The following is a 57,899-nucleotide window of genomic DNA, read 5'->3' as shown; positions in this document are numbered from 1 at the left end:
GTCAAAAGTTTGCGTAACGGCATCATGCGGACCATCATGTGTTAGTAACAAATAAGTGTTAACAAATACAATAATTTTAGATTTTAGATTCTTCAAAGTAGCCACCCTTTGCCTTGATGACAGCTTTGCACACTCTTGCAAAGCATGCCATTCATGAGCGTATAATTTATTTTCAACTCGAATCAATGAACCCAATCAGTCCTCCATGACACAAAATCAAAACAACAGAGTAGGGCTGGCTAATAAGTCCTTAGTTTTGGGGCCATGCTCAGGAAAAACAAATTGGCTAATCTATACTTCCATATTTCCAAGGGCTATAACATTTGTTGGAGATGACTGGAATTCTGATAAGCTTCGGTTTTAAAGTAAAGACTATTTACTCGTATTTTTATATGTAGTAGAAAGCGATGGGTTAGAAGAAGCCTACATAACCAACCCATAAAGTAAAATTAACATCATATTATGGCCAGCTATGTAAACTTTAACAATGATTTATCTGCATAGATGTCGTTCAATTGGTAACATAATGTTTGTCTTCTTCTAGATGCTCTTAAGGGGAAAGTCATCTAAAAGTCGGAATGTAATCAGTAAACCACAAGTTCGTTACTGATTAAAATTTTGGACAGGTAACTTGTAATGTAACGGATTAAAATGAGAAAGTACCTACCCGACACTGCTATTTTCTACATTGTAGCATTAATAGTGAGACATCAAAAACTATGAAATAACACAATATGGAATCATGTAGTAACCAAAAAAGTGTTAAACAAATCTTAAATAGATTTTAGATTTAGATTCTTTAAAGTACCACCCTTTTCTTGATGAAGCTTCGCACCTCTTGCCAGTCTCAACAGCTTCACCTAGAATGCTTTTCCAACAGCCTTGAAGGGTTCCCCATATTGTAGCACTGTGCTGGCTGTTTTCCTTTACTCTGGCGGTCCAACTCATCCCAAACCATCTCAATTGGGTTTGTGGTCGGGTGATTGTGTAGGCCAGGTCCTTCTGATGCAGCACTGCATCACTCTCCTCCTTGTTCAAATTAGCCCTTACACATCCTTGAGGTGTGTTGGTCATTGTTCTGTTGAAAAACAAATGATAGACCCCACTAAGCTCAAACCAGATGGGATGGCGTATCGCTGCAAGAATGCTGTGGGTACCCATGCTGGTTAAGTCTGTCTTGAATTCTAAATAAATCACGACAGGGTCCACAGCAAAGCACCCCCACACCTCCTCCCCATGCTTCATGATGGGAATCACACAGCAGAGATCATCCGCGTCTCACAAAGACCCGGCTGTTGGAACCAAAAATCTCAAATTTGAGCTCATTAGAACGAAGGACAGATTTCACCGGTCTAATGTCCATTGCTCATGTTTCTTGGCCCAAACAGTCTCTTCTTATGGTATCCTTTAGTATTGGTTTCTTTGCAGCAATTTGACCATGAAGGTGATTCACGCAGTCTCCTCTGAACAGTTGATGTTGAGATGTGTCTGTTACTTGAATTCTGTGAAGCATTTATTTGGGCTGCAATTTTCTAGTGATTCACGCAGTCTCCTCTGAACAGTTGATGTTGAGATGTGTCTGTTACTTGAATTCTGTGAAGCATTTATTTGGGCTGCAATTTCTGAGGCTGGTAACTAATGAACTTATCCTCTGCAGCAGAGGTAACTCTGAGTCTTCCTTTCCTGTGGCGGTCCTCATGAGAGCCAGTTTCATCACAGCGCTTGATSGTTTTTGCGACTGCAATTGAAGARACTTTCAAAGTTYTTGAAATGTTCCTATTTGACTGACCTTCATGTCTTAAAGTAATGATGGACTGTCATTTCTTTTTGCTTATTTGAGCTGTTCTTGCCATAATATGGAGTTGGTCTTTTACCAAATAGGGCTATCTTCTGTATACCCCCCTGCATTGTCACAACACAACTGATTGGTTAAAACGCATTAAGAAGGAAAGAAATTCCACAAATGAACTTTTAACAAGGCACACCTATTAATTGAAATGCATTCCAGGTGACTACCTCATGAATCTGGTTGAGAGAATGCCAAGAGTGTGCAAAGTTGTCATCAAGGCGCAAAGGGTGGTTACTTTGAAAAATCTCAAATATATTTAGATTTGTTGAAAAAAATTGGTTACTACATGATTCCATATGTGTTATTTCATAGTTTTGATGTCTTCACTATTATTCTACAATGTAGAAAATAGTAAAAAATAAAGAAAAACCCTTGAATGAGTAGGTGTGTCCAAACTTTTGCAAATGCAACTTACACTATATATATATAAAAGTATGTGGACACCCTTTCAAATTAGTGTATTAAGTTATTTCAGCCACACCCGTTGCTGACAGGTGTATAAAATCGAGCACACAGCCATGCAATCTCCATAGACTAACATTGTCAGTAGAATGGCCTTACTGGAGAGCTTTCAATGTGGCACAGTCGGATGATGCCGCCTTTCCAACTAGTCAGTTTGTCAAATTTCTGCCCTGCTAGAGCTGCCCCTGTAAGTGCTGTTATTGTGAAGTGGAAACATCTAGTAGCAACAACAGCTCAGCCGCTAAATGATAGGCCACACAAGCTCACAGAATGGGACCGCCGAGTGCTGAAGCTCGTAGCGCGTAAAAATCGTCTGTCCTCGGTTGCAACACTCACTACCGACTTCCAAACTACCTCTGGAATCAACTTCAGCACAATAACTGTTCGTCAGGAGCTTCATGAAATGGGTTTCCATTGCCGAGCAGCCACAAACAAGCCTAAGATCACAATACCCAATGCCAAGCGTCGGCTAGAGTGGTGTAAAGCTCGCTGCCGTTAGACTATGGAGTAGTGGAAAAGCATTCTCTGTAGTGATGACTCACACTTCACCATCTTGCAGTCCTGATGGACAAATTTGGGTTTGGGGTATGCCAGGAGAATGCTACCTTCCCCAATGCATAGTGCCAACTGTAAAGTTTGGTGGTGGTGGAATAATGGTCTGGGGCTATTTTTCATAGTTCGGGCTAGGCCCTTTAGTTCCATTGAAGGGAAATCTTAACACTACAGCATTCAATTGCATTCTAGACTGTGCTTCCAACTTTGTGGCAACAGTTTGGGGAAGGCCCTTTCCGGTTTCAGCATGACAATGCTCCCGTGCACAAAGCGAGGCCCTTACAGGTATGGTTTGTTGAGATCGGTGTGGAASAACWTRATTGGCCTGCACAGAGCCCTGACCTCAACACCACTGAACACCTTTGGGATGAATTGGAACGCTGACTGCGAGCCAGGCCTAATCGGCCAACMTCACYAATGCTCTTGTGGCTGAATGGAAGCAAGTCCCCGCATCAATGTTCCAACATCTAGTGGAAAGCCTTCCCAGAAGAGTGGAGGCTGTTATATCAGAAAAGGGGGGACCAACTGCATATTAATGCCCATGATTTTACATTTACATTTACATTTAAGTCATTTAGCAGACGCTCTTATCCAGAGCGACTTACAAATTGGATTTTGGAATGAGATGTTTGACAAGCAGGTGTCCATATACTTTTGGTCATGTAGTGTATTTCTGTGACAACTGAAATTATCTATTCATTCCTTCTCAGTAAACGCTCTTATAACTTACAGTAGTGAGTGCATACATTTTTATACTGGTCCAACGTGGGAATCAAACCCACAACCCTATTATTGCAAGTGCCATGCTCTACCAACCCAAGCCACATCATATCATCACAAACCACTTGATGTCYCAATATACTCAATTACTGTATTGTGCATTGTTTTTCTTCATGGTGATGGTAAGTGTACAGGTACAAGCTCCCCTGAATGAGATGTAAATAATGCTAATTTAACCCTTCTTGTATTTCTTTCAAATGCAGTGGTAAATATGTTTTACAGTAGTAAATATGAAGATCTTCCAATGAAACGAAGACCCCCACCTCTCTCTCATGGTTTAACCATTCATTTCTGTGGTGTGACTGTCCWTCCAGTAGTGCTGAATTTCGGCCTCAGCTGAGCTCCTTTATACATAGACTTTCCTTTGTAGGTCTACTTCCTMATTTTCACMATTTCTATGCCATGCGTCCTTGATMAAATTAGCCTTGATTCCAAWGCATTAGATTTATCCGATTATTTATCATTGTTTGCTTTTGTCAGTCAGCTGTTTAGAGCACTCGTTACTTTCAGGTGTGCCGGGTGCTGGTGTTCTCCGTGCCAGTGGCGATTTTAGCATTTACATCCTGGTGGGGCAAATTCCCCCAAAATGTTTGGGGTGCATGCCCAGCAAAGTCACTACACAACACAACACTAAACAATACATTAATTGCACTATAATGGTGACAAACAGTGCCCMCAAACTGTTAGGACCTACATAAAGCTGTCCCAACAGCAGAGTCCCAACAGNTACATAAAGCTGTCCCAACAGCAGAGTCCCAACAGTAGTCCCAACACCTTACCACTGCTACACCTGGCTATCAGGGGAGCCTTGTATGGCAGCGAAACAGTTCATTCAGCCTCATTTATTGCCTTTTAAAAAAGCATAGCTGATATGGCTGACTTGCTTAAACAAATGTGGTTTCTACTGACAATTGAGATGTACAAACTATGGCATAAGGGGACGATTAACGGATAAGAGGCAATCCGTGATTTCGATTAAGATATTAATGAGCGAGCTAGGACGGACGTAGTCAATATAACTATTTGTTCAGCACTTTTGAAATGTAGAGCGACAGAATTCAGAACATGGGCCGTTCTTACAGTATTTTCCCTGTACACCAAGTCAGAACCGTAGGATAAATAAAGGGGGCATATAAGCAGATAATGAAAGCTCTTACAATATTTGATGATGACATTTCTCTAAAACAGGCTACAGGCTACATGTGCACCACCAAGTCAGAACAGTAGGCAAAATTATGAGGGGAAAAGGGACCAAATTATTAGGGTAAGGCACATGGGCTACTAAAAGCTTACTACACAACATGTACTTAGTTTTACTTTCTTAGCTACTGTAYAGTATACATATCTCCCTGGCATATTACATCATTTATGCAGCAGCATACAAGATATTTTTGGACACCTTGTTGTGCTGTGCTCACTTGAACAGGGAGGTGGCATAGAAGGTGCTTTCAAGACAACTGGGAATTCGAAGAAAAAAAAATTCAATCATGATGACATCAGTGATCTTCATATCGGAGCTCTAGAAAAAGACCCGAGTTCCCGACTTGCAATTCCGTGTTGAACGACCGTTCAAAACKTATTTTCCCAGTCGGAGCTAATTTTTTCTGAGTTCCCAGTTGTCTTGAACTCACTGAAGTCATATTTCCCAGTTCTGAGTTTCCAATTGTTTTGAGCGCAGCAGAAGTCCTGCTGGATTGACAGCATGGCCAATGTTGAATGTTTATCATCATAAGCTTGGAAAAGAGACCCTWAAACCCAGACTTGGGACCACACACCCACTCCACTGAATATCAGGCCACTGATTCCTTCCAAACCACTCATTGTTAAATTTGCGATTTCCAACTTGTTGTGTAATGTTTATGTCCAATGGTTGATGAGCACAGATACGTTTAATCTATAATTTCTCTTAATTATTTATCTTCATATGACAAGGATTAAAAAGCATTTGCCAGTAGATTGTCAACTTGATTCATGATGATGACTGCTAGCTTGCTAGCTAAGGTTTTGAAAGTATGATGTTGACATGATCAAAGCTACCGTGATTTGACGTCATTTTATCGTGTATAACAGCACCCAAGGGGCTTGAATTTTYTAGCTCTACCCTTAGATGTGGCGGTGACGTAGTTTCCCAATGAGTGACAGAACACTGAGCCAATCATGGCGCAACTAGAGAACATTACGAACCCCTACGCTACGTATTTTCCACTGGCTGCCCCACCACCACAGAAGCACTRAGCTAGGCCGAAACACCTGCATTTTGGAGATGCCTTACTCAAGAAAGCAAAAAAGAAACCAAGTTGGTATGCAGCTTTATTAACACAACATACATTTTTTATTTGTTTTACATTGTTTGCAAATTGAAATGTGACACCTATTAATGTCAAAATAACATGCAAAATAAGCAACCCCCCCAAAAAATGAATGAAGGGTCACCACTGCTGGGTTTAAACATCTTTTCAGAAAGTGAAAGCTCAGTTAATAGGGATAGMAAAGTACATTTTTTGACTCATATTGAAGGCTCATCTTCAGAATGTCATAGTGAGGAATAAATATATTTATTTAACTAGTCAAGTCAGTTAAGAACAAATTCTTATTTATATGACAGCCTACTGGGGAAAAGTGGGTTACCTGCCTTGTTCAGGGGCAGAATGACAGATTTTTACCTTGTCAGCTCTGGGATTCGGTCCAGCAACCTTTCGGTTACTGGCCCAACGCTCTAACCCCTAGGCTACCTGCCGCATGATATATCCCCATATGCATCAGAGTCGCGTCTTTTGTGGGTATTTTAAAGCTTGTTTTTCTAGCACATGGCATCTTAAGCATTGTTACAGAACGCTTTATATTATCTGGATATTTMATTTTAATTTATTTTAAAATATAAACCTAACAATAGGTAGCCTATCCTTTTTGCCATTTTCTTTAACAAAGGGTATGGCATATCTCCTACAATTTGAGCCCTGGTTTTAACCAAACACACCAAGCACTTCCCAGACACGGAGCTATTTAAGGAGTGCATGGTGACAGCATTGGAGGATTGGGCTATACCGRCAAATCTATGTATAGCATAATTGCATCTGTCAAACACGTCACTCGRCCTCTTATTACAGGGGCACAACTTTCACTGGGGACGGGGGGACATGCCTAACCCTAACCCTAACCCCCCACATTCTTAAATTGCATTTTTGCACCCACAAGTTTTATCATTGGAATGTGATACAAAACGAGGCAATGGTGTGCTTTAGGACCATGCGGATGCCTCCGAGCGGTCGGGTAGGCTGTTTGGAGTGTTTATCCGACTGGATAAAAAAAGAAAAAAAAGAAGAAGAATATTATGACCCCCTCACCCCTAAAACCATATATTTCTTTTTGCGTGACCTGCGTCTCAATCCACAGCAACCCGCCGATATCGCCCTTCCGCATCTGCGGTGAAAGGTGGCAGAGTTTGTCAGACCATGAGACATCCCGAAAATCGGTCTTCTCATTAAAACATCTGTAGTGTCCGAAGGGAAAGCTGAAAAAGTTGGAAAGCTGAGACTCACGAACACACTAGCGTTCTTCAGTTTGCTCTAGGGTGCCCACAAGACTCACAAGACTTGTTTTAAGGTCCCCAGTTCCAGTTTAAAAAATGAATGGAAGTATATACAGTACTCAGACCCCTTCCCTTTTCCCACATTTTGTTACAATACAGCCTTATTCTGAAATGGATTATATTAAAAAAAGGAATCATCAATCGAAACACAATACCCCATAACGACAAATCGAAAACAGGTGTATAGATTTTTTTGCTAATTTATTAAAAAAACAAACAGAAATACCTTATTTACATAAGTATTCAGACCCTTTGCTATGAGACTCGAAATTGAGCTCAGGGGCACGCTGTTTCCATTGATCATCCTTGAGATGTTCTACAACTTGAGTCCCCCTGTGGTATATTCAATTGACTAGACCTGATTTGGAAAGAAACACAACTGTCTATATAAGGTCCCACAGTTGACAGTGCATGTCAGAGCAAAAACCAAGCCATAAGGTCGAAGGAATTGTCCGTAGTGCTCTGAGACAGGATTGTGTCGATGCACAGATCTAGGGAAGGGTACCAAAAAAAATGATGCAGCATTGAAGGTCCCCAAGAGGTTTGGAACCACCAAGACTCTTCCTAGAGCTGGCCACTGGCCAAACTGAGCAATCGGGGGAGAAGGGCCTTGGTCAGGGAGGTGACCAAGAACCCGATGGTGGCCAGACGGAAGCCACTCCTCAGCAAAAGGCACATGACAGCCCGCTTGRAGTTTGCCAAAAGGCACCTAAAGGATTCCCAGACCATGAGAAACAATATTCTCTGGTCTGATGAAACCAAGATTGAACTATTTGGCTTGAATGCCAAGCGTCATGTCTGGAAGAAACCTGGCACTATCCCTACGGTGAAGCATGGTGGCAGCATCATGCTGTGGTGATGTTTTTCAGTGGCAGGAACTGGGAGACTAGTCAGGATTGAGGGAAAGATGAACAGAGCAAAGTACAGAGAGATCTTGATGAAAACCTGCTCCGGAGCACTCAGGACCTCAGACTGGGGCGAAGGTTCACTTTCCAACAGGACAACGACCCTAAGCACACAGCCAAGACAACGCAGGAGTGGCTTTGAATAAGTCTCTGAATGTCCTTGAGTGGCCCAGCCAGAGCCCAGACTTGAACCAGATCGAACATCTCTGGAGAGAACTGAAAAGACGCTCACCATCCAACCTGACAGCTTGAGAGGATCTGCAGAGAAGAATGGGAGAAACTCCCCAAATACAGGTGTGCCAAGTTTGTAGCGTCGTTTCCAAGAAGTGTCGAGGCTGTAATCTCTGCCAAAGGTGCTTCAACAAAGTACTGAGTATATGGTCTGAATTGTGAACTTGTGATATTTCAGTTTTTTCGGGAGTGACTAGCTCACCAAGCTGTGGTTACCATCATGCCCTACCATCATGCCCTATCTCCAGTGACGAGAATCAATTTCCAGATACAGACCACTTAGAAGTTAATTCATTGGGAAACTATTTATTTGATCCATTGATAGAACATAGGCTTTCACCAAATGAACAGGCATTTCATGATTTTTGTTTCTGGGGGTGGATTATCCCTTTAACTGATGTCAAAGCCTTGCAGGATTGTCACTATGCTCTTTACTACATTTTAGTAATTTAGCAGACACTCTTATTCAGACCAATTTACTGTAGGGAGTGACTACATTTTGGTACTTTTTCAAACTAATCCTCCATAGGAACCGAACCCACATCGCTGGCATTGCGAGCACCGTGCTCTACCAACTGAGCCACATGGTATCCACTACTCTCCGTCTCTCCCTCTCTCCGGGYGATGTTTGTGTAACTAAGGTCAGGTCTGTTCGCTGTCTTTGCCGACACCATTTGCTGACTCAGATTATTTCTGGACTCACTTTGAGGAAGATGGAGAAAATTGTATCTGTGGTGGTTAAGGTACAGCTGAGGGCCAAATAAAAAGTGTTTTTGGTTTAGGGCAGAGTGAAGCTTATGGCTGTCAGAGAATGGATATTGAGCGGGCATATCCTTACTTGTTGTTACCCTTTAGTGAGGTGACCATGACTTCTGAATTACTGTCTGGCCTTTTAGGTTTAAATGTTTCTAATCCCTTGTTGTCACCTTCTAACCTATATCTCTTAGCAAACAGTTTTGAAATCAATGACTGCTTATTGCATTGTCATGCATTGTTATCGCATTGTTATTGCATTGCCATGAGCGTTGAGCACACATTTATGACCTTCTGTACTTTTTAATGTCCAATAAGTAAACCAATCACTTTCAAGTCATTGTTTCGATCAGATACTATAAAAGCACATTGCAATAATAAATGTTATACCAATGGGGCGGTTTCGTGGACACAGATTAAGCCTAGTCTTAGTCTAAATTGCACTTTTAAACTAGACTAACTGAAATTGCATTTCTCAGACATGGTTTAAAATAGTCTCAGACTTGCCCTAATCTAGATTTTAAAAGTCTCATTTCCAGAAGGACGATTAGAGTTAATCTAGATCTAAATGAAGCCTTAAATTAAACYTGGCCAGAGGCAGGTTTAACTTCAGATTAATGGATGTTGGCCCCCAGGTTGACCTTGGCAATGGAGGAAAATTGATTAACTGGACTATTTCATTGATGATAAAAGAGCAACCACCAAGTCCAGACAGAAGGGCAGTTATAGACAGGAGAAACCCACTGAATGATTTAGTTTAAATCCATTTCTGTGACCGTTTCCATATGTACAAAGAAAATGGTGCTGACAATTTGTTTGCTTGAGCGCCAAGGCTTTCATCTGACTCTCTTAGGGGAAAGTCCATCCCTCCTTCCTTACAAGTACTGATCACCTTGAGGTTTTTGGCATCTGGAACCTTCCATTGTGAAACAGGAGATTTATGTGGTGTAAGTGAACCGACTGTGTGCAGAATAGACTCAAGGAAGCAAACAATAGCCATGGACTGGTAACACAAAGGGTTTTAATTCACAAATGGAAATATCAGGACCCCGAACTGGTGCTGGTTTGAGAAGAACAATGGTACTGTTGCTGCTTCATGTTTCCCTTCTCCTTTATATCCAAATCAACATGAAGGATTTGCGTCTTCATATCAGGCTCTTCTTTTAAATTCACTAGTTTGTGCTCATGAAATTCCATGGCCAGTTTCTCATGCGTGCTCTGCCTCTTTGTCTTTGTCCTCCGGCTACGGGTTAGTGAAACAACCTTCCCTCCTGCAGAAGTAGTGAGCTGACCTTCATCCTGTCTTATCCCCTCCAAGCTATGGGGATCATCTGCCTCGAGATAATGATTACATTACTGCATTAGATAAGATTATTTCGTCACTAGTTGAGTTCATTACATAATTGTTATTATGGAAGTGCAAGAGATGACTGACAACATGACATATTCCCTGGAGTCTGGGGATGGCACATGTTGAATGAATGTGTCCTACCAAATGAGGATTGAACGGTCCTCCATCTGAACTGTCCAAATGGTCATCATCGGGGCTACCTTCCAGGGGTTGCTGGCTATCAATGATCCAGGTCAGCAAGTCCCCCAACTCACCTGTCTCTGGTCTTACTGGGGGCCCGCCACCAGTCTTGAAACGCTCGCTACGAGCAACAGCATTTGTCTTCTTTAATTTGACTTATGCTTTTCCACAGGACCTTAGAAAGACAAGACAATATAGAAATGGTATTGTGTTACATTTGTCACACAAATACATTTAGGCCCCACTGTGTTGTGTTATACAAGATAACTAACATTTCAAAGTGACTGATTTGTAAAACTGGACCAACAATAACTATAGTATTTGACCTGAASTTGTAGCGTCCTTTTGTTTACTTTGACTTCAAATTTGACTACAAATGGTATCCAATAATATTTTTCTGTTGATGAGTCAGCCATTTGCTCTTGATAATTGGGTGGTTTGACACAATTCGCTTCAACATATTTTATTTCCCACTAAATTCTTTGAATGTTTATTTTTTTTACCTCCATCCCCTGTTTGGTTTAGGTGACTTGCTCCAATTTCACACAATGCTTACGTATTAGCATTAGCATCCCATCCCTGGTTTTTGATGCATCCTCTGGTCAGCACCAAGTGCACATCATCAATCTAATTTGACTTCAAAGATGAACTGCTTAGTCCTTACTTACCTTAGTCGGGGACTCCCTAGTCTAGAACTAATTAATCTGAAATTAARAAACATCTCAGAAAGCCATTCATCTGGATTAATTTAAGTAGAATTWGCTTATTCCTGATTTAACACCAGAACCGCCAAGTCAATCTGATCAGTTTCACATTTTGTCATTTCAATCATTTAATTTCAATAAAAACATTGAACCCACCTGTCCCTGACTTTTCTTAAATATGATTATTTTACACTCTAGCATTATGTTGAGATAAATATCATAAGACAAAAGCTTTGAGCATTTCATCCTCAAAGCTCCAAATGACCACATGCATATTGTCACGTCCTGACCTTAGTTCCTTTTTTGTGTCTCTATTTTAGTTTGGTCAGGGCGTGAGTTAGGGTGGGCAGTCTATGTTCTTTTTTCTAGGTTGTTGTTTTTCTATGTGTTTGGCCTGGTGTGGTTCCCAATCAGAGGCAGCTGTTTATCGTTGTCTCTGATTGGGAGCCATATTTAGGTAGCCTGTTTTCCATTGTGTGTTGTGGGTGATTGTTTCCTGTTTTAGTGTTTGTTTCACATTTCAGGACTGTTTCTGTTTTCGTTATCATTCACTTTGTTATTTTTGTATTTTGTCGTGTTCAGTTTTATTAAACTATCATGGACACTTACCACGCTGCRTATTGGTCCGATCCWTCATACTCCTCRTCTGAAGAGGAGGAAAATCGTTACACATATTTAACAGTATACTTTTTTTAGTCGTTTATGTTACTGTGGGCTATGTAAAAATGAAAAAAAAACACAGATGTGTAAAATCTATTTTATTTGTGGATTGCCTTAGTTACAATTATGAAACAAAAAGCATGCGAGTTGAAATTGTAATGAATACTCAGCAAGAAAAAGGTGTAGATTCACGCGCAGGGCGCGGCAGGTGTTTATTTCGCCTTCGCAGAAGGCAGGAATCATGGTCACAGGCAAGCAATGGTCATACACAGGTAGGCAAACAGGCAGGTGAATCAACTAGGACTGAAGGCTATAACTGGTTCTCACAAACGAGCTAGGAAGAGGCTTGGTAGAGTTAAAATGAACAATACCAGAAAGGCACAAACAGAATGAACTGAACTAAATAAGGAGCCGATGAGACCAGGTGAGTAACTAACACAGGTGAAATCAATGAACAAAAATGAAAGACAGGGCTACGTTGAAGAACACAACGAAACAGAACACAAGGTTGACTAAGAAAATAAATACAGTAACCCCCCCTCCCCCCCAGGGTATCATGAAGGGAACAATGAAGCGAGGACAGAACTTTTTGCAGGGGAGGCGGATGTCTCTGGTAGAGAGCCACACACGCTGTCCAGGGTGAAAGAGTGGCATAGGTCGGCGGTGTCTGTCGGCAAAGCGTTTCTGGGTATTAGAGGCTTCCTGCAGATGCCGGTGAGTGGTCTCCCATACCCGCTCACTACACCGAAACCAGTCGTCTGAGCGCATTCGGCCCAGGCCATATACCGACTCCAGTCGTGTGGAGAGGCAGAACATTGTTGGCGGAGGTACTTCCCCATTTCTTGGTTCAGGCGTTCCGTCTGACCGTTGGTCTGGGGATGGTACCCAGAGGAGATGCTGAGGGCAGCGCCCAGTCGGTCACATAAGGCTTGCCACACCCGGGAGACAAACTGGGGCCCGCGATTAGAGACGATGTCCTCCGGGAATCCCATACAGACGGAACACCTGCTGGAACATACACTCAGCCAATTCCATGGCGTTAGGTAAATGAGGAAGACGAACCAGACAACACATTTTTGAAAAACAGTTTACTATGACAAGGATGGTGGTGTTACCAGAGGATTCAGAAAGGTCTGTGATGAAGTCAACAGCTATGTGGGACCAGGGTCTGTGAGTGATTGGCAAAGGTTAAAGCTTACCGGAAGGGAGAAGACGAGGGCTGTTGGTTTGGGCGCAGACTGGACAGGAGAGTACGTAATCCCTTACGTCGGATGCCAGTGAGGTCCACCAGAATTTACGGGCTATAAGTTTGGTGGTTCATGTAACGCCCGGATGTCCTGACCCGAAGGACGTGTGGCACCATTGCAACAGTTTGGGTCTAACAGCTGCTGGTACGTAACTCTTTCCAGCTGGTGTCTCAGGAGGAGCCGGGTCTGAGGTCAGGGTTTCTTGTGTGGCAGAGTGAACCTCCCACTGTACCGGTCCCATAATGCAAGAGGAAGGAAAAATTGGTGTAGGGTCTGAGTTACTGGTCGGAAGGTCAAATTGGCAGGAGAGAGCGTCAGCTTTTACATTTCTTTCCAGGGATGTAAGTAACAAGAAAATGGAAGCGTGTGAAGAGCCCAGCGGGCTTGTCTGGAGTTTAACCTCTTGGCCCCTCTGATATATTCCAGATTATGATGGTCTGTTAGGACGAGAAAGGGATGTTGTGCGCCCTCCAACCAGTGGCGCCACTCCGAGGGCCAGCTTGATGGTGAGGAGTTCTGTTCCCCACATYGTAATTCCTCTCAGCGGAGGATAACTTCCTGGAGAARAAGGCACAGGGATGTGATTTTRTAGGTGTTCCCACCCRSTGAGAGAGTATGGCTCCTACTYCGGAGGCATCCACCTCCAGGGTGAAAGGAAGGGTCGGATCAGGATGGCGAAGGACAGGAGCTGAGGTGAAGASGCGTTTSAAGTTGTTGAAAGCAGTCAGGGCGGTATCAGTCCATTCAAGGGTCCGGGTCTTTTGGCTGGTAAGGGCAGTGGCAGTAGAACTGAAGTTCCGAATGACCCGGCGATAGTAGTTGGAGAACCCAATGAAACATTGGAGTTCCTTAACGGTGGTGGGTTTGGGCCAGTTAGTGACGTCAGTGACTTTGTTCAGCCATGCTGACCCCTCCAGGTGTCAGTACGAAACCGAGGAAGTTTACCAACGTTGCATAGAAGGTGCTCTTTACAGTTTTCACATGAAGGTTATGGTCAAGAAGCCATTGAATAACCTTTTGCACATGCTGTATATGTTCCTTCAGGGAGTGGGAGTAAATCAGGATGTCAATGTAGATGATGAGAAAGCGGTTGATCATATCCTGGAAAACGTTGTTCATAAAGGATTGGAAGACGGCGGGGGCATTAGTAAGGCCGTAGGGCATGACCAGGTATTCGTAGTACCCTCGTGCGGTGATAAAGGCCTTCTTCCATTCGTCGCCTTCACGTATACGGACAAGGTTATATGCACTTCGCAGGTCGAGTTTTGTATAGATGTTGGCGCGGCCCACTTGTTCAAAGGTCTCTGGGATCAGAGGGAAACAGTTCTTGACCGTGACGTCATTCAGGGAATGGTAATCAATACATGGACGGAGACCACCGTCCTTTTTGCCAACGAAAAAGAAGCTGGATGCAGCCGGGGAAGAAGGACGAATGAAACCGTTTGAGTGTCACATCAATGTAGTTCTCCATTGCCTCATTTTCCGGGATAGATAGGGGGTGAACACGGCCCGTCGGTGGGGACACTCCAGGGAGTAAGTCAATAGCACAGTCCCCTGGGCGATGTGGTGGCAGAGTGGAGGCCTTGATTTTGCTGAAGACATTGCTGTACTGGGCATATGCAGATGGTATGGTGGTTGGCACTGCAGAGGCAGAGTCCTCAATGGTGKTGGCTCTGCAGGGTAGGCTGAGACAACTGGTGAAGCAGGTAGAAGAACAGGACAGTAGTTCACCTTGTCGCCACGATATGGCAGGGTTATGACGACAAAACCAGGGTTGTCTGAGGATAAGTGGCTGCTCGGGGGATGAGAGTTCCATGAGTTGAATGGTTTCGGTGTGGAAGACTCCAATCTGSAGGGTGACGCTCTGTGTCAGGTGCGTGATGAAGCCCGTGCCCATTGGCTGCCCGTCCAGGGTGGTAATCCTTAAGGGAGGGGTGACAGGTGTTAGATCAATGTCAAGCGCTTGTACTAGCTGGTGATCGATAAAATTACCTGCTGCTCCCGAATCTATCAAGCCCTCTACGTACTTAGTGGTTCCTCCTTTAAAAGTTGCGAGCTTACACCGCGGGATTTAAGAGGTACCCAGCGTCACGGCTTCATTGCTCCACACCACCACAAGGGGGAGTTAGAGCACTCATTCTGCATTTGGGTCCAAAGGTTTTTATATGACCAATCCTATCGAGGGGTTCCAATGACAAATTTGACGCAAGCCACCCGTCCCTGTCGAATCTAGCTAGCTAAACCATTTACTGCAAATTGAATGTACAATTGTGTAAGCTTGCCTTGCAATGCAGCTGAAGTAACGTAGCTTACGTTAGTTAGCTGGGCCACTCAAGGACATTTCGAGAGTCCCGAAGCCACTCCTGCATTGTCTTGGCTGTTTAATTAAGATCTTTGTCCTGTTGGAAGGTGAACCTTCGCCCTAGTCTGAGGTTCTGAGCGCTCTAGAGCAGGTTCCCTTGATCCTGACTAGAATCCCAGGCCCTGCTGCTGAAAAGCATCCCCACAGCATGATGCTGCCACCACCATTCTTCGCCGTAGGGATAGTGCCAGGTTTCATCCAGACATGACGCTTGGCATTCAGGCCAAAGATTTACATAAGTATTCACACCCCTGAGTGAACACTAAGTCAAAGCTGTATCTCGGCCACTCAGGAACATTCACTGTCTTCTTGTTAAGCAACTCCACTGTAGATTTGGCCTTGTGTTTTAGGTTATTGTCCTGCTGAAAGTTGAAATCCTCTCCCAGTGTCTGGTGGAAAGCAGACTGAACCAGGTTTTCATCTAGGATTTTGCCTGTGCTTAGCTCCATTCCGTTAATTGTTTTATCCTGAAAAACTCCCAAGTCCTTAACGATTACAAGCATACCCATAACACGGTGCAGCCACCACTATGCTTGAAAATATGGAGGGTGGTACTCAGGAATGTGTTGTATTGGATTTGCCCCAAACATAACACTTTGTATTCAGAACAAAAAGTGAAATGCTTTGCCACATTTCTTCAGGCTGTAACACAATATTTTTTTTAAAGTCAAGGGGTGTGAATACTTTCTGAAGGCACACATTTTTTTGCCTGGTCCTAGATTTTCTTGTGCTCTTGCCAACTGACAGTTCCATAAGGTAAACAGAAACAGAGAGCCTTTTTATTCTCTATTTTGGTTAGGTCAGGGTGTGACTAGGGTGGGTACTCTAGTTTGTGTATTTCTATGTTGGCCTGGTATGGTTCCCAATCAGAGGCAGCTGTCTATCGTTGTCTCTGATTGGGGATCATATTTAGGCAGCCTTTTTCCCACCTGTTGTGTGTGGGATCTTGATTTTGTACTGTTGCTTTTTAGCTGTACGTTTCGTTTGTTACGCTTTCTTGTTTTGTGCCGGTTATCATAAATAAAAAATGATTAACCTACCCCACGCTGCATCTTGGTCCGACCATCCTTCCAACAACGATCGTGACACTAACCCCTGTCTCATTATTGCAGAAATTGGACAGAACCATCAGGGAGATATTGATATCGCAAAGAAAATGATCAAGATGGCCAAGGTCATGGAAGCTAAATGAAGAGACATTCTTAAATTYTGACTGAATTCGTCTGCTGTGACTGTGTTTATATTCCGGATTTCAAGCAAAACATGCATGACTATCCCAACTGCTTTGCATCGCTTGTTAGATGGCTGTGGAGTTCCTGGATGAGCTTGATGTGCCCTTCTTCAAAGTTGCCTCATGCGATGCCAACAATTTCCCCTGTCTGGAACTGACTGCAAAAAAAGTCAGTGATTCCAGTTAACACTGTGTGTTATATTCACTACCGTTCAAAAGTTTGGGGTCACTTAGAAATGTCCTTGTTTTTTAAGAAAAACACATTTTTTGTCCATTAAATAACATCAAATTGATCAGAAATACAGTGTAAACATTGTTAATGTTGTAAATGACTATTGCAGCTGGAAACGGCAGATTTTTTATGGAATATCTACATAGGCGTACATAGGCCCATTATCAGCAACCATCACTCCTGTGTTCCAATGGCACGTTTTGTTAGCTAATCCAAGTTTATAATTTTAAAAGGTTATTTGATCATTAGAAAACCCTTTCGAAATTATGTTACAAATACCACCACTACCACCAACAATCAGGGGTGCGTTCAGCAGGGAGAAACTTTGTGGAACGTTCAGAAGAACAAAGATGCCTCTGACAAGTAGAAAAAGGAATCCTAACAGCACTATTCATGCCATTTCTATTTCAATATTTTCCATCTGACTGTGGCCCGGGTTGCAGTGTTTCTTTTTAACCACTAGGTGGAGATACTGGTTTATGTACTTGTGCATATCAAATTTGTATTCTTGGGTAACCAAATCAATAATGTATGCACCATTGCACTCAATAATGAATATTTGTATRTTATATATTATATTGTAGAGGACATTTATTGGATAGTTTTGATAGGTTAGTTTTGGGTGATTTGATTCTGAAACAAAGCAATTTACACCTACATTTCAAACAAATGTTCATTTATTATCATATGACATTTTATACAGAATGACTGATATGATTTTTACAATATTTGACATGATTCAAGTATACATGATTATGATTCATATACATGATTCATACTTAAATATATGGTATGTAACAGAAATATAAAAGCATTGCCATTCATTGTTTGTTCTGTATTATTATGATAGACTTCCACACCGTCCATATAGTTCTGTATATTGACCGTTTTACCTTCCTACTCATCCATACATTAAATGTTAYACACGCATAACATCCATTGAAAAAAGATCAAGAAATTACCCAGTATATGAAAGTGSTTTCTTTATTAATGCAACGTGGATGTCTAAAGTCATTAAGTTATCTGTAATTTAAACATGTTCTATACATATCAATAACATTAAACTCTAAAGCAGTGGAAGCGATATTGGTATAAACATAAGATGGAATTATCATGTTTTTGAGTTTACATTACAGTTTACAAACTGTTTGTATGCATAAACATTGCATACACGAGAGAAAACAAATTGACAATGATGAAATTGGCTTAGAGAAATTAWCAAAAAGTGAAGGGGGTTACAGTAATACATGGAAAATCTTTTAACAAAGATAATCCATTATTTTAGTTGTCAATATAGTAGCTCATTTATTTTTATTTTTTTGCCATATCAGTCTCAGATGGTTCAATTATTGTTAAAAATCACATATAGTATATCCCAGTGAGCAAATATGGTTCAAAATACGTTGTTTCCACSACACATCTCTTTCGAAAAGACATATTTTACACCAGTTTTGCCCACTAGGATGTGATAATATAACAAGTCACTATTATGGTACAAGTATTGCAAAATTGGACTTGTTATCTTAACAATTATTTATAAGAAAACAACTTAATTGTGGTAATGCACATACTGTATGCTTCATGTGCTAGAGCGGGTGCTAGAGCAGCAAGATCAGTTGACCAAACCTGTTCCTTGAGCGCTAAAGTCTTGTGAATTTTCGCTCAAACACTAATCTAGCGCACCTGATTCTAATAATTAGTTGGTTGATAAACCGACTCRGGTTAGTTACATCTGTGGTTGGATTGAAAACCTAGGTAGCGCTCCAGGAATATGGTTGGAGAATCCTGTGATAGAGATATGTTTTGCCGTTGCCAGTCAAAGGGCAAGCGCCATACAGCAATGGTAAGGTAACAATTCTGAAGCAACTAAATAGTTAGACATGTTTTATGATCGATCTTATAGTGGAGAAGAAACATATAGATTTTTTTTACAGAGTAGAACTATTGATTATTCTAAGAATATCATTCACATGCTATTTTGCTTTGGTCAATATAAAATCTTAAACCCCTTATTCTGTTCAGTTGATCAAAAGTGAGAGAAAATAACAGGATGTTATTCAGATATACATGTTACTGTTTGCTCTATTATACAGAGAAAACAAGCAAAGAAATAACGTATAAAAAAATATATATTTATATCTCTATATGATTCTGAAACATACAAACTGCATCAAACATGGAAAACTGATCATTTGTACAGAGTTCACAACCCCTTCACATATTTTTCACTTTCACATCTGCTTCTACATCCGCACTGTTTGGAGTTTTAGTCTTGATTTCTGTATAGGACTTTGACATCTGCTGATGTAAAAAGGACTTTATAAATACATTTGATTGAACGGGGTTGTACACTGAAAGTGATTTAATATAGCGTGTCCCTACATCACACCTGTCGACCATTTTAACTATTTACATTTGTCATGTTCCTCAGCTGATTTGCATATAGAATAAGTGAAGTACTGTGTATATATCTTTTACCGGAAAAAAATGGTATTGTTACATTTTCAACCATAAAAACGTTGTAGCATTAGGTACAATAGATTTGCTCAACTGAATTTACCTTAATATTAAATGTAATATATGTAATATAAAATGTTAAACAACTTTGAAAATATGGGTTGGGCTTAAGAAACAGAAGATAAATTACAAATACTACATTGTATTTACTTAACAAAATTGTCCCAAACAAAACCACCCTCGTCATATTACTACCATTTTCTCTTCATTTACACGTTTACCTTTCACTTTGCAAGTTCATACAAACATGTAACAGTTATAAACCAAATCAAAASTGTACAAATTCTAGATTTTGATTTGAGAACAAAAACCTTTTGGGCTTTGCAAATTAAGCAATTGTAATATAAATACAACAAACTAATTTACAAAAATCAAGAAAAACACTTCCACTTGATCCACGCAATCTTCAGACACTCTTATAACAAGGACCTGTGCAAATTGATCTCGATTTACTGGAGTTCGGTAAACTCGATGAAAGCTGAGGAGCTGCTCTTTGATCTACCTGTTGGTGGATCCAACCATGTTCCTCATGCCTTGATATTTCTTGCATCCGTTGAACTTCTCTTCCATTTCTCTGCCAGGTTCCGCTTTCTGGTTAGGACAATGCAGGACCTTTTCCAGAGCTCCACTTCATACAGCCCGTCAACGTTTTTGACCGATGGACAGTTGATACCTGACTAATTCAAATGTATTCTCTAATCATATCACATAGTCCTCTGGATTGGAGTAACCAGACGTGGTCCCCTACTCTCCGACATGGGCGTGATTACAATCGCCTGTTTGTCAGTCAACGACGGATTTAAACCAAAGGAAGCTCTCGGATGTGGTCATGTGACGTGGAGAGAAACCCATCCCATTGGGCAGTAGCATCGTGAATCAATCGCTCATCGACAGGTCCGTCTGCCCTGCTCAAAGTTCACAAATGATAATTTGCAGGTTGTGCTCGGGCATTTGAAATCAATCAATCAAGTCAGGCTAGTTTTCTACTGCTCCTCCCAATGGAAGCCCCCATTGATAACGGGAGGATCAAATGATTGTGTTTACTGTATGTGTGTGCGAGAGAGAAGGTGTGTTTGTGTTTCCAGGAGGTTGGGGTTGAAGAGGGGCCTTCAGATGGAGATGGGACACGCGATGACCTTGTCTTCCAGCATGACGCTGGTTACCAGGAAGAAGATGTACAGTAAAAACATGAGGCCTCCCAGAACCTTGCTCATCTTCCACTTGCAGGAGGCGATGGAGATGATGACGAAGAGCAACATGAGGAAGAGGAGCACGATGGCGCAGAAGAGGCCGTTGCTGCTCACCTGCACCGCCTTGAAGTCATTGACTAGGCCGTAGATGAGCCAAGGGAACGGCAGGCTGCAAGGGTAGAAGGAGAAACAGAGAAATCACATGTACCGTTACTGTCTAGAGTAGACTWTATGGTGGTAAAGTGAAAACATAGTTGCAGTTGATCCTTTGACTTCTAGGTTGACATTTTTGTCACGCAAAAGAGCATAGATCTGTGCAACGCTACTGTAACATTTCAAATGTGCAGCAATAGAGCTTGCCCGAGAAAACATTTTGAAAAGAGGACTCATTCATGCAAACAGCATTTTAAATGTGCTTTTGGACCGACTTACCCCACGGTAATGTCAAATATGTTGGAGCCCACAGAGCTGGACACAGCCATGTCACCAAGGCCTTTCCGGGCTACAATGACACTGGTGATTAGATCAGGGATTGATGTACCAGCTGCTAATATGGTCAATCCCATGATCTCCTCTGTAATCCAGAAGGTCTCTCCAACCTGAGAGTGAAAATGGGTTAACTACATTGTTCAAACAAAGACGAAGAATCAGATTTGGCGTTATTACGTCTGGCGATAGACACGGCTGGAACTCAATCGAATGACTGGATGTTGTTTGGATTGGTTGGCTCTTGATTATGTGTCGTGGTCACACAGACTGATATGCTTCCACCATAATCAAAAGGCCAAAGGTGAGGTGAGGTAATGATTGACACCAAACCCTATGTTTTGATTGGCTCAGAATGAAAGTGACAGGTGTCAGGGAGGGGCTTACCTGATGAGCCCACCACACCATGAGGTAGGAGAAGGCAGCAATCCAACAGATGGAACCAATGAAAGTTATGGGGAAGAATTTTGTGGAAGTCTGCAAAAAAAAAAAAAAAAAAGTTTATGATAAGTTTATGAAAACGTTCAATGTCCTTTTTTGAAAAGTCATAGATTTTCACAAATCAATCAACCAATCGTAGCTACACCCCAAATGTTAATGTAGTCTGAGGAGAATAGCAGCTCCACTTGCCTTTCTCCTGACATCGGGCAGAGAGAGCCACAGGGGGAAGACAATGGGGAGGATAAGGAGATACGTTATTCGTTTGCGGTTCGTCGCCGGCCACTCCAAACTCAGAGGAGCATCCTCATCTTCCTCCTCCTCCTCAGCCTACCAAACAGAGAGGAGTGGGGGGTTAGAGAGAAACAGTGACAGAAATACCAAGGCTATAAAACATATATTTGATTTTAAACAGAACTAATTCATCCAGTGTGTGTCAGTTACTCTCTTAAACATCATGTCACTGATTTTGGAGGTACTTGGTAGACAAAGCCTACCGGTCCTACGTCGCCGTTTGCAGGGGAAGTGACTTCCACTGTTACGTTGGAACTGTTGGGGATGTTTTTGTCTGCGTAGAGAGACAGAGAGAGAGAGAGAGAGGTCAGGAGTTAGACTTGAAGGAGAGACAGTGAGAGTCACTGGAGAATGTTATACAATATATATTATGTATATACAGTATATTTAAGCAATAAGGCCTGAGGGGGTGTGGTATATTGACCATTTATCACAAACCCCAGAGGTGCCTTATTGATATTATAAACTGGTTACAAATGTAGTTCGAGCAGTAAAAATAGATGTTTTGTCATACCCATGGTATACGGTCTCATATACCATGGCTTTCAGGCAATCAACATTCATGGCTGGAACCACCCAGTTTATAATATAGTATATAACACGTATAAAGTATTTTAACATATTTAACATTTACGTACATTTAAAATGTAAAGCTCACCTGCGACACCGTTGGGTTTTTCCCCCTCCCCGCCATCTTGACATTTCTGTTTGGCCATCTTGTGGAGAATGGAGGCCTTCTCTTTGAATCGCCCTGAAACACAATCATTGCTGCATAGAGTCAGTGATAAACCCTAACGATTTGAACCTAGCTACGGATTCCCCACTAATGGAAACATAAAACAAAACATTACAAATATTTGACGTCGTTTCCATTAATGAGAAATTGTGAAAACATGTCTAATACAGAAACACATTGAAACAAATACATCAAATATAAATATTGGAAGTGTGTCTATATTGAAGGTGTGACAAAAAACCCGTTGTTTTACCCCCCAGTCCCTCACCCTCACTGAGGGGGTCCAGTGTGTGGATCATGAGCTGGAAGATGCTATTCCTCATCAGGGTGTTGTGAGAGCCGATTGAGCCTCCTCTCTGGAGACGGGGTTTGGCCTGCAGTAGAGACCAAGGGCATAGGCTGCTTTAACGTCTCTATACCAGATGAGAATCTATAGCTTCAATAACATAGCTCTAATCTATAGCTTCAATACTAGATCATCTATAGCTTCAATACATAGCTCTAATCTAAAACTGCAGGGGTGAGTCAATTTGGTTTTCAATTCAGTCAAGTGAACTGAAATTCAATGCATGAATTGAGTTTCGATTTTACTTTCCAGGGTTGACCCCAACCCTGAGCTCACAATGCATATGCGTCTTTGTACACAGTGGTGTAACAATGACGCAGTTGAACAAAGTGTTATACACAGTGAATGCACAGTTGACGTGTCAAGTGCGGAGTGTCAATAATGCAGTGGCTGTGGTGCAAAACAGCGGCATAATTTAGAGAGTTCATATATTTAGAGAAGTTGGGTCAACTTTTGTTCTAAATCTTGGCGTTCAGTTACATAGCATTGTTTTAAATATTGCCCATGTAATGTTAATGAGGAGCTAACATGGCTGCTATAGAATGTTGCAGTGTCATGTAAAGCATCATAATGCTCCTAGACGTTCAGTTTTATTAATGTTTTTTTTAATATTCCCCAAGTAATTCATCGTTAGTGGGGAGCTAACGTGGGGCCATGTTGAAGTGTCATGTAAATGTGTCATAATGCAGAAACGGCATTGGCCCAACACTCTAAATACCTGCCTCTGGCGCAAACTATCTCACGCATTTGTGGACCTTTACATTTCATTGTATTCTTGCAGCATTGTGTCTATGGCAACATGCTTTGTGTGCTTGCTTAAGAACACTGGATATTCATACTTAAATACAGGTTAAGATGCCACAACAGAACATAAACATACCGTCAACTTGTTTTCGTCGTCACCCGTGGTTCCTTCAAAGGAAAGAAGTAAAGACGTGCATGTTATGAAGTCTCACAAAATCGCACTTAAACAGAAAATATCATCTGCCAAGAAATGCTAGTTATTGACAAGACAATGTGGCCTAAGGATTTAAATAAAAGCAGTCGTCATGATAAATTATCAGGATATCAAACTGTCAATAGGTAAGCCGGTTTCAAAATGATCCATCGAGAAGTACAGGTTGGAATGCAGCTGGGATACTTGGCAGCTGGGAAGACATAAAGCTTTGAAACCTACAGATGCAGCTCCTCTAATCTAAAAGCCAACAGTTCTTCAGAGGACATATACTTTACAGTTGTGGAGACAGAATCCCATCTGCCACAACTGTTTGAGAGAGAAATTAAATTGAGAAAGCGTACTGCTTTTCTTGTTTGGAATGTAAGGTACAGTATGATACCATAGCAAGCAGTAGGTCTCCCTTTTTAATGAATTTGAAAAAATGTGAAAAACATTGACATCATGTGTTGCATGTAGGAAGTGACAAAAAAAATCTAAATGTAATCCATTTTTAAATTCTGCTGTAACACAACAAAATGTGTAAAAAGTCAAGGGTTTGAATACTTTATGAAGGCACTGTAAACCAATGATATGGAATGAATAACTTAAATGAAACCCTGCGCAAAGACAACAAAACTATGAAACACCCCAGCAGCTTGCTGTGGTCAGACACCTGGTTATACTATCGCTAACGACGTATCTTCACACCACCAAAACAAGGAATAGAATACACGACAATCCTAATAGTATCACCTTTAAAAATGGAAGAAGGAGCATCTTGAATTATAGGAGCTAAAGTCTGAGTGACAGGAGCAATTTGACTAAGCAGACATAGGCCAAGTGTTAGCCATACTGTGAACTATTGTATGTTTTCAATTTGTAAAAATTCTAGATTATGATTACCAATAAAAAAAAAATCATGAATTTCAACTATTTCTTCAATTAGCAGAGTTGAAAACCCTGAACAGCCCTGCTGTTTGTCTACCAGAAAATGGGACACCAATTTCACAACCGTTTTGCATCAATGTAGACCGATTCATGTCGTCTAGTTAGGATTTCGTTGGGGCTAGGGAGATCCATCCAGAGCCACTAGTAGCTGTCTCTCAAAGTTTAGCGGATGAGCGTTAGCCATGTGAGCGCCCAAACTTAGGCCTTTCCAGTAAGGCAGGCTAAGCCCTGTGCTGTGTCTATCCCGACGGTGCTGTTGCCTAATGCTCACATGGCCCTAACGGTCATACAGGTTATTTATTAGGATTGAGCCTAATAACCTGCAGAGCATCTGCTGCCGGAGGCTTAGGGTTAGGAACGGATGGATTGGCAAGATGGAGAACTGCTGAGGTTTGCATTGTGCGGGCTTACTGTGGGGAGGCAGGTACTCTAGCATAGGAACATTGGCCAGTAACCGAGAGCCGACTCGGTGAAAAATCTGCCGTTTGCCCTTGAGCAAAGCCATTAACCATTGCTCCTGTAAGTCGCTCTGGATAAGAGCGCCTGCTAAATGACTAAAATGTCAAATGTACAGACATGGTGAGTTTTATCCCTCTGAAACCCACCGCCAAAACACCGCCACATTTCCAACCTGTCCCGTTCTCACCACACTCCGACCAGTTTGCTTAACAGTTGGTCTGCCGTGTGTCATGTGGTCTGAAATGGGCGCCATTATCGTCACGAGCACATAAGCATTTCACTGCACCTTTATACCTGCTGTAAACTGTGTATGTGAGAATGCGTTTGATTTTGGATTTGACGTCGACAGGAAAGTGTAGAAATAGATTCTTAACAGAATTCCCACCTAGGTCAGGAGGGAGTGGGTTTGGAGAATACTCAAGGTTTTCGGCATAGCCACAAATTGGGTAGACGCAATACAAATATAGCAATTAATATTTACAAATCCATCTTTGTTCAACTGAAAAGTCATTGGCCTTATACTGGCTATAGTTTATAGCATTAACCCTTTACTGCAGTAACAAAATAGGTCACACAGTGTTTATTGGTAGTCTTAAACAAATCTACTTTGAAACAAATATATTACACCTCACACACATGGTTATGGGCTTTAAAAAAAAGAAGACACCTGTACCATGTCAGATATAGAGTTGAAATGTATTCAGTTTTGAGTTTCCATCCCAAATATACACTTTTATGCATCACAGAAGACTTAAATATAACAAAAACCATTGATATACAAACACTGGATATTTTGTGTAGAATTATTTTTTTTATGTTGATTTAATTATGAAATTATGAAACATTTTAACATTCCACCAACGAGGCCACGAGAGCGATTTGGTTATTTGACTGCAGGAAAGGGATATTATAAAGAACAAATAATGATTTGACAAATTCTGTAGGCCTATCTTGACAAACATTTTGAGGTGAATTATGTATGAGTCTACATATATAAAAACAAATACCAAAAAGAACACAAGAGCACAGGATGAACTGTGATTAATATCATTAAAGAACATCATCAAATTGATAGTTATTAACTCTTGCCAAAATGATAACAGAGGCATAGATGTCTCGAGTACAGAATCTGGATTGAGTAAACAATGCACTAAAGGGTGATCCATTTGATCCACAAACAGGGTAATTGAAGTTAATTGATTAATAGGGATCTTTACATCACTGCCATGTTTTATATCAAGTAGCTCGGGCGCCCTATCTCCCTTTATACCTCTGCAATAATGATGGAAATATACTTATTTTTTGCTTACTTTTAAGTACTATTCCACAAAGTGTTTTTGCTGTAGAAAGCGCAATCAAACACTAGACATGTCCTCATAGCTAAAACAATATTTACCAAAATGCTGGGGAATGGCTTGGAGAGGAATTTGCAGGTTTTCATACTCTTCATACATAAACATACAAACTGGACATACATACATGCACACACTGTACTAAAACAAATATCTGAAAGAGAAAATCAACATGTATATCAAATGCATCCTTTTTACTTCTTTCAGTGCCTCGATAACAGGTAATAGCTACGCCTAGAATTCAATCAAACTTGCACTGCAGGTTAACTGCACCATTCAACTGAAATGTGGTCTTCCACATTTCTGAATCAGAGAGGCTGCGGGGGGCTGCCTTAATCAACATCCACGTCTTCGGCACCCGGGGAACAGTGGGTTAACTGGCCTTGTTATGTAGATGCGATTAATTAAAGTGTAATTAATTCAAACTGCCAATCAAATGATCTTAAGATCTTTTACTAAGGACACGTGGTGCTTTTCGAAAATAACTATTATTCACAGTATACTGTAGCCGTAAATGCCATAAGGCTGACAGCCAGCCAGCCAAGGCTTTCTGCGAAGCCGGGAGTTTCTGCAAGTATCCTTGCAAGGCAGAAGTCAATTGTGTCCACCTGACCCGCCAAGCTCCCAGACTTAGAGAGGATTAATCCACAGAGATAACCGTATTTAGAACAGTAATTTCAACCCCTTCATGTTAACTCTCATAACAACCTTCACATGTCACAATGTGACGTTTGATTCGAACCTCACACTTTTATTACACTTATTCTGTATTGGATTGAATAATGGTTGTTACTTGGGTGGCGTTACAACCCTTAAGGGCTCCAGTGTCCATTGGATATAGAAGATCTTGGATATAGAATAACATGTTAAGCGTGTTACCGGTAACCTTTCGTCATGGGAAAGAAGTTAACTCAATAACAATACAAGTACACTTTTGGTTACAATTAATAATAAAGATTGGMGCATAACCCTATTTCTGAGACAATGAAACGCAGTGTAGCTGATTGGTCAGTTGTGGCCCTGGGGTTTAGCACAGGAAGTGAACCCTCACAATTAAGGTAAACATTACAATAAAGCAGGGCTCTCCAACCCTTCTCCTGGAAAGCTGTAGGTTTTCGTTCCAACCCCAGTTGTAACTAACATGATTCAGCTTATCAACCAGGTAATTATTAGAATCAGGTGCGCTTGATTAGGGTTAAAGTGAAAATCTACAGGACGGGAGCTCTCCAGGAACAGGGTTGGAGAGCCCTGTACTAAAGATTATGGAAGCATGGACATTTACAACATGGTCCACAATCATTTACATGTCATTGAGAAGCATGATTGAGAGGAAAATGTTGATGGAAATACGTGAACACTGGTGGTTGCTTTCTATCTAAAACGTCAGCGAGAATTTTGCCCTGCAAAATAAGCATGCAGTCTTCTTGTCTCTTGCAAAAGAAAATTAGCCGGAAAACACTTCCGAGTGCAGTCAGATCATGCTAGTCAAAAGCTCTTACGCATGAGTTCCAATGTCCATACTAGCATACTATTTAGAATGCATTCCCAATACGTTGCGTCATTCTAAGTACTATACGCTAGTGTATTATACTGAAGAAAAATATAAACCGAACATGCAACAATTTCAACGATTTTACTGAGTTACTGAGTTACATAAGGAAATCAGTCAATTGAAATAAATTAATTAGGCCCTAATCTATGGATTTCACATGACTGGGGATACAGATATGCATCTGTTGGTCACAGATACCTTTTAAAATAAGTACAGGCATGGATCAGAAAACCAGTCAGTATCGGGTATGACAAACATTTACCTCATGCAGCGTAACACATCTCCTTCACATGGAATTGATCAGGCTGTTTTTATTTATTTTACTTGGCAAGTCAGTTAAGAAMAAATTCTTATTTACAATGACACCTTAGGMATAGTGGGTTAACTGCCTTGTTCAGTGGCAGAACGACAGATTTTTACCTTGTCAGCTCGGGGATTTGATCTAGCAACCTTTTGGTTACTGTTCCAATGCTCTAACCACTAGGCTACCTGCCGCCCCTGTTGATTGTGGTCTGTAGAATGTTGTCCCACTTCTCTTCAATGGCTGTGCGAAGTTGCTGGATATTGGCGTGAACTTTGAAAGACGCCGTCAAACACGTCGATCCAGAGCATCCCAAACATGCTCAATGGGTGAAATGTCTGGTGAGTATGCAGGCCATGGAAGAACTAGGACATTTTCAGCTTACAGATCCTTGCGACATGGGGCTGTGCATTATCATGCTGAAACATGTGTTGATGGCCGCGGATGAATGGCACGACAATGGGCCTCAGGATCTCGTCATGGTATCTCTGTGCATTCAATTGCCATCGCTAAAATGCAATTGTGTTAATTGTCCATAGCTTATGCCTGCCCATACCATAACCCCACTCTGTTCACAACATTGACATCAGCAAAACGGTCGCCCACACAGCACCATACACGTGGTCTCCGGTTGTGAGGTCAGTTGGACGTCCTGCCAAATTCTCTAAAACAACATTGGATGCAGCTTTTGGTAGAGAAATGAACATTACATTTTCCGGCAACAGCTCTGTTCAACATTTTTGCAGTCAGCATGCCAATTACACACTCCCTCAAGACATTGTGTGAAAAAGCTACACATTTTAGAGTGGCCTTTTATTGTCCCGAGCACAAGGTGCACCTGTGTAATGATCATGCTGTTTAATCAGCTTCTTGATATGCCCTACCTGTCAGGCGAATGGATTAGCTTGGCAAAGGATAAATGCTCACTAACAGGGATGTGCACAACATTTTTGAGAAATAAGCTTTTTGTGCATATGGAACATTTTGGGAATCTTTTATTTCAGCTCATGAAACATGAGACCAACACTTTACATGTTGTGTTTACATTTTTGTTCAGTGTGTATATATAGTGGATATAGAGAAATGTAATGTGGAAAAGATCCTCTACTGTTCATTGCTCGTTCTTTGAGTCACTGTAGGCATCTGTGTCTTTAGTCTTTCAGCTTTAGTCAGTCAGTCAGCTGCAGCAGGTTAGTCACATAATGCCCAGGGCCCGATTCCCGATAGAGATTGGAACTAATGCTGCGTTCATAACCAAGTGGGAAAGACGTAAGTTGTGAAGTCATAAATACAGTTGGATGCATCAGGCATTCACGTGCTTTGAACTTTGTCAAGAAACGTTGATTGGCTAATGGCCAACAAGCTGCGTCGACCATAAACTATAGCTACAGCTATCATGCTTGTAAACAAATTATAGTGTTCCAAAACCATGTTAATAGATTGCTTCAAAAAAGTCATGTTTAGTTGTTACATTTAACTGCCGAAAATGCTGTTATTGAAAATGCTGTTATTTCCTTAGTAGGTGACGTCAGAGGTCAGCATGTAGCATGAGTTGGCGCTCCGCGATGATAGACAAGTTTCCTACTACTAATTACGAGTTGGAGGGGCATTTAATATAATTTYCCCAGTCATATGTGGTAAATACCAACTTTCCACTTGGCTAGAATGCAGCATTAAGTTTAGGAGTGTTTTAACGATGCATCGATCCTATAGCAGCTGAAGATCATATGCATTTCCCAAAACACCACAAAACGTTCAGTGTTGTTGGATCATGTATCGATACTCATAGGATCGACAGAACGGCAGCTCTCTTCCGCCTTCCAAGTCTTACTTTAACAGTATAATTATTCCACAATACTGACGACGGTTCAGCTCCTATATATATATATCTATCCCTTATGGCTGCAAATATTGAGGCAGATTATTTGAACGCTAACCCTATAATAATGCACTACATCACAAATGAGGTATTTCGCACATGTTACACAACATTAAATATATTGAGGCAATTGCATACAGTAGCCTAGAATTAGCAACAACAAAAAACTGATTGAACATGAAATTGATTTCAGTATGGTTTAAATATATAGGTCTAGACTGTACTTATATTTTAATGCAGTCATCTTGTTTTTCATTTAAGAATATTTGTTTCCCTTGCTTGTTTGTAACAATTGCAAAAACATTGGCAAATTTGCAGCTTCGTTCTGAAGTTATCGGCRGCTGGTCACAGAAGATTCAGATAGCATCAATATGTTTAGTGGAGATCTTCTGTGTATAAAGTAACTATAAAGTAACGCAGAAGGACAATTAAGCATCTAACGACACACTTAGCTGTTGTACGAGTGGTCAGGAGGCAGTTGGTAAATAACGAACGTTTTCAAGTGCAACTTTACTAACGATGGTTTTGGAAAACAGCTCGGCGCTTCAACGATGCCCCTACGAGGGTTCTAACAATGCACTTAGCCTTGAGATGCTTTTGGGCAACGGGGCCCAGGAGTCTGTCGCTTTATATTTGCTGTCGTCACAAATGGTAATCAGTAAAGGGTTTAAGAAGGATTGGAGTCTTAGAATAATCAAGTAGAGTGAGTTCTTCCTGACTTCCACCATCTTACATATTTATACATCTCTCTCTCTACATATATATGGCTTGGGTTAAAAGCACAGACTTTACTCTGAATGACAAAACAATAGACACAATTGGTTAACATTTTTTTTTTTAACTTTTCCTAGTGTTGGGTGAGTTTTGATCTCCACACCAGCAGTGGCACCTGGCTAAAATTAGCTGTGGTAAATGGATTGGAGGATTTGCAGAGGGATTACTTAAGAACTACAGACATATGAGGGCAAGCAAGTCGTACATCATGTGCTGGCTGGTTAAAAGAAAGTCCTGAGGAGTCAGACCAGTACAAGGATGAGAGACTTCCTGTGAACAGGGCAGTTTTCTCCGAAGGACGGAATACAAACAAGAGTTTTTATATCCCCTTGATGATAGAAATAGTAACCACCTCTTCAAGTTGGGTTTAATAATGGCACTTGCATCTCAACGTTAAGATCCGAGGTGTAAACTGAACATACCACACATCAAATAACTACTGATCAGATACTGTATGTTATGTRAAGATGTAAGAGTACCACACATCAAATAACTACTGATCAGATACTGTATGTTATGTGAAGATGTAAGAGTACCACACATCAAATAACTACTGATCAGATACTGTATGTTATGTGAAGATGTAAGAGCAAAGTTTGCTGCTACCCACTAAATGTTGCTGTCACTACAACATTGGTCCTTATATTTATAAAAAAATGGCTCGTAACTTAGTTATCATTAATGAATTTAACTAAGTGTTTTTAAAGTACTGCTTGCTGGAATCATATATCAAACCTCATTGCTAGATATTTCTTTACAATACCTAGTGTCTCAATGTGGTGTGACGATGATAATAATTAGTACATATGGATATTATTTTCTTCTAAATGCCAAATAGAGACCTATAATCTAGTCCAAATTGCACAGTAGTATTAAAGTATAAACCCCTGAAGATCTGGAATTGGGATGCAATACAAGTCAAAAGCTACAGGTAAGCCCTAACAATCACAGCCAACATCCAGCTAGGGTTCACCTGGGCTCCGTAAGAGTGTGACTCTGAGTATATAACATCTGAGAGCAATGAATCAGACTCCAACTGAAGACAAAGACAAGAACACAGCAGGTCGGACACATGTAGGAGATATGTCACAACAGTAGAGCTTTGAATGATAATGATGCATTTTTTTATTTTTATGTATTCGATCTATATCTAACGCACATCAATTTATTCGCCGTGTCTTTTGGGGTCGGCCCCTAAATGTTTTATCCCATGGAAATGTATGTATAGCCTCCTTAAAATCTGAAGTTGGGCTGTTGTTGTTTTCTTACATTAGGACTAGCATTTCTGGAAAAATACTAGCTAGCCGATCTTGATAATGAAGTACACGTGGGAGTTTTAAGAAAACGATGAGTGCTCAAGCTACTTTAACCTACTGTCTTTATCTCAACTCTGGTCATGAAGAGATGTTGAATGAATGCAGCTGTTGAGAAGTTGGTTCAAGGGGACACACTGTGCAGTGCACATTGTTGGGCCTATCCACTCAAACGTGTCGATACTTTGAAGAAATGTGGCCACACCAAACTACCCTCTGGAGCCATGTTGATAATAAGAATTGGAATCTCCAAACATTGAGACCTCGTCAGAGCAACCACCCTCCCCCATTTGCAGCCCATTACAGATATTGACAATTCCTGGTATATGTCGACAGCTGGTTGGTTCCAATGTTTAAAACTCCCTCAGATAACCACAGACCACTGAATTCAGTAAACCAGTTAATGTGTAACCGATTTCCTATAGGTCGATGAATGTCGAAGTTAATGACAAAGTCAATAAATGGTGTGTAATTACAGTATCCATCATCAAGAAGATAAAAAGTCTACATATTTATTACTTAAATGGCATATACATTTCCTAAACATTGGCTGTGTAAATGTGTCTTGTGTATAGTAGTATGTTTAAAACGTTTAAGGGAAAACTAGATTTGCGTAAAGTTAGTTGACTGACTACTGCGAGTGCTGTATGTACGGTGACCCAGCTTTGCAAAGGGCTCAGAGGCCTGGTATTTAATATGAGAGTGGATGGAAGACTCCATGGAGCGACCTGCTTGGTGGTTTGACTTAGTCAGCACGAATAGGGAGGGCCATCTCTGTGAGGCCATGCACAGGTGACATGCAGCTAAACCCAATGTTAATCCCTGGGCAGGCAGAGGTTTGGCGTCTGTCCGTCTACCTGGCCCGCAGGACAACTTTTAAATACCCTTCCCTTACGCTGCACGCGAGCAGCCTCCTGCCAAAAGCAAAAGGAACGTGAGTKARGAATACATCTGGGGAGGAAAAGGTGGCGGCAAAACTCACCTTAGGAGCGGCCTCCACCTCTTCCACTTGATTCTGGCCCAATTTACTCTTTATGAAGGTCTCTACATGTGCGTTGAACTTCATAAATGTCACATAACAAACGTAGCACATCAGCAATGCGATACTTTCCCACAGAAAGATCTGGTTATCCAAAAAAAACAGGATGAGCATCAACAGACCAATGATGTAGAAGGAGACGTCTCTAAAGAGGGGCCACCAGGTCAGCTGGAGAACCTCCTTGGAGAACAACGCGCACATCCCGATGACAAACAGGATGTTGAACACGGCCGAACCCACAATGGTTCCTATGCCCACGTTGCTGTGGGAGATGAACACCCCGATGACGGAKGTGAAAAGTTCTGGGGCGGAACCCCCGGCCGCCATGAAGGTTGCCCCGGCAACGTCGTCCGAGATCTGAAGTTTCTCTGTGATCACAGTTAGGGCCGGGACAAAGAACTCGTCGCACACAATGGCTAAGGCGATGAACATGTACAACATCCCAAACATGTGCAGACCCACAGCCCCCTGCCTTCTCTGCTCCAGGTTGAAGAGATCCGTGGGGTAGTCCCCCATCTCATCCATGGAAGACTTCATGGCCACGGGCATGTCCTCCATCATAGAGACGTTGTGGCCTCCCTGGTGCTTGATGGTGAGCAGAGTTCTGCGGGGGGCCRACTGCAGTAGGTCTCCCCCGGACATAGCAGCGGGGGAGGAGGAAAGTAGATCACCTCCATTTCCATCAAGCCCAGTAGAAGAAGTAGTCCACTGGAAGGCACCCAATGAGAAGACTGTGCTGAGAGTCACAATGCTGAGGACGAAAGCTAGAATCCTTATGGGCCTCAGTTTTCTCCGGACGTGGAGGTAGTGATGCCTTCTGCTCAGGGGGAAGGAGTCCTTCTGGGGCCCCATGTCAGCACCTGGGAGCATCAATTCCATCGCTGTTGCATAGGTGGAGGCTGAGGCTCAGGCTGGCTGTGAGGCTGCTCTGGCTGGCTTAGCACGAGCGCTTGCCTTACGGTGTCGAGGAGAGCATAGTCCTCTAAACACAACAACCGACTGGCCCCTGATGTTCTCCAGGGTCTGGGGCATATAAAGGTTTCCTCATATTAGTGTCTGGAAAACACAAACGGGGAAGAGAGAGGATTATTACAAGGTAAATCCTCATATCTGTAGAAATATCAACAGGCCCAATGTGAACCTTGGTTTAGACTAAGTTATAGGCCTCGATTTATATACACTGAGTGTACAAAACATTTTGAACAGCTGCTGTTTCCATGACTGACCAGATGAAATCTATGATGCCTTGTTGATGTAACTTGTTAAATGCACTTCAATCAGTGTAGATGAAGGTGTGGAGACAGGTTAAAGAAGGATTTTTAAGCCTTGAGACAATTGAGAGGTATGGTAGTAGGTGTCAAGAACTGCAACGCTCAACAGTTTCCAGTGTGTTTCAAGAATGGTCCACCACCCAAAGGACATCCAGCCAACTTGACACAACTGTGGGAAGCATTGGAGTCAACATTGGCCAGCATCCCTGTGGAATGCTTTCGACACCTTGTAGAGTCCATGCCCCGACTAATTTAGTCTGTTCTGAGGGCCAAAGGGGTGTGGGGGTGCAATGCAATATTGGGAAGGTTCTCTTAATGTTTTGTACACTCAGTGTACAAGCCCTGTGTATCAACATTTACTGTACGCCTACCAGGGACCAATAAGCTATAGGCCTAGTCCTTCTTTCTTTGAGGGCTGCTTAAATAAAAATTGGCACATTACTACAGGCTAAATTGGTTTCAGGGATTGTTCAGCACTATCCCAGGGACCGGTGCCGCTCACRGACCAGGGCTTGAGAAACACTGCGATAGATCACTATTTTCTTTCCAATCTAATGKATATCCTCAAGTTGGTGTGTTTGTACATTGGCCTAACCATAAATGAAATACAGCTGTGTTACCTTACAGATGAATCCTACCCAGCTATCTCTAGTACTTGTAAACTCGCTGACTTTTAAAGTCCTGTCCTGTTGAAAATCAAATCTCAGCARCTCTATCGCTGAATGGCAATCTCACATAAATCAATATCATTGCTTAATTAAACATAATAGATATTGATTTTGAAAGATGAATACTTTGCACGAGGCAAATGATTCCATATACATCCAGTTGACTTGATKACAGTTGGATTTCTCCATGTGCCTGCATCAGTGCCCACAAGCTAAGTGTAACCGAGCTTAGCCTAGGCTATGGTGATTATCAAAACCCTGGGAAGGTATCTTGAAAATCTGTCCAATATCTTTAAAACATGCGTCTATTCGTGTGGTTATGACAGCGCAGATATCTAAAAGCAGAAGCCGTGTGTCAGGTGAGGTGATAGGTGATAGCTGCTTAGAATTGTTAAACCAATTAGGCTAATTTAGAACCTCCAAGCYTACAGTTCACCTTTTTTTWACTGGCAATTTCCTCCAACGATAAGACTCAAAAGGAATGTAAAACATTGTAAACAGCAAATATATCCTTAGATCAACAATGAGCCCTATTCTCTTGCATAGTTGCAGAACACAGACCAAAGCCAATCAACTAACCACCTAGTTCATCTTGCACACCACCATCCAAACCAATGCGATATCAAACGCAAAAATATCTTCAGAACAAAAATAAATCCTCACAAAWCAATGCATAACAATTGAAAGAAAAGTACTAATTTACCACACTTGCAGTCTCCTGTTGGACGCTGTACAGAAGAAAATAAGGTAGGTGGTGAAGAATTTGCCTGTAAAGCCAATCCTGAGTGACAAGTTCCTATAGGCTCGAGCTGTAGACTGTGAATAGCTCATGTAAATCTGCTCTAAAATTTCCTTAGCACCGAAGGGGTGGAGATTACAGAAACTAACAGTCAATCCTATGGTGAGGTGACTCCTCCCCCTCTACCTTATGTACCTGCCTACCCGCCACGTGACAGGAATCAACCTTACCTAAGGTTTTCTTCTGTCTTTATTTGACTTGGGGGGAAAACGTGAGATCATGTTGCTTGAAAGACCAGAACCCAACCCTATTGATAGGCTTTATCCTACCAGGCYATTGTATTGTAGCCKGGCCTCAAAGACGTAACATAGTCAACGTAAATATATGACTCAAATTAGTATGATATGTTATGTTTGGAATGGTTACATAAGACAGTTTGTATAGTGTACTAACCAAAATAGCTTTACCAGTAGGTTGATACACATACTAAATAACATGTATGTGCTCACCTGCTCGTCAAACATCTCATTCCAAAATCATGGGAATTAATATGGAGTTGGTCCCCCCTTTGCTACTATAACAGCCTCCACTCTTCTGGGAAGGCTTTCTACTACATGTTGGAACATTGTGAAAGGAACTTGCTTCCATTCAGCCACAAGAGCATTAGTGAGGTCAGCACAGATGTTGGGCGATTAGGCCTGGCTCACAGTCTGCGATACAATTCATCCCAAAGGTGTTCACTGAGGTTGAGGTCAGGGCTCCCTACAGGCCAGTCAAGTTCTTCCACACTGATCTTGACAAACCATTTCTTTATGGACCTCGCTTTGTGCACTGGGGCATTGTCATGCTGAACCAGGAAAGAACCTTCCCCAAACTGTTGCCAACAGTTGGAAGCACAGAATCATCTAGAATGTCATTGTATGCTGTAGTGTTAAGATTTCCCTTCACTGGAACTAAGGGGCCTAGCCCGAACCATGAAAAACAGCCCCAGACCATTATTCCTCCTCCACCAAACTTTACAGTTGGCAATATGCATTAAGGCAGGTTGCGCTCTACTGGCATCCGCCAAACCCAGATTTGTCCATCAGACTGCCAGATGGTGAAGCGGGWTTCATCACTCCAGAGAACGYGTTTCCACTGCTCCAGAGTCCAATGGCAGCGAGTTTACACCACTCCAGCCGACGCTTGGTATTGCGCATGGTGATCTTAGGCTTGTGTGCGTCTAAACCCATTTCATGAAGTTACCGATGAACAGTTATTGTGCTGTCGTTGCTTCCAGAGCCAGCAGCATACCACCTTCCATCCCACTGCTGGCTTGCTTCTGAAGCTAAGCAGGGTTGTTTCTGGTCACTTCCTAGATGGGAGACCAGATACTCCTGGAAGTGGTGTTGGAGGGCCAGTAGGAGGCTCTCTTTCCTCTGGTCTAAAATAATATCCAAATAGCCCAAGGCAGTGATTGGGGACATTGCCCTGTGTAGGGTGCTGTCTTTCGGATGGGATGTTAAATGGGTGTCCTGACTCTCTGTGGTCACTAAAGATCCCATGGCACTTATTGTAAGAGTAGGGGTGTTAACCCCTGTGTCCTGGCTAAATTCCCAATCTGGCCCTCATACTGTCACCTAATCATCCCCAGCTTACAATTGGTTCCTTCATCCCCCTGTGAATATCCCCCAGGTTGTTGCTGTAAATGAGAACGTTTTCTCAGTCAACTCACCTGGTAAAATAACAGTTAAATAAAGAAGTTTGGAACTTGGTCATGAGCGTTGCAACTGAGGACAGACAATTTTTACTCGCTTCAGTACTCAGCAGTCTCGATCTGTGAGCTTGTGTGGCCTACCACTTCGCGGCGGAGMCGTTGTTGCTCCTAGACAATTCCGCTTCACGATAACAACATTTACAGTTGACCAGGGCAGCTCTAGCAGGGCATACATTTTRYGAAYTGACTTGTCTATGGAGATTGCATGGCTGTGTGCTCGATTTTATACACCTGTCAGCAACTAGTGTGGCTGAAATAGCCGAATCCACTCATTTGAAGGGGTGTCCACATACTTTTTTCCCTCATCACACAATACGCCATAATGACAAAGCAAAAACGGGTTTTCAATTTTTTTGCAAATGTATTAAAAACAAAAACCAGAAATACCATATTTACATAAGTATTCAGACCCTTTGCTATGAGACTTGAAATTGAGCTCCGAAACAGGATTGTGTCGAGGCACAGATCTGGGGAAGGGTACCAAAAAAAATGTCTGAAGCATTGAAGGTCCCAGAGAACACCGTGGCCTCCATCATTCTTAAATGGAAGAAGTTTGGAACCACCAAGACTCTGCCTAGAGCTGGGTTGAAAGCACTGACTGTAAGTCGCTTTGGATAAGAGTGTCTGCTAAATTACCAAAATGTAAATGTACTACACTTGTTGCCCATTTTCAAAGACATAGCTGTTTATGATGTTTACTGTGGTAACATCAGTGGACTTGTTTAATTTTTATAAACGAAAATAAAATAATATGTGGTTTATTTAACGAGGCAAGTCAGTTAAGAACAAAATCTTATTTACAATGATGGCTTAGGCACAGTGGGTTAACTGCCTTGTTCAGGGGCAACACGACAGATTTTTACCTTGTCAGCTAGCTCGGGGATTCGATCTAGCAACCTTTCGGTTACGGGCCCAATGCTCTAACCACTAGGCAAACTGCCTCCCCAGGTAGCCTGTTTATAATACAATGTCACTAAGATTCAAAAGCCACGTTGTGTTCGTTATAGGCCTACAGTACCAGTCCGTGTGTAGAATTGGGCGTCTGTCAAAGACCTGTCCCTTACGGAGGCTCATCGTCATATGGCGCTGTAAGTAAGCACACTCAGGGATGGACAGAGGGTGGGGGGGGGGGGGGGGGGTAGTATTAGAATCCTTCCAACAGCTTCTTCTTCTTCTTCTTCTTCTGGAGACTAAAGCTTGTGGTGGTGAGGTCAGGCTAAACACGTGAGCCATTAGCGCTGTAATGCTCTGCAGCCTCTCTGCTGAAGGTGAGCTCGACTTATCTGACCTGTACTGGCTCTCAGGTCTTTACAGAATTAATACATGACATGGTTTTCAAACCTGCGCCAAAGTACTGAACATCATCAAATGCTATTACCATGCCGAGATAAAATAATATGCTCCTGACTTTTATAAGTGCAAGTAGGTACTGTATGGCAGAAGTATAGGATAGAAGTGTAGTAGAGAAGGGCACTAGTTACAGGAGGCTGGTGAGGGGAGGACGGCTCATAATAACGTCTTGAATGGAGTGAATGGAATGGTATCAAACACATGGAAACTATGTGTTTGATACCATTCATTCCATTCCAGACCATGAGCCCGTCCTCCCCAATTAATGTGCCACCAGCCACCTGTGGTACTAGTATACAGCATAAGGTAGTGAGTGTCCTTGCCCTTTGGCCCTAGATGACATGAGGTTGTGTGGGAAGGCAGCTAAACTACTTTACAGGTTAGGTTACTTTGAAGCTGACCTTGGTTAGGCCTATGTAACCAGCCATCACGGCTATGTTAAGAAGAACCAAGGCAGGCTAAATATATTACATAACGGCTAAATTGTCATGTAAGGTAGAACTCTTATAAAGCTCAAACTGAGGTGTTATAAAAAAAAAACTGGATTCTTATTTTCCTTTTAAATGTGAAATTTATATTTCTTATTTTTTAAATCATTTTGTTTTTTAGAGGCATGTAAGGTCAATGCCAATTTGTCAATCCCAAGGGTTCAAAAGTTACTGCGTGAAGCATTGATATTATTGACATTGGGGCCACAAGCATATGGAATACCGATATAGCCTACAGTAAGTCTCCATTTAACACTGAATTGAACTGTCTTCTATTCGGGATCCCATATTAAGACTGTTGTTTTTCTAATACACAGGGGAATATAGTCTCTATTTCAGTGTCTTGGCAGCACCGTGGTACCCTAAAAAGAGCAATAGATTAATGCAACTCTGTTAAAATGAGATTAAGATCGGTAATGACTAAAGCTCCTGTCCTGCACGGCTTTAAATAGATGCTAAGTATAGTGTATTGACACCCTTACTGCAGTGAATATTCAAACTTTTTCAGCAGGGACTCTATTTTTTTCCGCCCCGAATCTCATGACACAACCTAAAATCGGTAAATTTAGATTTTACATCAACAAATATCCTTCAATTCATTACATTTTCATCTGTTATCCAAATGAAATACATTTACTCAATAAAATGTACTTAAAAAAAAAAAGATTTCTCAAAAACGTTTGTATATTGTCCCATACAACAATCTGTACTCTTACTGTTTTGTTCCTTAAAAAAAATCTATATATGTATTGTTTTTTTGGGCCACCCCACTGCAGTTCCCCCGACTTTGGGTTTCTGTGAGAATGACTTTATGTTGTTCGGTGGGAACCATTACCAGATTAGCCTATCTATGTGTGGACTACCTGATAAGAGTCTCTGGAAGGAAAGAGAACATGGTTGTTCATGGTAGAATATAATACAATTTAACTTTGTTTTATTTGTATGTATTATACCTACAATAATTATTAAAAACGTCACATCATACACAACGTCATGTCTATTCGATGACACATTCCGTTAATTTAACTTGATCTTTTCAATAATTCGTCTCGCATTCATGAGTTTCGAGTTAAAAACAGTGAAACATTTAAAAAAAAATCAACAACACAACAGCCAGGTCACACTGCAGATAGAGTCAGAGCCATATGTTTAGCGCTTTACCAGGCAGAGATATTGCTACAGCAAGCCCATTACATCAAATATGGCACATTGCCACTGTGTCTTTCAGGATATGGACCAGCAATGAGGACATAGTCAACAAAGAACAGGATAAAGCTGTGAAGAACTACTAGTGCTGGGTGAAGGTGGTATATGTCCGCTCTCCGGCGACACGTCGCGGTCACATAGAGAAGCAGCAGCAGTTTCATAACAGGGCTTTTATTTTGACATGATAAAAACCCGGAAATTGGTTGTGCAACCCACAAATGGCAGCCGCCGACAACACGAGCAGACAGCTGTGCCCACGGGTTAAAAGTAAAAACAAACAATTGTACCCCTCTGCCCGCTGTCTTGCTGGTAAACAACTTTACTTAATTGTAATTTCCAAGACGCTGGAGTTTAGCCTAGCCTAAGTTAGTTAGCGCATGCTTTTTTTGCGATGGATCTGTTGGAGCCTCCCACGCCGATGAAGGATAATGCTTCTTCTCATTCGGAGTCCAAAGCCAAGAACTGCGATCTGTCCCACGCGATGAGAGCCAAGATCTAACGAAACAGACAGCGGGCTCTGATGCCCGAGGCAAGCCTGACCGGCCAATAGACCATCGGCAGGAGAAGGGGGTGGAACCTCGGCTAAAGTCGCCAAGACAGTCGACTCTGGAGAATGGTTCTTCATTGATGAAGGACAAAGAAAGTTGTGCATCAACCAGATATGTGCATTAATAGTCAATCAAATATGGCAGGGGGAAGTATTCACATTTGTTGCATGATGAAAATATAATTAATCTTATCTGCAGATCCGGTGTAACAGAGAAAGATGCGTTGTGGGCTCATGTAATACCACATTCCAATTGCTGAGTGGAGTCAGTTTCAGGTATTGAAGATTATAAAGGAAGTTCGTAATACATTATTTATGGCACAGTGACAACCAACCTCTATCTGAATGACTAGTAGATCCGTTTTTACTGACAAGACACCTTGGCTGACCTCTCCCTCCTATCACTCTCTCTGCACTGCCTGTGATTTGGGATAAGTGTGTTTGTGCTAAAATGACTAGAATGTAATCATTTTAAATGTACTAGTAGTTTATAGACAGTGTTGAGCCTGGGTGCCAGTCTACTTGGAATTGTCTACTGACAATTCCATAAGTAGGTTTCAGGAGAGCAGAGACGAACTGGCATTCAGGCTTAGTGTTGAGCTCTGCTGATCTCTCTGACTCTGTCCTCCTCCTAGCCCCGGTGATGGAGGCAGACTATCTGCTGTGTGATGACTGGGACACGCCCTTTTAGGGATTCCTACCTCAGCAACGGCTTCCGTCTGGCAGTCTGTGACAACTACAGGTAAAGTCTTACTTCTCGTGTCAATGACAACCAACACAAATAGCTATATTGTTATTTTTATATATATATACACTGCTCAAAAAAATAAAGGGAACACTTAAACAACACAATGTAACTCCAAGTCAATCACACTTCTGTGAAATCAAACTGTCCACTTAGGAAGCAACACTGATTGACAATAAATTTCACATGCTGTTGTGCAAAATGACCTCCAGCAGGCCACATGTGCATGTGTCTGCTCAAACGGTCAGAAACAGACTCCATGAGGGTGGTATGAGGGCCCGACGTCCACAGGTGCGGGGTTGTGCTTACAGCCCAAAACCGTGCAGACGTTTGCCAGAGAACACCAAGATTGGCAAATTCGCCACTGGCGCCCTGTGCTCTTCACAGATGAAAGCATGTTCACACTGAGCACATGAGCACATGTGACAGACGTGACAGAGTCTGGAGACGCCGTGGAGAACGTTCTGCTGCCTGCAACATCCTCCAGCATGACCGGTTTGGCGGTGGTCATCATGGTGTGGGGTGGCATTTCTTTGTGGGCCGCACAGCCCTCCATGTGCTCGCCAGAGGTAGCCTGACTGCCATTAGGTACCGAGATGAGATCCTCAGACCCCTGTGAGACCATATGCTGACACAGCACATTTGTGGCTGCTGGAGGGCATTTTGCAGGGCTCTGACAGTGCTCCCCTCTGCACAAAGGCGGAGTAGCAGTCCTGCTGCTGGGTTGTTGCCCTCCTACGGCCTCCTCCACGTCTCCTGATGTACTGGCCTGTCTCCTGGTAGCGCCTCCATGCTCTGGACACTACGCTGACAGACACAGCAAAACTTCTTGCCACAGCTCGCATTGATGTGCCATCCTGGATGAGCTGCACTACCTGGCCACTTGTGTGGGTTGTAGACTCCGTCTCATGCTACCACTAGAGTGAAAGCACCGCCAGCATTCAAAAGTGACCAAAACATCAAGCCGAGAAAGCATAGGAACTGAGAAGTGGTCTGTGGTCACCACCTGCAGAACCACTCCTTTATTGGGGGTGTCTTGCTAATTGCCTATAATTTCCACCTTTTGTCTATTCCATTTGCACAACAGCATGTGAAATTTATTGTCAATCAGTGTTGCTTCCTAAGTGTACAGTTTGATTTCACAGAAGTGTGATTGACTTGGAGTTACATTGTTGTTTAAGTGTTCCCTTTATTTTTTTGAGCAGTGTATATATATGTTGTTGTACAGTGTGCTTCTCATAGTGTTCACATATGTGCAGGACAAGTAGATCAGTATGACCGGTTGATTGCTAGAACCACATATTCACTATAAACGGAGTGCACTGCAGTATTACATATAGTGCTTTACCTTGCTTTGGTTTGCATTGTGCTTCAATGGTAAGAGGATGCAAAAATGCATCTGAGCAGGTATTCTATCTTGTCTTCCCTCTGTTAATGTCCCCCCCCGATCAGAGACGACGAGGTGAAACACAAGCAGATATCCCGTACGGAGGCTCAGCAGCTCTACCTACTGAAGGACTGTGACCTGGACCAGAGGGAGCCAGTGCTGAGGTTCGTCCTGAGGAAGAACCCACACAACCCTCACTGGGGAGACATCAAACTCTACCTCAGGCTGCAGGTAGGACGAGCTAACCGAAACCAACCGTCATGGGTTCTAACCGGCTGCTTTCCCTCAGCCTGGTAAAACCAGACTGAACACGCTGCTCTCACCAATATTGTTTCAATCAGTTTGAATGCCAGGCTAGCTTTCCCTCACCTTGTCCTGAACTTACTGCCACTGTACCAGTTTTCCCCTACTGTGGTTTGTTTACCTCTACCTCGGTGTGTTCCAGGGTTTTGTTCATTAGGCAATCGGAAGAAAACTGACTGTGTTCAGTTTCAAAATGTTGCATGCATTTCTTAATGATGAATGTGTATTTGATGGTAAATATGTATTTAGGTTGTCTAAGTAAACATGATACTGTGTGTTTCCAGGTGGAGACGCGCTCCTTAGAGGTGTGGGGCTCCGAGGAGGCCAAGGAGTCCAGAGAGGAGAACAGGGAGGTGCAGAAGCGCGTCAACCCAAAGGTCAAAGGTCAGTAACACTGTTTTCTGATTCCCACTCAGACACAATGTCACTTCAACAAATAAGTCATTGTAATAGGATTTCCCAGGTTAACAAAAAAAGACCAATTGTTGGTGAAGTCAATTTAAAAAATCTAGTTGAAACAGAGAGACACCACCCAGCCCAGAAGCAGAGATAATGTMTAACTGACCTCTTGGAGACGGGGCCTTTCTATCCTAATCAGACAGCACSAAATGTTCTGTAAACACCAGCCCGAGAGGCTTGTAGGAAGACAAAACAAAAAGGCAGCAACTGTCAGCTGCTACAGAATCACAGTGTTCACAGGWTGTCATCAATACAATGCAACAGTGAATAATCAGTGTGTCCTTGTACTTCCAGTCTGGCGTCAACYACTATCAACTGATAGGAGAATAATCCATAACATTCAGTATCAAGTCTAGTGACCATCAACCTGCACCTTGAGCGTCACAAATAGAACACTGGAAACCATGTGTATTACAGAAAGGGAAAATGTTTTAGCTAAACATTGTTTTAACCACTCTAAACTGACTATGAAATGTAGTGATCTTAAATTTCCCCATTTGTCACCTTTTCTCATTACAAAACTATCTGAGAGATACAGAGAGAACACTAGCACCTCCACTGGCTTGTAGAAAACAGGTCATTCAGTTGTTTCTTCGTTATTGACTTAAACGAAAAAARCTACACGCTGTGCTTGCCATTATTTGTGTTTACTGAGTTTATGTATCAGAAGGCTGATAACACAAGTGATACTGGCAAACAGTGTGCAGATTTTTATTTTTAACTCATTATTGAATAATTCCTACACCTGTTATTGATCATTTCTTGGATTGTTCATTTCTCTGTTGTGACCAGAGCTCCACCGTGCGGTGAGGAGCAGCGTGGGGACAAAGAACACCCGTGCTCACCGGCACGAGTACCGGCCCTGAGGAACTAGTGGATGAAGACGAGGATCTCTACAGGAAGGTCGGTAACACCTGTGAACACAAACTGACCCAAGATGTACCCTAGAGTCTTTTAAATCGGATCCCGGAGGCTCACAGAGTGAGTTTTTTAAATTTTTATTTAAAAAAAAAAAATTGTGGACCGCTGGTAATACACCCGACATGTAAAACTGAGATTCAAATGACTGATACCTCATACTTGACACATGCCTTGAAGCTGAAGCAAGGAGGCCTACTTGAAATCGTCTCAGCAGATGCCATACACAAACTCACTACAAGAGGGAATTAATACATCAACACATTTTGACAGAGAAACGTTGTACTGCTCAGAAGCTGGTGATGGCTGCAATGTTATGTTATCAACTGTTTAGCATGTTAACTTCCATTTTGTATTTACCACTTCTAAGATGGTGTTATGTGTAGAAGGATCTGCATGTGCAAAATAAATATATTTTTCCATAATGTGATCACTTTTTTGCGTCTGTACTTAACTTGTTTTAGATCTGTAGACAATCTCTAAAACGAATGTGCCGTTTTTTCCCCTCTTGGTTAAGATGGATAGATTGATAGATAATTATTGTATTAATACACAATCAAGAAATTGATATAATTTGCATAACATTCATTGAAAATTGTATTTTCGGGGAGTTTTATAAGAAAWATATAACCCTGATCTATGATATTGATAATGTACTGTTATGACATGAGCTTTTGCTAGACTGGTGTGGTGAAAAAATTATTTGAACTATATCCCCGAGCAGTCAGTCACATCAAGTCCATGGCAAATTGACCATTATATATCTTAGAGGCTACATGAATGTGAGGTTTAAACTACTGCATTCCCATCATAAACGCTAGTGCAATATGCCTAGACTATTTAATACAAACTGACAATGGAGGGGGGTTCAAAGCCTTACTCATGCAAAGTTAAGACTGGCAAGTCTGATGGTCAAACAATGGCTCAAAGAATAATGCTGATGCCTCCCACCAAGCAACCAATGAAGTAGTCTGCAGTGGTGTAAAGTACTTAAGTAGTATTTTTACTAAAGTAGTGTTTTTGAGTATCTGTACTTTACTAATTATATTTTTGACAACTTTTACTTCACTACATTCCTAAGGACAATTATGTACTTTTTACTCCATACATTTTCCCTGACACCCAGAAGTACTCGTTACATTTTGAATGTTTAGCAGGACAGGAAAATGGTCAAATTCAAGCACTTATCACGAGAACATCCCTGGTCATCTCTACTGCCTCTGATCTGGCGGATTCACTAAACACAAATGCTTTATTTGTAAATGGCATATGAGTGTTGGGAGTGTGCCCCTGGCTAGCCATAAATAAATGGTTTGCTTATGTGAAGGAAATGTGTCGTCTGGTGGGACAGTCTTGAAAGTGTTCATCTTGTCTCTTTCGTCATATATAATCTTTGGTTCCTGCCTGTGCTTGGATCAGTTACTAATTAGATTGGGTAACCCAGAATTAAGGGTTTGAAAGTGCATCTAAGTTTGACTGTGACCTCTCCAGCTTGGTGACAAAGAGTGATTCATTTAGTATTGACTTCCAAATCATTTTAGACCCAAGCCACCCCCTGTACCCGGACTTTGAACTACTCCCCTCTGGGCGCAGGGCCCCCTCAGCAGGAAAAACAGAACTAGACAATAATTTGTGCCAGGTGTGATATCCCTCCTAAATAGCTCGGGCAAATGTTCCTATCGACTCAGTAAGGCCAGCAGCCTAGTCTTTTTTTTTTTTTTATCTTTTTTTTTTTATTGGTATGTAACTGTTATGAAAGTATGTATTGTCAATTTTGTGTTGTCAATTTTGTTTTGTATTTAAACGCCACTTTAAATGTGTACATGACACTGCAACAAAATTTCCCCATGGGGACAATAAAGTCAGTAAGTGTCCCTGTGTTGAATTTACACAACGCTWAATATAAGGAATTTGAAATGATTTATACTTTTACTTTTGAAACGTAAGAATATTTTAGCAATTACATTTACTTTTAATACTTAAGTATATCTAAAACCAAATACTTTTACTCAAGTAGTATTTTACTGGGTGACTTTCACTTTTTTACTTGAGTCAATTTCTATTAAGGTATCTTTACTTTTAATCAAGTATGACAATTGAGTACTTTTTACACCACTGATAGTATGCCTGCAGAGTGGGTTCAGAATGGGGGCTCTGGSCCCCTGGGAAAAGTGGGGAGGGGGGTGTTAATTCCCAAATTCTCAGTTCTTACAGAAATCACAATTTGGAGAATCTCTGGAATCAGGAGGGAATAAGCATGTCGGCATCCTACAACTGGGAGTCATCCCGGCCGAATTGTTTGGGAAAATTACCAGGATTTTTCAACCCTATACTATTTCGTCAATAGGCCTAAAAGGGCTTGATTCATTCCGTATCTCCGAAGTTCAGCGCTACAGCGCGCTTGAAATGTAAAGGTCSTTTCCAATTGAGCTGAAATGTGCAGTATTTATCGTGAATTCAGTCTCCGCGAACGTGGGAACGCTGCCTTTAAAATTCAATTGCAATATAGCGGTGAACTTCAGCGATACGGATTGCATTGAGTCCTAAATCGGAAAAGATATGACAACCAATTGTATATGGATGAATGTGAAATAATACCAATCAAATAAATATGGCAGATGTGTACAGTCGTGTACGTGCATTGTTTCTGCACACATATTTAACTTATGTTGTATATGTGCGATGGTAGATAGACAAACATTCAGAAATAAATAACAGAGAAAAAGACTAGCCTATACGAAGATGACCTTGTAAGACGTTAAGATACATTGTTGGTGACACTGTGACAAAAAATATATTGTCAATTTTCCTAAGAATTATGATTTTATCAACAACCTTTCTCTCCTGAATAAAATGGCACCCTATTCCCTACATAGTGCACTACTTTTGACCAGAGCCCTATGGAACCCTATTCCCTACATAGTGCACTACTTTTGACCAGGGCTCTTAACTCTTAAAAGGATTAAGGTGCCTATTCGGATGCAGCCTTAATGGTCAATGCTTTGATCTGGCTGCCCCTCTTTCTCTTCTAGAATAGTCTCATGGAGTGATATTACCCTGGGGTACGATGTTATTTTGTCGATCTTTTCTGCAACATCCTTTGCCTCCTCTTTTCCTTCCTCCCCCTCTTCCTTCACCACCCCCTCCATGTTCATGTCCTTCCTCCTCATCCTCCTCTCCCTCAAAGCGCAGGGCAGACAATTCACCAGGAAGAGGAGTACGGAGAGGCAGAGAAGGGAGAGAACTGCCCCGACACCCACCCCCAGCTCTGTATCCTCCRGTTTCTTCTCCCTCTCTCTCTCCACCCCGGGAGAGAAGTACACAGCGCTCTCTTCGTGATTTGGGGTCAACACCGCTCTCTCCAGGTCGTTCCTGGCGATCATCCCATGTCATCCCATACCTTGTCATAGTAGTCGTCACCTTTGACGGTGGTGACGTTCCCTATGATGATGTCATTGTCCAGGAAGTTGCTGTACTTAACGTCCCTATCCGATGACTCAACCAGCATGTCTGAAATGTCGAGCAGCTCAAAGTCCGCCTCCTCGCTTCCCATTGGACGAAGTTCCGAGTCCAGGTTCACCCTGATCCAACCTGATCCTTTAGCCAGCCTCCTGGTCCCGCTTCCTTCTTTCGAATTGGCCAGGTCCCYGTCAACGGAGTTCGCCATTGGCTTGCAGGTGGTGACCAGGAGTTCTGCTTTCAGTAAAGGCCCGCCCCCTTCGCCCTGGGCGATGACGCGCAGCAACGGGCCGGGCATCACGGCAACCACGGTCTCTGCCAATGAGGAGAGGCGAAGGGCGAAGGTACCACGGCTGAAGGTGGAGAGCAACGTGGCGCTATCATCACTGAACTGGAGCCAGACACTGATGGACGCTTCCTGGTGGAGAGAGAGAGAGAAGGACAATGAAGATAAGGGGGAGGGAGAAAGAGAGAAATGCTCAGTGTCATACCATACTGAAGCACAAAGGTCCTTCCATTGAAGCAAAAATGTCCCACTGAAGTTACTGTTATGTAAAACTAAAACGTTTTAGTGAAGTTAGTGGGTCAAGAAAAACACTGAACTCACCTGCCCATGGTGGTAGAGGATGTTATATGCTGTCACTGTTGCCGTGACAACAGCAGGATGGGCAGGGCTTGCATTGATTGACATACCGAGTCCTCCCACAACCTGCACTGAGAGGTCACCTGGGGTCACGGGTTCAGAGGTCACGATGACATCACAGCTACCCAGCACACCATCCCATTGGCTTGATATGACCTGAGAGACAAGAGAGGGGTGTCAATAAAGGTACTTGCTGTTTGTATCTTGTTCAAGTTTACTTTCCATAGGTAATAAATATATTTGAGATCTGACCAAATGGAGATTTCATCATTTGTAATGACCATCCATCAACTAAAATGCACCATGCTATTCAAAATACAACATCATATTACTTGTTTGTATCACATGATACTCACATGAACTGAAGTTTTCCCCGGGTGTAGACCAATCAGATTGCTCTGCTTGTCGAGGACCGCCACGTGAGGATTCACTACCCTCAGCCAATTACGGACCATCTCTGTGGCATCCACAAACCAATCAGAGGAGCCCAGCAGGTAGGTCAGCTGACCCTGGCCCCCCTGAGCACTGAACTGGGTCAGAACCTGAACTGTGGACCTCTGGTACACTGGAGAACAGCTGGGGAGCAGGGAAAGAAAGGGAGAGAGAAGGATGGATGGATGAGGAGGAGAGAGAGATATTACACAAATCTGGATGTGGCATAGAAGCTGGGCAAAACCAAAAATGGAGACATAAGCTTAAATATGTTGAAGGTTGGGGTAAATTCCATTTCAATTCCAGTCAATTCAAAAAGTAAACCAAACTCCAATCAAATTCCAATTTTTCCTCATGAAAAGCATGAAGACAATTGGAATKTTGGTGTACTTTCTGAATTGACTCGAATTGAAATAGAATTGACCCCATTTGACCCCTGGTTGAGATGTGACAGCAAGTCATAATGTTAGTGTTTGAATTGTTKAGCAGGTGCCATCTAGGAATTAGAGGTGGATAATGCAGAGTCTATTTTAAAGCTCTGGGTTAGGGAATTAGTAGTCTCTTCTACCAGCTGTTTGCCTGAAGTGTTTGTATGGTGAATTAAGCTTTTTGGCAGTAGAGCAAATCACACCTTATTCCCTATATAGTGCACTACTTTTGACAAGGGTTCATATGGCTAAGGTAAAAAGTAGTGCACTATATAGGGAATAGTGTGCCAAGTGGAACACAACCCTTCACTGTTCTACCAGACATTGCCAGTGGTGTAAAGTACTACTTATGTTGTWTTTGGGGGTAKCTGTACTTTACTTTACTATTTATATTTTTGACAACTTTTACTTCACTACATTCCTAAAGAAAAKAATGTGCTTTTTACTCCATACATTTTCCCTGACACCCAAAAGTACTCGTTACACTTTGAATGCTTGGCAGGACAGATAATTGTACAATTCGCACACTTCCCAAATGCTTTGTTTTTAAATGATGTCTGAGTGTTGGAGTGTGACCCTGGCTATGCGTAAACATTTTTTTTAATTGTGCTGTCTGGTTTTCTTAATATAATTATTTGTACTTTAACTTTTGATACTTAGTACATTTAAATATAAATACTTTGACTTTTACTCTAGTATTTTACTGRGTGACTTTTACTTGAGTCATTTTCTATTAAGGTATCTTTACTTTTACCCAAGTATGACAATTGAGTACTTTTTCCACCACTGGACATTCCTGGTTTGGTGTTTCAACCTCCTGCTCTGTCTTGAGACAGAAAAAAATGGATTAGGAAAGGAGATTATGCTAAAWGGAGACCATATTGCCAGGSCATCATTGTAAATAAGAATTTGTTCTTAACYGACTTGCCTAGATAAATAAAGGTTAAATAAAAATRCATAAAAATGGGAGTTCCAACTGTTCCAATCCCCATCGTTCTATCAACTGATTTAGGAATCTTGATGTTAATGACATTGTATAATCCTGCTTTATCTAATTCCTGCTCAGCATGTCTTCATCTTTCTCTAAACACACACACGCACACACGTGCACAGGGACTCACCCATTCTCCGTGTAGTGGTTCCAACCCTCAATGGCGCTCAGCTCGTTGTCGGACAGTGAGACGCGCAGCGGGACGACAGGAGCCCACACGGACAGACACAGGGACCCACTGAGCGTGCCCAGGAGAAACTCCACCCCTACACAGGTGCTGCCCACCCCTGATTCACTTCCGTCGACGAAGAGGGTGGAGCAATCGCTTGACACCTGTTGAATAAAGTCAGAGGGTGATAAAGGGAGTGGAGGATTGTGTGTCAAATCAATCTAAACAAATGTMATTGTATTTGTCACATGCTTAGTAAAACAACAGGTGTGGACTAACAGTGAAATGCTTACATACGGGCCCTTCCCAACAATGCAGAGAGACAAATATAAAAATAATAACAAGAGGAATAAATACACAGCGAGTAACGATAACTTGGCTAAATACTAAGGGTACCAGTACCCAGTCGATGTGCAGGGGTGCGTGTAATTGAGGTAGATGTGTACATATAGGTAGGGGTAAAGTGACTAGGCAACAAGATAGATAATAAGCAGTAGTAGCAGCATATGTGATGAGTCGAAAGGGGGGTCAATGCAGATAGTCCGGATAGATATTTGGTTAACTATTTAGCAGTCTTATGGGTTGGGGGTAGAAGCTGTTAWGGGTCCTGTTGGTTCCAGACTTGGTGCATCGGTACCGCTTGCCATGCGGTAGCAGAGAGAACAGTCTATGACTTGGGTGGCTGGAGTCTTTGACCATTTTTGGGCCCTTCCTCTGACACCGCCTGGTATAGAGGTTCTGGATGGCAGGGAGCTCGTTCCCCAGTGATGTACTCGTTTGCCTCTCTTGCGCCGTCGCTTCCTCTTTCGCGTCCCAGGGATTAGGGCTCGTCCAGAGGTGCCAGCGCCCAGAGGTGCCGACGTCCAGAGGTGCCGACGTCCAGAGGTGCCAACTCGTTGAAGTAGAAATTGTCATCCAAATCGAGGTTAGTGATTGCTGTTCTGATGTACAGAAGCTGTTTTCGGTCATAGGAAACGATGGCGGAGACATTATGTACTAAAAAAGTTCATATCAGCGTAAAAAACCCACAGAAAACAACGGAATTGGACAGGAGCCCTGTGCGTGTGTGTATACAGTACGTAGAGTCGTGTCTGCTTACCTTGACGATATCATCGTTGGACGACTGGCACTTCACCGCCGCGGTGATATCCGACACCTTCCCATCATGCCCCACTGCCAGCACAATGACAGGAAGTGACACGGGTTCGCTGGTCAAGATGGCCGTGTTGATGATCATGCCACTCTGTGTGTTGATGACAACAAGTTCAGTTTTTTGGCCTTATTTAGGAATAAGCATAATGAGCTTTTTTTAAGGCAGAAACAGTCCACCGCAACACTAAGAGATCCGTAGATGTATGGATATGTGCTGTAGCTATCACATTATCCATTCGTCTACTGCATAGTACATACATACAGACTATGTAACAAGAAGAAACCAATTTCCCCGACTAAGAGTTCTGAACTTTTTTATTTTTTTTCTGGCTAAGAGTTTTGGACTAAGAGGCATGTCCAATGGAGATTCTGTGTCCCGGGAAACTGGCCCTGTTTGAATAAAGTTCTACCTACTTCAGTTATGGGAGAGATGCCCACTATCTCTCTGTCAGTGAAGGAGAAGCTGCTCACTACTCCGCCGTGTGGTGGCGGAGGGTTTTTACGGCCTGAGTACTCTACCCGCCAGCTGGCCGATACCGTCATGGCAACCCCGAAACTCCGTCGCAAGCCGTCCACTGACAGACAGGCAACCTGCTGCAGAGCAGCGGGACTGAGGGAGAGGAGGGGGTAGGACGGCGACAGAAGAAAGAGGGTGGGAAAAGGGGTGAGGAGGGGGGAGGAGAGAGAGAGTAGGGAGAAGAGGTGGAGATGGTAAGAAAAAAGAGTTTCATGGAAATAAATCACATATGTTGGAATATTTAATAGAGTAATATTCTCCCACATATGTGGTATCACTTGCATGCAATATGAATAATGTATATTGTCATAAATGTAACTGACATGTCACAAATCGGTTAAATTGAATACGTTCCTCTATTGTACAGTAATATATATGATGAAGTAATACCCGTCGCTGTCCATGTGTCTGGCCAGTTTGTGGCAGATGATGGAGATGACATCATGTTTGGAGCCCTGGGTTCTCTCCAGGTTCACAACCCAGAGGTCAGAGTTCAGAGAGCGCTGGGCAACCAGAGACAAAAGGCCTTTCTTCACCTTCAGTCTGGAATAGATACATACAGATATAGTGTGACTTACTGTTTGTCGCCCTGAATACGAGCGTCTGGGAAATTACTCAAATGGAAATTAAGACCACTTTATTGTTCAAATGAAATTTGACTTCCACTTTTAACCCAACCCCTCTGAAAGACACATACACAGGTTCTGGAGAGGAGCGGGGGGCTGTCACACTAGGCTCCCGTCGAGCTGTTGTTGTGGGGGGAGTTACGTGCCTTGCTAAAGGGCACAACTTCAGACAATGGCATCTAGGATTTGATACCAGCAACCCTCCAGTTGCCAGCTCACTTCCTGACATATTTTTCCCATCGGACCCAGGAATCGAAGTGGCAACTCTCTGGTTGCTGGCTCTCCTCTCTAACCGCTAGGCTACCTGCCGTCCCCAACGTACATGTACTACATACTGTATACATACTATTCATACTAGACAGATACACTGGCAATGAGAGCCATGGTTTGATATCGAAATATGAATACAGTATTTATCAGTAAAAGAGAAGAACCTGCACACTTCTATGTTCCTATATGTGTTTAGGTGGTCATCAGGTGTCCCATTTCAATTTGCTGGACTATCCCTTACATCACAGAGCATCACGTAACAAAGACTTACCGGATAACAACAAACTCTGCACTGAAATTGGGCCTCAGGTTCACAGAAACCCCTATTGGCTGTCCCGCTCGGACCGGTCCCCTGCGATAGCGAATCAGCACGTTGGAATCCAACCATAGCTCCTCCTCTTCCTGTCCATTGCAACAGCCTATTTTCTCTTTGGTCCCGTTGGCTTCTTTCCGCTTATTGTACTCCCTCAGAGTCACAGCTCCTATATAAAACAACTCTCTCTGAGACGGTGGTAATTTGTCTTGCACACACCTAGGGGGTGCTAGTTTGCGGTTGGACGCTGTGCCGAACAATGAGTAGTACAGCTGGATGCGGTCGCCGGCGTGGGCGGGGCTGTATCGGAGAGCGCCTGGGAAGGGGACGCCACCGGTTCCACCAACGACACCACCCTCGTGCCGTCGTCCCCGATTACGGGTGTGGTGTGTCTGCCGGGCATGCTGGTTGGGGCTGAGGTAGGGCTGGCTGGTCTGGTCCGCCTCAAACCAGTCCTTCGGTAGGGCCAGGGTCACCACACATAGACCCAGTGGAGGCTGGGAAGGAGAGAGGAGGAATGGATGAAGAGAGTGATTGGTGAGCATTTGGCGTCATACTTTATATCGAACAGGTGTCATACTTTATATAGAACATTATCATACTTTATATAGAACAAGTGTCGTACTTTATATCGAAAAAGTGTCATACTTTAAATAGAACAGGTGTCATACTTTATATAGAACAGCAGTCATACTTTATATAGAACAAGTATCATACTTTATATAGAACAAGTGTCATACTTTATATAGAACAGAACATTTCAGTGTATTGGCCAGTGTAACAAACACACAATACAACATATCCATCATTCAGAGTCCCACTAGAGTTCCAAAGAAAACCTTTAGTCCGGCTTCAGTCTTTTGAATGGTCACAGGTGATGGTGGCTAAATATAGTGTGTGGCACGAACACACCTGTGTGATACAGGAAGCCTTCTGCTCCTCGGTCTCTTTGAAGGCGTGGAGGGCGATACAGCTCCCTCTGCTGGTGTCCCCTCGTACATGGAACAACACCCGCACCCTGTACCTCTCCTTTCCTCCTTCATCTCCCTCTCTCTCCACGTGTTTAGAGAGGAGAGATGCAGACAGAGGAGGGGAGAGGGGGAGGATGGGCCCAGAGACCAGCTGAGGAGTGAGAGAAGGAGAGAGAGAGAGAGGGTTACACTGATAGAGAGAGGGCTAGAGGAAGATCTCTGCGTGACATATTATCTTGCGACTTCTTAGGACACACAGGAATAATATAAAATCTATGGAACTAATTCTCCAAATGTATAAGTGGAGATCTACAGCATTCTGCTCCCAATTGATTTACCTGGCTGACAGAGTAAGGCCCGAATGAAGCCCGAACCCCCGCTTTGGAGACTGCCCCAGCCGGAGGCACCATGAGCAGGGACTGGGTGAAGGCGAAGGGGCTGGAGTTGGAGAACAGTGGGCCAAGATCAGCCTGCGACAGGGGCAGAGCATGCCAGGGAGGGGGGACCATGATTTTGGCCAGGAGGGAGAGAGGGAGGGGAGGCTGGGCATGGGATGTGTGTACTGGTGGATGAGATAAAGAGATCGACGGAAAAGGAGAGGGAAATATTGATTGGTTTGTATCTCTTTCTCTTTGGTATATTTCACATCAATTTCACATAAATTGTTAGGCCTACACCTACTGTAGATCACATATCAGCTATTTTAAACACGTGAAAAGGGTAGAAGATAAATTGTTGGTATATATATACTCATGAAAAACGTATATCAATACAATAGATCTTTTGAAGAAAAATAACCTCACTCACCGACTACTAGGAGCGAACAGAGCACGAGCGCCTTCACACCCTCTCTCCCCCACGATGCACTGGGGCAGCCGAGCTCACCCATCACTGCACCCCTGAAGGATCCCGAAAAACCACACAACCCCAAAAGTGTCGTAACATCCTTACAGCTCTGAAGTGTTGAGAGGTATTGCGATGATTCAGGTTCACACGCGTTCAGAAAATGCGTCCGGGGAGTAGGCTACTATTGACCATACATCCAAAAACTGTCGTTCATAAACCAGTAGGTCCTATATCATCGATATCCTCATGAAACGGTAGGTTCTTTAGTGGTTGACAGAACAGTGTCTTACTACATGGACCACATGTACACTGACAGCGCCCTCATATAGTTACAACTATCAAAACTAAAACGTGACATATCGTATTTTTACATCATTCTGCTATGTAGTTATTTGCAAAACTGTCCCCACCTGGCTGTGCTTAACAACATAACTCACCTGGCAGATGTTGTCCTCTCATCGGGGGGGGGGGGCGGGAGGGGGGGGGGGGGGGGGGGGGGGGGGTGACCCAGAAATACTATAACCTCTGAAATGTTCCTTCTCTCTCTTTTTTCTCTTCACTCGATTCTCTCATCTCGTCTCTTCTCTTCTCTTCTGCACCTGTGCTCACTCTGAGTTTCTCTCTATTCCAATGCCATGTTCGTTCGTTTCTCTTTCATGTTCTGTTATCGTATGTTCAGGGCTGTTCGCTGTTCCAAAGTTTATGTTAAAGCGAAGTCTTCTTTAGTTGGTTGGTATCGGGTGGTTGTAACTGCAGAGAAGCTTATTCCAAGTCCAATGCAGAGAGATTTTAGAGATCATGAAAACACCTTTTTTTATTCAGTTCTTGTTCTTCCCCTTTTCTTGGCAGTTGAGAATTCTTTCCCTCTATTTTTTTGTGGATCTCTTCGATCTTTAGGTCTTTTTCAACTTGATGCTCTCTCTTTTCCTCCCTCGCTCCCTCTCTCTCTGTGTGTGCCAGATTCACACAATACGGATTTATTCATTTGAAACGGTGAATAATCCCTCTCTCCCTCTACAAGCATTCCCCCCCCTTCTCTTTATTCCCCCCCCTTCTCTTTCTTCTTCTTCCCTCTTTCTTACGTACTCCCCCCCTTTCTCTGCAAGATTGATTCGCCCTAAAGTTTTTAGCTAAGCACCATCCATCCCCCGCTCTCTCTTCTCGTCTCGGAGTGATTTCAACTCTGTTCAGAATCAGATGGTCTATGTATCTGCTGCATTAAGCCGCTCATGTTTAATAGTTGAATAATTTTGAGGCTTAGTTCTAAATGCGGCGCATCAGGGGTTGAAACCACTCTCCTCTACCCAGTCAGTCTCTTAACGTAAATAAATCCCTTTCAACTTTTCTTATTTTTTTTCAGCTAGTGGCCAGATTGTTTTATATATTTTTATGTTTTCTGACTCTCTCTCTCTCGCTCTCTCTCTCTCTCTGTGACATTAACACTTCCATACCCTGACTGTGTCTGAAATTCTTTTCTGGTCAAAAGTAGTGCACTATGTAGGGAATAGGGTGCTATTTCGGATGTAGACTCTGTGATGTGGTTTGCTATAGAACACGAATATGCCTCGCTCTCTCTCTCTCTCTCTCTCTCTCTCT

At 42.4% G+C, this 57,899-nt stretch overlaps 3 protein-coding genes across 3 annotated transcripts; 1 reads left to right on the top strand and 2 right to left on the bottom strand.

The window, feature by feature from the left end:
- Positions 1–17,743: 17,743 nt before the first annotated feature.
- Positions 17,744–36,390, bottom strand: LOC112068283 (sodium/potassium/calcium exchanger 2-like). Its single transcript, XM_070438091.1, has 10 exons — positions 36,292–36,390; positions 33,589–34,705; positions 23,976–24,007; positions 23,003–23,123; positions 22,672–22,764; positions 22,217–22,287; positions 21,912–22,049; positions 21,669–21,758; positions 21,228–21,394; positions 17,744–20,964 (listed from the first exon to the last, which is right to left on the bottom strand). Exons 2-10 carry the CDS (start codon positions 34,526–34,528, stop codon positions 20,715–20,717), a joined length of 1,902 nt encoding a protein of 633 aa, XP_070294192.1. The 5' UTR covers positions 34,529–34,705; positions 36,292–36,390; the 3' UTR covers positions 17,744–20,714.
- Positions 36,391–41,340: 4,950 nt separating this feature from the next.
- LOC112068282 (DNA repair protein complementing XP-A cells homolog) lies at positions 41,341–45,916 on the top strand. Its single transcript, XM_024135380.2, is given in 6 exon segments — positions 41,341–42,353; positions 42,355–42,416; positions 43,872–44,037; positions 44,394–44,493; positions 45,361–45,425; positions 45,427–45,916. Coding segments are annotated over 6 exon segments (519 nt in total). The 5' UTR covers positions 41,341–42,317; the 3' UTR covers positions 45,517–45,916.
- Positions 45,917–47,229: 1,313 nt separating this feature from the next.
- Positions 47,230–56,736, bottom strand: LOC112068296 (transmembrane protein 132D-like). Its single transcript, XM_024135397.2, is given in 12 exon segments — positions 47,230–48,875; positions 48,878–49,363; positions 49,553–49,744; positions 49,945–50,164; positions 51,570–51,772; positions 52,708–52,851; positions 53,175–53,370; positions 53,668–53,820; positions 54,445–54,983; positions 55,399–55,608; positions 55,796–56,019; positions 56,265–56,736. Coding segments are annotated over 12 exon segments (3,051 nt in total). The 5' UTR covers positions 56,347–56,736; the 3' UTR covers positions 47,230–48,473.
- Between the last annotated feature and the right edge of the window lie 1,163 nt (positions 56,737–57,899).

The sequence above is a fragment of the Salvelinus sp. IW2-2015 genome, unplaced genomic scaffold (genome assembly GCF_002910315.2).
Source record: "Salvelinus sp. IW2-2015 unplaced genomic scaffold, ASM291031v2 Un_scaffold356, whole genome shotgun sequence".
In the NCBI taxonomy this organism is placed as follows: Eukaryota; Metazoa; Chordata; class Actinopteri; order Salmoniformes; family Salmonidae; genus Salvelinus; species Salvelinus sp. IW2-2015.
Note: the sequence above shows the minus strand (reverse complement) of the source record. Positions and strands in the feature narration are given on the sequence as shown.